We start from the raw sequence: 72,089 nt of genomic DNA, 5'->3' as shown, positions 1-72,089 counted from the left end.
CATTTTACGAACACGATTCGGATTTGTAGGATAGAATGTATGAAATTATAAAAAGGGGTTTCAGTTTCAACGGTTTTTTTTTTCAGTTCCCGAATAGAACAAAATGTTGTTTGGCCTTTACTTTCTTTTAGATATCCTCTCAATGACAATGAACATCAGTAATAAATGACACGCAACGTGAGGGGAAAATCATGATCATTATATAATTCATCGAAAAAGATTTTGGTGGCTTTCAGACAATGTGTCGCTGCAATACTGGGTACCTTATAAAGTGAAACAAACTAAATAAAGAAGTAAATGTACTGCTCTCATTTACCAAACACCATTAGATTTTCGGAAATACTTGGGAATGAAAAATGATACCCGCCCGCAAGTACATTTTTAAGAATTTAAAAAAAAATGACGAAATACTAAATAGAGAAATATAAGATACAGACTGACAGTGCTGCAAATTTAATCGCCTTGACCTATGAGATGTAATTCATGACTTTGTGCATCTTAATTTTCATGATATCAAAGCTGTATTCCTTATCGACAGTTCGAAACCCCAGCTTTGCCTGTATGTCTTGAGTGTTTTTTTTTTCTTTATATGTTTTATTGATTTCAACTATTGGCATACAAATGTCTTGAGTGTTAATGGTTCACATGATAATTCATGATATAATTATACTTCCATTGCTGACTGCATTTAATAAATGGATATTTCTTTCACCTTTTTTTGCGTGTAATCTGGATCATATATCTGCTGTGTAGCCTTCCTAAATATCTTCCGTAAATCAGAGGCTGATTCAGTTAAACTATCCGGTTGCTTAGGCATGTTAGGAAAATGTTTTATCATCAGGTTTAAAATAGATTATGTTACGAATCTCCCATATTTGATGGCTATATATGCGCCCTATAAATCCAGCAAGAAAGCGGTTTCAGAGAAATCTCAAAAGTATTCGTGATCGATCAATATTTATTTTTTGCAGACGCTTGCCGCCAACAAATCTGGTTTCTTGGTCGGCGATTCCTTGACTATGGCTGACCTAGCGTTCTTTGATCCGATCAGTTACTTCGACGACATACCCGTTCTGAAGGAAATGTTGACTGATTTTCCTCAATGCAAAGTGAGTAGAGCTAAGCATTATAGACAGTTCACCCTTTTATGATCAGCGTTTCAAAAGTCCTCTGGTTTTGTGTATGATACTCTCGTCTCTGGTTGTGATATAGATAGATAGATAGATATACATATGGTTAAGTTTTAAAATTGGTGTATTGTATAAAAAAACTACTTTAAGGCCATTATCCTCGTCAAGCGCTTGCTTACTCTATGATGATGGTATTCTGTATTTCTGTAATATTAAGAGCTGTTCAATCTGTCTTTTGAACGGCAGGTATAGATACGTATAATGATTATTCTTAAGCATCAAATCACGTCTGCTCGTCTTCACTGTGTATTATCGTTCAATAATGTCAAGCATAAAATCACTTATCTTTTTCAACTCTTGAAATCAAGCAATATTTATTGAACTCTATTCAATTGATTTTGTGTTACATTTATATATGAAAAAACAACTAATCAGTCAAATTCGATACTACAGTTTTGAGACGATGACATAATTTCTTTCGATATACTACTTGTTGTGACCTATTTCACTGCTTTGTTAGAACATGTGAAACCGGAGAAATACATCTTTCAATTTCGTGTCCGCATCTCTTTATAGTTTTGTTTTATTTGTTTTTCTGTTTGTTTATTTTTTAGCTTTGTTGTGTGAGTGCTTGTATAAGTTTTTCGTTCTGTATATTGCTTTACTCTCAAGTGCTTGTCCGTCGCTAAACAGCCGTTATTTATCTATTATTTACATCCATGGTTTAGGCATTCGTGGATAATATTTCCCAGCAGCCTGGTATCAGAGACTACCTCTCCAGCCCAAGACGCTTCCCATTGCCCAACGAGGATTACGTGAGAGAAGTGCGCCGGAACATCCTTAACCAACGACTTTAACCCTCCCTGTACCAACGAGTCTTGTGTGCACAGATTTCAGACACAAACCTATGGACAGTAAATCAATATGGCATGCAAAGGGTTACCCCTTTCGCCCGTTTTTTTTTTCTTTCTTCAATATTTAGGGCATTGCCTAGGTACATGACATCGACACAAGTTTAGAACATCCTCAGCGGCAACATAGGCCTATAATAATCATCATTATTATTCTTGTTCTTGCTATCATTATCTACGCCATACTACCGTCATTTTAATGTTTATCTTGCAATTGCGACAGACGTAAAAGGACCAACCACGAAATAATTGTATTTCACCTTCTTCACATCTCGTATGGTATGTGGTTCGGTGTAGTAATGTCAGAGGTAAAAATGTCAGAGGTAAAAATGTAAAAAGTACAAATGTCAGAGGTAAAAATGTCAATCTTTACCTCTGACAATTTTACCTCTCACATTTTAACCTCTGACATTTTTACTTGACATTTTTACCCTCTGACATAATTTATACCTCTGACATTTTTCCTCTGACAGTTTTACCTCTGATATTCTTACTTCTGACATTTTTACCTCTGACATTTTTACCTCTGACATTTTAACCTCTGACATTTTTACCCTCTGACATTTCTACCGCTGACATTTTCCTCTGACAGTTTTACCTCTGATATTTTTACTTCTGACATTTTTACCTCTGACATTTTTACCTCTGACATTTTAACCTCTGACATTTTTACTTGACATTTTTACCCTCTGACATTTCTACCTCTGACATTTTACCTCTGAAGTTTTACCTCTGATAGTTTTACTTCTGACATTTTTACCTCTGACATTTTTACCTCTGACATTTTTACCTCTGACAATTTTACCTCTGACATTTTACCTCTGACATTTTTACCTGGCACCTGATATGTACAATGAAAAATGTGTCTGGTTTTGTGCCTGTAGTGCTCTTCTGTGTAAAGCTTGAGATTATGATAGATTTTGTTATATCGAAAACGTAAAGCGTTTGAAAATTTTTTGTTTAATACGCTATAATGTTGGTAATAAAGAATCTTAAGCTAATTGAAGGAGCCAGACTTAACCAGCAGAAGAAGAATTTCAAGTGTTTTACGTAAGTGACCGTAAAAAGAACGAAAAATATATATCAAGAAAAGAAAGCCAAAGACAAGCTTCAAGTGTCACAGTATTCTAAAAATTTGATCATGATATTATACTAAAAAAAAAAAATATTAAAAAAGATATGACTGTGCTATACAATACTAGAGGATTTGTTCGTTATTCTTTTGCTTGTCTTCTGTCTTTTCAATTTTATTTTAATTTTAATGCACACAACACAAGTTCCCATTTTTGGATGAATAAATTCACGTCGAGTGCGTGAATCAATATTTGTAGCAGCCCTACTGTGTCATTTGCTTCCCGTTTTCTTATTATCATCGTGTTCTTAATGAGATATATAAGAGTGGGCGTGCAATGTACATGCATGGAGGTAGCTCCATGGTACATGTGTGTCTTTGCGAGTGTGTGTGTGCGCGCGCATGTGTGTGTGTGTGTGTGCGCGCGTGTGTGTGTGTGTATCAAAACGATGGGTTTCAGAGGGTCAAACGATGGTTCAATATACTGCCACTTATCTAGAAGTGAATGCTTCCTTAATACAGGGCAAATACGATAGAGTGTACAAAGAGCCATTATCTAACCTCTCCCCATGAGAAGGAAAAAACAACAACTACAAAATCAGAGACCAGCAAAACAAGAACAGCAAAAAATAAAAAATAAAAAATCAACAACCAAGAAACAAAACCACACCTAAGGAAGTGATATTGATTCATAATAAGATGTAAACCAACATTACATCCCCTGTGTATATAACTGTACCCAATCTGACCACTAACCTACATCATTCAATTTGATTAAACGATGAATTCACCTTATGATAGTATCCGACTGAACCTAAAACAAAAAGTCGAACAGACCAATGAGAAATTGTGGAGTGATTCCTATCAGACGAAAAATAAATAATAACAAAGCAGGGGGCAAATCATGACTCGATCCCATTGTCTTGTGATCCGCTACACACGCAACAGGTGGGCCATCGGGTGCACGTCACGAGACCGACACCCACGAGTCATACATCCTACGAGTTATGCAGCCCACAAGTCATACAGCCCATGTGTTCGACACTAAGCGTTGTATCTGTCGAACTCGTGGGCTGTAGGACTCGTGGGCTGTATGACTCATGGGTGTCGATCTTGTGTGATGACCCCGGGCCATCATGTCAGTAGCTGATCGTGGATTTTTTTCTCGATGTCTCTCACAATCTTTGCCACTGTTAAAATCGTGGTCTAAATCGTGGTGCGATAGTAGCGATCGTATCAGGTCTTGAGCTCGTAGCAGTCGCGTTGATCGTAGAACATACTCAGGTCGGATCAAAAACTGCCTATGATCAACGCGATTGCCACGGCCGACCTCAATGTCTGATTAGATCTGATACGATCACCACGATCACGCCATGATTCAGAATATTGTGTGTGTGTGTGTGTGTGTGTGTGTGTGTGTGTGTGTGTGTGTGTGAGTGGTTTGATGCTGGATTTTGTTAATCATAGTTTTTATCATTAATTCCTTTCTATATGAAAACGTGTTTGATGAGGTAGAATAGGAACTCTGATTTAAAGCCTATTCAGGTCAGAAAGCAGTGTTATTTTGGTTTCAGATATCAAAAAAATCCTATACAATATTGCATCTAGTCTACATGGCTATTAATGTACCGGTATAACAGAGCCTCACATTGGTGACACTTGTAAGAAGATTAAAATTTTGTCTCCATCTGCAATTGGCGAATGTTTCAGTATTTTCTGATTTTTTGTATATTTCATGACTCTAAGCAGTTCTATCTTATCTTTTACAGACACAATACACTCAGTAAAATTAATGGTTACCTTCAACGGAAATGATGATAGATCGACGGCAAAATTAGACCTGAATTTGATAAGATAAAAGCTGAGAAAAAATAATAATAATTCAGTGTGTACTTGCAAACACAAACACATAACTTACATACACATTTACACACACTCGCATTACTAGTATACCGTTATGTATCTTCACTGCACAGACAAGAAAAACAAATAAATGGGACTTATGACACTGTTTAAAAGTGTGATTATAAATAATCTATTTAATATCAGCCTTTCTACACACTCTATAAATATGTATTTGGAGATATAACATTGATCATACAGCTATCATAACACACATTACTTCAACATCAACAAGGAAAAGTAGAAATTACGCGGTGCGTAACATATGTCCCCGCCGGAAGTAGCATTTTGTAACAAAATGTACAATATAGGTAAAAAATCAAGGTCAAAGGTCAAAGAAGTCAAAGGTCAAAATTCTGTGTAGAAGTTTTGAAGCCCTCACCTAGTGCCATCACATAAAGCAAATGGAATCGAAATTGGGTTAGAAATGGCGAAGGAGTAGCATTTTGTAGCCAATGTACAATATAGGTCAAAAATCAAGGTCAAAGGTCAAAGAAGTCAAAGGTCAAAATTCTGTGTAGAAGTTTTGAAGCCCTCACCTAGTGCCATCACATAAAGCAAACGGAATCGAAATCGGGTTAGAAATGGCGAAGGAGTAGCATTTTGTAGCAAAATGTACAATATAGGTCAAAAAATTAAGGTCAAAGGTCAAAGAAGTCAAAGGTCAAAATTCTGTGTAGAAGTTTTGAAGCCCTCACCTAGTGCCATCACATAAAGCAAACGGAATCGAAATCGGGTTAGAAATGGCGAAGGAGTAGCATTTTGTAGCAAAATGTACAATACAGGTCAAAAATCAAGGTCAAAGGTCAAAGAAGTCAAAGGTCAAAATTCTGTGTAGAAGTTTTGAAGCCCTCACCTAGTGCCATCACATAAAGCAAACGGAATCGAAATCGGGTTAGAAATGGCGAAGGAGTAGCATTTTGTAGCAAAATGTACAATATAGGTCAAAGGTCAAGGTCAAAGGTCACGACTGAAATTCTGTGTAGAAGTTTCAAAGCTCCCATGTAGTGCTATCATACAAAGCAAACAGAATCAAAATTGGCTCATAAATGACAGAGAAGTAGCAAATTGAAGATTTTGATCACACACGGACGCACACACGGACACACGGACGGACACACGGACGGACACACGGACGGACACACGGACGGACGGACACACGGACACACACACGTACGGAGCCCGTTTCATAGTCCCCTGCTCGAACTCGTTCGGCGGGGACAAAAATTTACAACTTAAAACAAGAAACACGAAACAATTTGTGAGATGTTCATGTAGTCGCGAACTGTCCAATATTTCACCGAATCCCAGCTTTCTATGTCATCCAAACCAAGGAATGGTATAAGATATTGGTGAATTTCTACAACACGCACAACTTGTAACAAATATGTAAAAATGGCACACCGGTCATACAAGACAGAAATCACATAAACTTGTGGCTAGTCATCCTCAGTTACAGTACATGGGTATGTTCTCTAGAAGCACAATCTGGGCAATGAACGACAAAATTTAATTTAATGACAGGATTTGAATTATCACAACACACAGTACTTTACTGTGCTTCATTGCGTATGGCAGAGTCAAATCAAGACAGAAAGATTCGTCTGTCCGGAGTCTTTTATTTTTTTGACGTAATCACTCTCATCTGCAAGAGGGGATTTCATGAAGCCAGATGCAGTCTCCATGGAACATATCCCCAACGATCAGATACAGACTGATCTTTCGGTCAAAGTCAAATCCTGAATCGTCACAAATCGCAACTGACACAAAGCTACATCAGAAAGAAATACAAAATGTAACTCAACAGAATGTGAGTACTGATTGGAATTTTACGACTGTCTCTATTAAAGACTAAGAAATATACAATGTACAATGCATCTATATTTATTGTTATCATCTTGGAAGAGTTGGAACCATATCCTCACTTACAGAGCTTTATCCCCCCCCCCCTTCCAAGTATTGTCTACTTCAAAAGAAACAAAACTCATATACGATTGAAAGGACAATCGGCTCGCTTTAGCAGTCAGGTTGTACCCTAAGAAGTACATCGTAGTTGCATCCTTCCAATGAAATGATTCATCTTGCATGTAACCATGTCCACAATACGCATAGCATGTGATCCTGTTTTATTTTTGTTTTGTTTCCTGTCAGAGCACACTTGTGCCATAAGAAAATAGATTCTCAAGACATGGCAAGATGACGACAGTATTTTACAGGACAACTCTTCAATATTGCCCCATAACAGAGAGTCAATTTGCTTAATACAAAGAATTATGAAACATGCTTGGGTTTCATACAGTGATGTACAAGGGTCACATTCACATAATTACTACTGTATTATGTCTGTATTTTTGTATGCTTATAAAGCTTCACTGCTCATCTCTTCTCTTTGCTTTTATTTTCATACTTGCACAAAAAATAATACTGTATACATTTCCCAAAATTTGCCTCTCGTATTCCTTGTGCAGACACATTACACTGTACCCTCATTACACAATAGCAAGTGACACTAGTTTAATATCAGTGGGATTATGACCTATGTAACTTATTCAACCACTGCTAAAATTCTGCTCAAAATAAGAAATCATGTTAGCAGGAAGCATTCTTTTTTTCTTTTCGTTTTTTTTTTAAACAGGAAACATGCAGTATCAGTATAAAGTACAACCATGTTTGTTGTCTGTTTGCACCATAAAATGAGCACACTGTTCACAATGTAACCGTAAAGCTGGCATTATACCTGGCAAGGAGCTAGCGGCATTGCATTCTATCACACATCATACAGCACATAACTCCATGCATTGTGTAGTCCAAAGGAGGAGTACGAAAGAGATTGACCTTTGACCTTTGACCCTCAAAGTGCTAAGAATACATTAGGTGTAGGAAAAATAGGGACACAATGGGGCTATGACAAAAAGCGCTATCATTCAATGAGACATCAATGTTGATGACCGCAAAAAGAAGAGGGAACTTTCTCGCTATTGTGCTGTTCTCAAGGTTTCATGACAAGAAATACAGGTATATACAATGTACAGTGTGTCCCAGAAAAAACAATACTGAAAACATAATGCTAAAAGTCTGAAAATTCACTAAAAGTCACCATTTGCTCGTGAAAATGAACATTTGGTAGTGCCACTGTCCTTTGTTCTATTTCAGTCATGCATGAATTATGAACATTGGGTTGTGTATCAAAGAAAAGAAGAGAAGCATACAGTATCTTTCCATTGATTGATGTACCGCATCTCGTTAATCAAATTAATGATTTTGATAGCAAAAAGTTCCAATGAAACTCGGTTTCGTTTTTTCTGGGACACACTGTATATAACCATTTCTAGAGGGCATATGACAGCAATCTGACCCTGTGTCATACTAACATCAAACCCTCTAAATACTCTTTTCACCACTTGGCCTTAGATGTCTCAAAATGATCAATCAAGAAGGTGGGATTTATGTACTGAGATTCCTAATATCTGATCCATACAATTAGCCTCCATGTGGGACTATGACAGTGGTTTACCCCTAAGTGGGTTGTCTAACTTCAGATCTTGGTGAAGTTTGAGCATTCCTTCAGTACAGAGAGTAAGACTGCACATGTTTGTTTGTTTTGTGTTTTTTTCTTACATCATTGCATTCTACTGCTAACACAGTCCTCTGATAGACTAAGATATGAGAAAAATCTAAACTTGAAACAAATTTAGCCATATAGTTGTAAAAGCAATACTAAGTACATTCACATTCATGGTTCATGTAATATCAATACCGCACCACTCCTGACACTGTGCATAACCATAATATTGATTGATCGTGGCTATATTTAAATACGATTAAAATTAAAGTAGGGAATCACAAAGTTTACACATTTAGTACTGGGTGCAATAATAGCAAATGCATTCACTGCTTTCACACCATAACTCAAACACACACACACACACACACACACACACATACACACACACATACAACACCCACTTACAGAAATCTTGAACAAAGTTGAACACTGACTTTGTATCAACTACTTACAAAGTACTTCCACCAGTAACCTAATCTTTACTAGAGTGTATGCAAATCTCAGGTTTAAAAACCTCAAGTGAGACAAAGTCAAACTCCAAACTGTCCGTGACACACATTACAGTCTGTATTTCAACTGATGGATCACTACATTTACAATAGATTGCCGACAGAGGTCACCTTTGATTCACTCTACAAATGTGTCTGTTGGGCAGACTCATAGAAGAAGTGTTGCTAAATAAAGTTTCCACAGATGTGTGAATTTGCAGCATGGTCACAAGTCATACTCATAAGTTGAAATTAGTGATCACTTTAGCACATCCTGTTGCCTGTTTGCCATCAGATATTTGATAATGTGCCAAGAGAGCTCAGTCAATGCATTTGCACAAAGCTTAAGTAAGACAGGTTGCTATCAGTAGCAATAATCGAGTGGTAAGCAAAGGAAAACAAAGATTAATAACACTCCATATAGCTGCAACAGTGCTGACAGCAGGATAGTAGACAGGAAAGAAGGATGATAGCTCCTAAAGTCATACGACAGGCCTAGTGGAGTTTATCTTTATGGATGTTACCACGAGTTAAATACATGTACAAAAATTTGCAGTAACCTGTCAATTTATCTCAGGCTGTATTGGCCCGAAACTTGTGGCATCAAGATTTTCACAAAGGCCTTAGATCCAAAATATACAGCTGTATATCATTACTTGTTCTGGTGTCTTCTTACCCACATACATACAGTATATACCAGGCCTGTCTTGCTTCCAGTCTACAAACACATTTCTTAACCCGTTGAGGACGTGTCCCGAGTATACTCGGGCAAGCGTCTATGGGAAATGCGTGTTGTAGCAAAATCAAACCGTCCTCAACGGGTTAAGCATCCCCACACATAACACAGTGGAACCAGTGGTAATCACAACGATGAACAAAATATTTAGTGCAGAATGTCACGAGTGCTTGTCACTAAGGCAAATGTACACACTTGATACATCTACTAACAAATGTTTTGTCAACAAGATCTACAACAGAAACAAAACAAACACCGGTGGATTGAGTTGACAACTTAAAACATACTGATACTAGTAATCAAAACATTCGGTGCCTTGTAGAGCTTTAAATCAACACAGGAGAAAATGATAATGATTTAAAATCTTTGTATCTTTGACAAAAGCATGAGATCTGATGATCTGTCTCTCTATACTACATTATCATATGAGAACAAATCTGATGTTGTGATTGTGTAGGAGATGATCTGTTTTAAGAACACAAATACCTGCTGCTTAACTTTGCCCTCTTTGATGCAATGTTCCACATTAGTCTTGTGCACTCAAAGGGGCGGCCACCTCTGGTTTGTCTATCTACCTTCTCCATGAGCACAAAATCTGCGATAAGACTTGGTTGCATTGCATGTTGCCACTACTCCCTCACCACTACTCCCTCACCATAGCGGATGCTTCTTGAACATGCCTTGCCACTTGGAGGACTCGGCTTCGTGCATCCTCTGGTTCAGGAAGTTCATCTTCACATTGAGCTCCTCAACACCCTGTGTAAGATTTGAAAGATATGCACATCCACAGCTTTACATATATTCAGTGGAATCTTGTTATAAAGAGGGTGGATATTAAAACCCTCAAAACCCGCCTCAACAAGATGACTTTGCTGATCCAAATTCTCAGTACTGCAAAAGTTGACAATTTCACACATTTTGAGTAACCAGAAACCAGCACAAAAATAAAAGCACCTGAAATATTTTTGCTTGCAAAATGTTCCAGTAGTTCATGTCTTGATTCCCCAGAATTAGAAACATGCAAAACTCATATTACCCAACCGAGCCTTAAAAAATCCTCATGGAAAACTACCCACTTTTACAGCCTTTCTTTGCTTTTATACCCTCATATAGTGAGAAACCTGATAAAAAAGTAATTTTCAAGGTTTCTATGTCCTTGTTATGATAAGTTCTCCATACTGGGTGTCAATATCCAGAGCTCATCTGCAGTTTGTTGTGAATTTCTGACTTACTGACTTGTCATACTTTAAACAGCCTCAGATATTTTAGCCATATATTCCTAAGGGGAAAAACAAAAATCATGTGCTTCTGTGGCTTTGGGGGTTTGGGGTACATAGAGAGATAAAAGTTTCCGGTCACATGATTTGCATTTTCATCATTACCTCTGTAGTTCATCACTAAACAATTACCCTTTCTGTGCCAGGGACTTTGGGCAGAGTGAATAACATTATTTCCCGGTCAATTGGCATACAAATCACATAAAGGGTTTAAGGAAAACATCTTTAAGCTGACTGGAGTGCAGGCTCACTTGCCAACCTCCTTCTGTTACCTTGGTGACTTTAGCTTCCCTCGTTGTCTTCATCTCCGGCACTGCCTCTTCTAATTTGTCAATCTGGATGAAAGAGAGTGAAAAACAAAATTACCAAAACACAGTTCAATGCAAGTATGCAACACTCCCCCTGCCCATATGGTGCTATTCTTATGTGTGAAAAGTCATGATGATCTTATCTTGAAAGGAAACTATGTAATCAAGTGGATTCACACCTCTGTACAAAAGCTATCTCATCTTGATAAAATATTTTGAGAACAGTTAGCAAGTCAGCTGCCTTCATAATATTCCTTATTACAGCAAAGGTATATCATATCATAGACGATACATTATGCATACAAAGAAGAGAAAATTGATAACTGGGAATCATTTTTCCTCACAGTTCATGCAGTTCTGGTATTACTGACAACATGAAGCTTACATGAATCTCGACAATGAGACTACAAAATCAAGAAACAATATATTTTCCAAATGTGATTGTAAGTTATGGTATGTATTTGTGGGCACATCATGCACATCATCATCTACTAAGCATATTCCACTCACACTCTACTTACCCTTTTGACAATCTGTTGGAGGCGTTGCTTGATAATCTCATTGTACCCATTAATCTTTACTGTCCGCTTCAGTGGCTTGACTAGAAGGAAATACATAGAAACACATACCACAGAGCATTAATCAGACTTTGAACAATGCTGGCCTTTTGATTGTGGTCAAACTGAAGTAATTTATAATCTAGTGCATCATATATTTCTGTCTGCAAAGCATATAAGAAATTGCCTACATCTCAAAGAGTCAATTTACCTTGACATGACTGCAGGTGTGACTCTTTGATAAAGGTAAATGTGCCATGTGAGTTTTCTCAAACAAACAATACATTGTAATAGATTTTGATTGATTTTGCTGTACACTTGAGTGTGACCTTCGAGGCTACAACAGTTTTATTTGAGGAAGGAGAATAAAGAAGGGTAATCTAATTTGCCAAAGGGGTTAAAACAAGGATATATCTTCTTTAATAGTTATTCACTTTTCTTTAAATGTGTTGTAATTGAAGCTTGTTCTTCACAAAAGCCTGAGAAGAAGCAATTGAACCATTACAAAAAGGAAAAGTGAATGTAATCCAGACACGAAGACCCCTCCAAAAAACAAGCAAACAACAACAGAACCAAACTTGTTGATATACTTACTGTTCTGGTAGCGTTTTGTCACCTCAAGTATGTATGGCCTGTGTGGAAAATACGTATAATCAAAAAATACTTTAAAACAAATTGAAGTAACAATGTAACAGCAACAATGGCAATAATGCTCTTGTGAACGTAACCTGTGAATAATTTAAACATAAATGGAAAAGTCATCAATTAAATTAAACTATATGATGAATGATTACATGATTACATTCTTCCTTATTGTTCTTTTTTTTAACATGAAAAGTAGGAACAAAGAATATAAGAGCAGTTAAATACATGCATAAATGAAAGTCTCAACAACTATAAAATTCAGCAGTGTTGTAATATATCAAAACTTAAATTAATGATACTTACTGGAATTTTGAGTTGGGTATGATGTGTATATTCATGGGGATAAGTGAACCTCTGTTATTCCTCAGCTGTAAGAAAGACAAATGATGATATGAAGAAATCATACTGTCAGTGGCAATGAAATGAAAATATGCACATGTATGTACACGACATCAATATGATACAATATACGCAACAGATCTTCATCTGTCTCAGCAATCTACAAACTAAGGCAAATTTGTATGATAGCGAGTGCTCTTTTCTTCAGACTGAGACTGGCCACCTAGAATAATAATAACAGTTACCAAATGCCTTGTTGTTATTATCATTATCATACAATGTATACCACAAATATGAAATGGTATTTCAAAAGATGATACTGTATACGCCATATATTTCGCGAGTCTAAATTTTCGCGAATCGGGAATTCCCGACGATTTCGCAAGTGGTTAAATTTGCGATCATGGAGTCCTGTACTGAACGGAGAAGTGTACACGCGTACGTCACAATCACATCGGGATCAGAGTCAATATTTTCGCGTCTTTAATTTCGCGAATAGCACCCGACTCACAAAATTTGCGAAAATAAAAACCTCACAAAATATTTGGCATATATACAGTACATGTACAAAAATTGTAGGTCCATCACATGTGGCCCCAATTTTCTTCCCTCAATGCTGTTCAAACACCTAGACAAGAATATTTACTGTTTATACCTACAAATGTATACTCACTGAGAATTGGGTTTCACATATGTTTGGATGATACTGGGGTTATAGGCAAACATGGTGTAGGCCTACATACAGTAGTATGTACATGTGTATTTGATTCATTTCAACAGAGACTCATGAGAGCAGTAAAAAAAAAAAAAATAAATAAAAAGATAAATACAGATGAGAGTCATGACAATGATCTGACCTTCAGCACCAAGTTCTCATGTTGCAGCGCCAGGCTGCTCCTGAATATTTCTTGGACTTCGGCCGTCGAGCTGTCCTGGGGCAGGATGACACATCGTGGAACAGACTTTGATGCATCTGCTGCAGTGTCCGCTGTGGGAATCAGATACACAAGAGAAACAAACACAAAAACAAAAAATCAATTCATTGAGGTCACAGAAGCAATGACATGTGTTGTGTGTATGTAAAATGTATGCATTGACTGCTCTATGATCTCTGAATTTTTACCCTACATATAATATAACATGGCTAGAGTTCAATATGTACCCCCTCCCACTAAAATAAAAAAAAAAGAATGCTATTCTTTTTACTTTTTCTTATGCAAATGACAATGAACACTGACTCTCTATGGTGTTGTGGTGATTTGTGGTTGTTTAAAAAAAAATCAAAAAAAAAAATCATGTTTCACTGTTGCAGCACTCATTCTACAATAATCCCCCAATAATCAGTGCTCAAGATCTTCATGTAGCCAAACTTTATAGAGGGTGAATAGTCATTAAAAATCACATGCTGTGCACAAACAATGGATGTAAAATATGTAAAATTAGTTTATTTCATTCCTAGTTTGATTATAGTGAAGGCAATCAAAATGTGATACTTTCACACTATTTCCATTGATTTCTCCCTTTATCACTGTTTATATGGGAAACCTAAGATTTTTTTTTTTTATTTTTTTTTTTTACAAGAAATTAACTTCCCGTTGACTCATGAATTCTCATTCTATTTCTAGATCTATTTCAACTCTACTTTATATCTGGATTGTCTGATCAAGATGCATTTATTTTGATTTTTCTTCTTGCCTTCTTGAATCTTGGCAATCCATGCACTGTGGGTATTCTACGCAGTCCAACTGTCAGTAAACTTTTTAGCTCCATACCAAGCTACAAGAACTTAGTCTTAGGAAAACTTGAAGATGAAAAGAGTTTAATGTTAGCTGAAAAATCTTTCTAACATTATAACTAGAAATTAGAAAAGGTGAGGCGTTGTAACTATGGTCTAATTAAAAATGCAGTTCTAATCTAAAGTTCTGATGTTACGCAAATTAGGAGCCTAACTTGTTACGCAATTCCTACAAAGGTACAATAAACTAACGCCGTTTCGAGTACACGGGACAACGAAATTCGGAGAGGCACCCACAGTGTTGTTGATGTATTGTTACGGAACTTACGAACGGCCATACTACACTGCACTGAAATGTCATATTGAAGGATACTTATTGAATTACAATATATGCTAACACATCAATAGATAGCTGGAACGATATAACAACTTACAAGTTAGATCACAACGGTATATTATAACCCACACTCTATTGAGCGAAGATGACATTATTGTAGTCGTGGGGTCGCCGAGTTGTCACAGCACTGCACTGCACTACACACACATACACACTGCTGACATACGGACTGTCGACTGGATGGATCTCGCACATCAGCAAAACAATGCAAGATTCCGTGTACTAGTACTCCAAGCCTGGTGTACTCACGTCACATCCCCACTTCCACACAAGGATGTTTAAAGTTCAACTGGCTGTAATTATTCAAACAGCTGCCATTTTTCTATTGTTGCACAAAAGAATTCCAAAGGTGCACTTGTGCCTTTGATGACCAGGGGGGCATTTCATGAAGGACTTGACGGATAAAATATCCGACAAGTCAATTACATCCGACAAGTTCTGAGAAATTCTTTAGTCTGATTGGCTGATTTCTCTGAACTTGTCGGATATAATTGACTTGTCGGACATTTTATCCGACAAGTTCCTTCATGAAATGCCCCCCAGGGTTCCATGCCGCCGTCTCTTTGAGCAATCTGAAGATTCATTTTAAACTTTAACATTATATCGTTTATATCTTGCTTGTTTATTTGTCAATAATGAATGTTCTCTTAATGATAAAGCATATGAAACAAAAATAAATCCCGTCCAAGATTATGTGCAAAAATGTAAACCTGAGCTGTATGTCGTGAAAATATTTAAAACTGTACTCTCACTACAAAGCCGATTTAATCATCTTTCCTATCGCTTCCGACAAATGAGACTGACATGGTATAATTTTCGAGTATACAGTAGTTCTTTACTCATTTATATGTTAGATTAGTGTAAAGTTATGTAAAAACGAGTAATTTTGACTTTCATTTCATAATTTTTGTACAATTTTTATTCGCACATCCCCGTGCCTGTACTACTAATGTGCCGCTTGTTTTTCTAAGAAGGGACGGCGAAAAGCAAAATATTTACCATCATAAAGACATATCTTCCTTTGAGAGTGACGAGTCAAGATGCAATGCCACATGAATCAGTTGTCTTCCTATCTGTGAGGCAGCTCCAGTTTAGCACAAACTTCAAATATTTCTGAGTGGCGGCACGAAACATGGGATCAAAGGGAATGAGACTGTTGTTACTCCATTTCTCAAACCTCCTTGCTTCCACACAACCTCTGTGTATATCGATGATAAATCCTCGGTAGCTTGAACTTCGAACTTAATAAAAAAACAACAACAACAACAACAACATTAGATGGGGGGGGTTGCATATACATTGTATAATGTTTAATATCATAATATAGCACATGTACAAAAGGACATGCACATCAAATGTCGATAAGCATTAGGCCTAAACAAAGCAAAGATTATAATGGGGGTATTGGTTTTTAACATTGTAAAAACGCCTGTGCATTATTGAGAGCAGTTCAGCATACATAATATGATATATTGTGTTATTAGCATAAAAATAAAAACAGAATAAATAAAAATAAGAAATCAAACATTCAATATAGTGAGAGCACATATATTTGAATATTGGGTGAGAAATACTCTACTATATACAAATAATGTAGTGTGTGGGATGATAAATTCACTCCTACGGTCTTTCACTGTGTAGGAAGTAAAGTAAAAAAAAAAAAAAAGAATTACTGAAATAAAAAGACATAGGTTATATGAATAAATTGCATTATGCAACATAGTACAATAAAATACAGAAAATATGAAAAGAATACAAGGCATTATTTATTACGGCAAGAATCACATTGTATTAACAGCATATGTCATGAACTTATGGTTACTTTTATAATCTTGTGAAAGTTCTGAGCTAATAGTTATACGGAGGGTTTGGAAAGAAAGTTGGGGAGGCGTATAGCGAACGGGACCGAGTGTGGGGGAAATGGGCTGGATTCACAGATCTAAACTTTGCAATAATACCACCGATCAGCTTACAAAGCTTCAGGAATTTACCTGTATTTTTACTATTAAACAACTTTTTTTTTCATTAATTTAAAAGTATTTTGATATCAATAGTAATATTTATAGGTAACTTATAGCTGTCTCTGAGAGTTGAAGAAGATACATTCGAACAGGGTGTGAAATTCCGTATTTTGTCACCAATCGTGTTTTGATTGCACAGCGGTTCTTATGTTGACCCTTGGCATTTGTTGCCAAAAAGAAGCCAAATTTCCACCAATAGCATTCCACACACCCGTATCTATCAATATTGCGATAACGAAGCGAGTCGGTGACGAAAAAAAAAAAAAAAAGAAAAGAAAAGAAGATGTGGGGAGGCGTCTGATGTCTGCGTGTTATGTGAGATGAAATAGCCAAACTCGCATTCTCATCACGGCGACGGAACAAGACGTTGTTGAATTCATTTTCAATATTTTCATTTAAAAGGATAATTAGGGCGTGGTGAGCTGCACTCTATAGGCGTTTTCACATCAGCCCGATAAAAATCCAAGCTCGAAATATTTTCCGCGATTACGAATTAGAGCGCTATTTCATTTCTTATTCACATCAGCTCGAAGAGGTGGTAGCCCGAATAGTTAAAAAAATTAAAAAAGCTAATTCGACAGCTGAGTATGTGCAAACAGCATCAGTAATGTGTGTGCCCTCTCAAAAACTCCTCTTGATTTGTGTGCAGTTTGCCTCGGTCGAGCGGGTCACACACGCTAGGCATGATTGGGATTCATCGCGCTAATTTCTCGAGTCGTTTTCACATCATCAAATAGCGCGCTACTATCCCGCTATTTCAGAAATTTCCCGAGTTGGACTCGAGAAATTTTCTCGATTAGAGCGATACAACTAGCGCGTTGATTTGTGTTCACACTATCAAATAGCGCGCTATTTCGAAACATCGGGCTGATGTGAAAACGCCTAATTATTTCATTCATTTAATTTCATTTATTTATAAGCATTTATTCAAAAGCAACACAGAGTAAACGAAATGATGACATAGACACTCACACATTGGATTTAATGCCACACCACTTTACTAAGAAAGCAAAGCAAACAGCAAGCGCTTACGAAATAAAATTCCATTGATTTGAGAAAGAAGAATAACTTAAGCCTAACAAAATGTAATTCTTTTTTGGAATGAGCTCCACGGGGGGGGGGGGGGTAAGAGGGATATGGGATCCTATAGTTTAGGCCCTATATACAAGAATAGTCAAGGACAAAGAGGAAAAAGCGAAAAAACAACAACCGACCAAGAAAGCATCCGAAAACGTAGAGTAATGGACTGATGGTCACATAAATCATGCGTTTGCAGAAGGGTGTACAAGTGTAGGTGAGTAGCCTATAAGACCGTTGAGTCGTCATTTATTTTGCTGTATATATATAATTTGTTTGTCTACTCTGCATCCTTTTGTTGTCTGACCTTGCATAGATTTGCATTAGATTTCTTTTCAGCACTGTCATGCAGTCTGGCATTAATTCAGTTAAGTTAATGATATTAAGTTGTCACCTCATCACCATCGCTTCAGATATTTTTCAACTTGTTTAGTCACGTTCACTCTTTGTCTAACAATTCAGGTGTGTTGAGTCATTCCATCTTACGCTTGATTCTTTAGTTGAGCCCAGACAGCTCCCATTCTTTTGTAATCCTCTCCAGGTATCACACTCTCATGCCCTTCTTTACCTATTGGTTAATTTACTGAATCATATACTCTCTATATCATTAGAGTCCTCCATTGAATTCCCTTTATTCTGTTGGTTCTTGTAGATAATTTGAATATATAGTGTAAATAATGTTTACGTAAATCATGATCATTTGGAAGTTTTACTGAGAGCAGGTATAGCCTCAGAATAAAATCAGAGCACTATACCGGACTTCTTCCTAATCAGTTCGCCTTTATTGCGTCTTTCTTAAGTTCTCGCAATATTAAGTTATCTCCCCTTTTCAAATGGACTTGAATTCAGAGGATCGTGTACATTTCTTAAGTTTACAACATTAAAGGGATGATATAGTTTGGGTAGAATCCGGGTATTCAGATTTTTCCTTATACGAGATGATTAAAAACCACTTATATGAAATATCAAAAGAGCATATACAACTCTAAAAGGAATTCAAAGTTTATTTGATTTTTCTTTTAGTGTTGAAATGGTTCAGATATAAAAGAAAAACCCAAAGTAAAGTAAAATGATCATGACGTTATACGATGGGACCCACCTCTAATTTAGAACACCATGTTTCTGGATATCTCAGCATTTTCAGAATCGATTTTTGTCAAATAAACTTTGAATTCCTTTTATGCTCTCTATTTCATATAAGAAGTTTCTATCTTGTCAAAAGGTAGCTTCAGCTGCCAGAATCCCAATCTCAACCAGTAACTATACCATCATTTTATTGTCGACACGCTGCAACTGGCATAAACAAGAAAACACGTATGCTTCTCGTATTTGGTATAGGTCTACGTGCAGGTGAGGTCACCTTCAATCTGATATCCCGTTTGATATAATGCTCAGCAGTGGCGGATCCAGAGGGGGCGCACCGGGCGCGCTCCCTGTTTTTGTTAAAATAGAAGAAATAAAAAGAAAAAAAAAATGAAATGAAACCCGGAAGTGGCAGCAGAAATATTTCTTGCTCCCCCCCCCCCCCCCCCCAGCGGAATTCCTGGATCCCGCCCCTGCTATAAGACACATAGAACGGAAATGACTGTGTCTATCATTCGTAGGATTCATCTTGGTACTTGCTCATATTGTGTGTTTTTTTTTTCAACTTATACATTTGAAAGTGAATATATGAGAGGAACTCTCCTGTAATATTTGGCTCAAGACAGTTCATGTTTTGTTGTTTTTGGGGGTTTTTTTTCGGACAGAATTACATGTATATTATTTTGTTTCGGGTATTTTTTTTTTCCTCTCTCTCTTAGCAAACGCAGATCTCATGAGGGGGAAAGGAATCATTCTATCTTTAAAAGTACAAGTGTATATTATATTCTAACCTATTTTCAATAAACAAGGAAGGGAGGACATTTGGTACCAGATTATTCCATCTCTGCAATGATACATAAAGATTGCAGTAAAAGGAATTAACAAATCAGGTTTTTTTTTCAGTTGCTATTGTGAGACACATTGATTGGCATGATTATGTACATACATGTATACAGTGGAGATCTGCCATCATGCGTTAGAACACGTTTCTGAACAAGCAGGAGTATCGAATAAAGGATCTTGTTATGCCGAGTCTTGTTTAATTGTCTTTGTTTTTCATATACCTATAAACTTTGCCAAGCTATCAAATGTTTATAATATTTTCAGATACATTTGATGTAATTTGCCTGAGCAGCATGATAAAAAAAAAAAAAAACCAACAACTTACCGCCTTTTTGAGTAAAAGATATAATATGTCATGAGTGAGCTTATCGATCCGGTGAAATGAGTGTTTTGAACTCATCGAACAAAATCGATTCTCTGTACTGTAGGAGTCTATAATAATTGGACAGGGAATTCATAATGAAAAATCACATTTTAAGGCTATTCTCTGGAATAGACTTGTAGATTGCTTAGTCCTGGCAATGCTATGTATGACATAAATGGTGATGTGAATATTGCTAGAGTAAGCTGAAAATGAGTGACTGACTGGCTTAAGCAAATTATGTTGATAATTATGTTTTTAAGAGTAAAATCACATTAAAAAATTTAATATGTAAAATTTTCATTGATTCATTAGGCATTGTTTCGCCAGAGTGTATATATATATATATATATATATATATATATATATATATATATATATATATATATATATATATATATAAATTAAATTAAAAGGAAAAGCGCCCCAACACGTTAGAAAACATTCACAGTTCAAGATGCTTGAAAGTGATAGGCCGACTTCAAATTTCTGTCATAATAGTTATTGAGTAAATGCATCACATTATTATTATTGACAAGATGAAATACTGGCACTCGAAATTATGACATTATTATTGGTTAAATGAGCTAAACTCATCTAGTAGTAGATGATTGGACCAGAGGTGTTAAACCATCTTGGATTAGACTTAAAATAGCATCATGAATGCAACTTGGCTCACCTCGCCATTAGCGTTTTTAGCGAGAATATTGATTCGTCGAAACGTGCTGTGGAAGTGAGTCTACTGGTGGCGGCTCGGCACGCTTTGTCCAACACTCCACCGTCCCTTTGTCCTGGGCCTAAGAGACCATCGCCTAGCAACGCGTCACGCGCTAGGTGCATTGACCCCCGTACAGCACTGCACGTCACAATCACAGGCAGCCGTGGTAGTAACTGCGATTCCCTCACGCGTAAACACGGTGTAAAAAAGTTGCAGAGATTCTGTATGTGTACCTTGTCCTTGCGATTTGACTTAGAATATTTCCTCATGCATGGAATACCGTAGGTCACCTTAACGGATATACATCTAGTAACATAACTCAAGATTAATGGTGCGATATTGTTTGTGGAAACCGTTTTATCGGTACATATTTATCGCGAAAACATTTCAGCAGAACTAACCCGAGGAGCGATTCAACGGTCAAGCGAGAGGCCGCGGCTATCCGCCCAGCCAGCCCACCGACATCAGGAGCGCTAGTTTGGAGGTCAGGGGACGTCGGACTATACTAGCCACTATGCTGTAGTGTTTTTTACTTTTTTTGTCATCGATATACCCTGATTTTAGAAACTATGGCGCTACATGTCACTACTGAAATAGGAAAACCTGGCCGGAAAGGTAAGAAATTATCACTTGTCATTAAATCTTTTTTTTTTTCTTTATCTGCTCGAATTTACATGTACACGTATATTCAAAACTGCAATATTTTTGCTGTATCCCACCCATATCACTGTATCAAATTGTATGTACTTGCAATATTTAAGGTGATAAATGTTGCAGTATTTACATGTACCTGTGTATTTATGAATATACCTATTTACCACTAATAGTCTACTGGGCCAGCAGTAATTAATGCTCTTCACTCCCATTTTGCATTCAATGTTTATTGATATATAATGTGAGTTATCATCGTCATTTCATTATCAGTAGTTTACCAGTACATGAACAAAATTGGTATTACTACTTTTATGCACATATATATTTGATATGACTTATGTATGTACTATTACTGCACACATATATACTGTACATGTGCCCTGCCCTACTAGTACTAGTGCTACACTGGTACTATAACATGTACACTTCCATGACCACTGTATTTTAAACGATACTACTACTTCTACTGTTGAGTACTGACAGCAATATTTTATGAAGAACATCTTCACTGATAAACAATATACACATGTACATGTATTCAACATATGAGGATGTTACTAACTGCTATCGCTAGATCTATAGATATTCTGTATTAGAAATATGATTTGTATGGGTAGAAACTGGGTAGTACAATTGTACATGTACTGTGAAAAAAAAAAAACACCCCAAAATGATGCAAATCATATTGAATGGATTTTTTACAGAACGAGAGAGGAGGCATTATGGCGAGAGGCGGGGCTACGAGGAAGAGTTGAAAAGGGGGCGGAGATTCATCGACCCCGGACATGGCGACCAACCTGACTGGCATCCCCATGTTGTGAAGAGAAACGTCGAGTACACAGAGTAAGTTGAACTTTCTGATAAGGATGTGTGTTCAGTAAAGTCAATCTGTATGATATCTCTTCAATTGATCTGATATGATTTGCTAATTGCATTCTTACATACTAATATACTATGTAGTAATCAAGTATTAAGATTGTGAAGAGTTGAGATGAAAGCATTAAGAGAGTCATGTACACATTGTACAACATGATAGCTGTTTGCAATGTATAGAGTATTTCATGTTATTTTTCTCATACTCGGTAACATATAACTGCTTTCTGTAATACCTATTTCTGTTCGCAAACTAGTCAAAGTTATAATCCATAACAGTGTAAAATGGCTTTATGGCATACAACATCAATCAGTTTTGTTTGTTTGTTTGTTTGTTTGTTTGTTTTTTTTTTTTTCTGAATGTCCATGGTAATCTTAAGATGATTTTGGTCATACTGTCACTGCTGGTATAGCTTTCAAATATCCCTTGAATTCAGTAACCAAAGTATGGCTTTTCTACCATCAAACAACTTGAGGCTACTTAATATATTTTAATTATTTCCTTCATTGTCAATTATTTGTCAATTTACATGTATCTGCTGTAGATATACAATATATATATTTCTGTTTTGATAACAGTGTGCTCCTTATTTCTTCTTTTTTTTTAGCCACACATTGAACACTTTAATGAGCATGTTCTGAATATACCAGTATTGTTTCTCCTACAATACACTGTATATATTTCTTATCCATGGATGTATTTGCGTCTCCCACTGCAATGTGTTGATGAAATTGTTTTATTTGTCTCATGCAGTTATGGTCTGGACTGGTCCTCTAGAGCAAGATTTATTCCTCCCCCAAAGCATTACACTGGAGAGTATCCAGAGGAAACAACACTGCCAAAGTTGCGCACTTATCCTGGTGAGTTTATAGCTTTCTGCCAGTCACTTATATATTTTTTTAAAATTCTGTACCACTAAATATTTCTAAATGTTGATTCCTAAACTGTATTGCTGTTGTTTGTTCAATATTATATACATTTGTATGTATGGAACATAATTTTGCTGTACTGATTCCTGAACTGTATAGCTGCTGTTTATTCAACATACTTGTATGAAACATGATTCTGATATACCTCTCAATTTTTTTTGTGTGTTTCATTATAGCAGTATACACATCACCATCTCTTATCTTGTGCAATGTACAAGCATATTCCAAGCTTTGAAATGACTATTACCCATCTTCTTTCAGAACATTTATTCATTCTACTTTAAACAGAATGTTCAAAATTCCTTGCAATTTGATTGTTTCTACCTCTCTCCCTTTTTTTTTTTTCAGACAAGAATGCCATGATCACATCAAGTGCCGAGTGGACGGCTTATCCCGAAGGTTTTCACATCGGCAAGAAATGCAACTTTTTGAAGAAAGGCAACCTGCAGCATCTGGCTACCATTACGTCATCGAATGAGGTCACACACACCATGATGCTTGGAAGGAACAGAAAATGTAAGATACATTGTATGTTTAGAATATTGTATAAGCTGTTATTTTCACAAGGGTTTATCTTTGTGAATTTCGCGAATGGCTTGTTGGACCATGAATTAAATAACAAGCGAAAATGTTTCAAACTGACATGCAGTAGTGCTCTTTTAATAGCCTCAGGGACAAAATTGAAAAAAAAAAAATCTTGCTAAAATGCCCATGACCTCTTAATTCGTGAAAATTTCTGTACGCAAAAATAACAGCCTACACGGTATAGTTCATGCTTTTGACGTACAGAGAAACTGATCTCTTTTTCTATGCTGTGTGTATCTTGAAATGCATGGAAGATCTTGACATACGTACGTATTTGATTTTGAAATGCCTTTGCGTGTTTGCCATTTGTTCCCCAGGAGGAAAAACTCATATATCAGCTGTAGGCTCTTGGTTGAAGAGAAACCAATAAGTCTATTGTTTTCAATGTAGAAATTTGTAGAGTATATGGGAGACCGTAGAATATCTATGGGGGTCTATACTATATGGACCCTCAATATTCTTTCTATTCGTAGGACACAAATTGGATCAGTAGGTGCCTTCAGATAGTCTTCCGTATTACACATATTGTTGTGCTATAGTGCAAACTATTCATTCTTGTACAAGTATACTGCTGGGCATGATAGAATCTCCTGTTATCATTCTTTGCTGCACATATTGTTCCCCTTTTATGCTCTTCAAACAGTTTGATGGTTAAATTACATGCCAAGTGCAAAGTCCATCAGCAACAGGTATGCATCAAAGGCATGTCTGCCACGGTAGATGAAAAGCATCTATGATAGCAACACATAAAAACTCCAGAAGAATAAAAATTAGCACAATGAGCATACTGGTAAAAGACCTCGCTTGAAAACGTTCTTCTCAACAAAGTTGTAGTAATAAATGATTGGGTTAAAATATATTCAGCATTTTCTTTATTAAGTAAAACAGAATGCCATGTGATGTAAACAGTGAATCTACCCGACATTATGTAAATGTGTGCATATATTATATCATGCTTATGTATTTATGCGCATAAAAATAATATGTAAATTTTTTTTTGTATACAGTGAACAGTACATGGGAGAGGCGTGGGGAGATTCCAGCAGCGGCAGGAGGCGACAAGTCATACCAAGCTCCCGAATATTCAACAAACTTTCACCATTATGGGTCTGCACGACCTGTCGTTAATTTTGGGTAAGAACTTGTATTGTTTTTATGCTTTTATTTTCCATTTATGTCATTCTGTTGGAACAGATGCAAGAATATATTAGCTGTTATAAAGACAAAGTTAGGAGGAATGTACAGGAGTAAATTCATGATTGATTACTCTACAAATATAAGAGTACTTGTGTGCAGTTGCAAATTGGTGCAAACTATACCTTCAGTGGACACCATGAGATATGATTAAAGAAGCTTGCAATATTAATACAATGTAACAAACATGTAATGATGGATATTGCACTGATTACTGGTACGGTGTAACTATTGATCACATTCTTAGCATTCCATCTTCACAAAGACTAAAGTATGCTGTATTTGTAGATGATGTGTTTTTGTTGTGAAGTGAATTCATGCACAATATACAGTATATTCCTTTGTAACACATTGACCTGCTGCTAAACTATAATCTCAAATGTCACATCAATGGTGCAATTGCTATTCTTGCTTTATCACTTGAAGTCAAAGTAGACTTTGAAAATGGTTGTGAAATTTGTTGGATTTTTAAGCTTGTCTAATGTGTGCATGAAGATATATAGATAGATAAGATAGATAATATATGGTAGATAGATGTCTCAATATAGGTAGCAAGCGATTTAATAATATGACAGGTGGTATCATGAGCTTCTTTTTACTTTCTCATTACACAGCGGAACTGTCAAATTAAAAGCGGATACATTTGTACCCTTGCAAGAACTCCCCGCCGAAAGCTGGTAAGTGTAGATATTTCACACTTTTTTTAAAATCAAAATGTGCAAAACTTAGCTTACGTTCAATTAAATACAAAAGTACTGAAAAGACAATAAGGTCTTTTCATTCCTTCAGCCATTTCTCAAACTGGACATGTGTACATATCTATTTTGTGATCACTCTGAGGAGATTTTGCCTCTTGCTGAAATAATCATTCTCACTTAACCACTGTATGCAGTGATGTGGCTACACTTCCAGTCTGTGCAAACTGAATGTCATTAAGTGACATATTAAGTATCACTTGGTCATGCTTCTGCAGGATATTGAATCAACTCATGTGAAAAATACATGGAAACAGAATACACAGACTATGATTTTCCTTGAGCCTTTAGGGACCAAAAACCTAAAATCCCAAACATCAAATAAAGAGTTTGATCGCAAAGCAGAGTAAGCACCATTTTTAAACATTTCAAAGTAAGTCCATCATCAAATACAGCAAAACAAAACCTTTCAATCAATACCTAACTTGTTACATAACAAGGAATATTTTTGAAGTTTTGACTAAAATACAAAGATATATCCCTTGTTTTTGCATAATTTTTTTTTGTTTTGTTTTTGAACAGGATTATTCGCAAATATCTCAAACCAGCAGGAATGGAATTAACTCATCTTGTGATCAAACTCTTCAGATATAAACAAAAGATGCCCACATGACTGACAGTTAATCTGCATCATAAGTGATGCAGTGCAATAGCATGGATGAAACTATCAATGCACCTCAATTATCTCTCCTAAAAATATGAAAGCTCATGACATAAAGAGCCTCATTATTATTAGTGTTACCCTCATGATTTTCTTTCTTTTTGTCTTTTAGTGAGCCCTTCAGGCTGAAAGAAAGGAGGAGGAAATATGTCGCTGAAGTGGATTCCGTCATCGCCCTCAACGACTGGACTCCTGCCACGCCCCTTGCCGCAACATCATTCTGAAGCTGGAAGGATCCGACGGAGAACGAGTGGTCTGGTGGAGGAAGAACCATGCCGTCACTCTTTGTCGTCTCCATCTCAGTTTTACAGAGTCACTTTCTCTTCTGGTGCCAATGCAGTGACTGTGCAGTGGACTCCCATTCCAACGTAGTCCTCAGGACTGGCAGTTTTCCTCTGCTATATTAAAATTTTGTTACAGCGTATAAACCAAACAAATATACGATGTAAAAACACATGGCACGGCCTGAATTTTTACTTCAAAGTTGTACCGTGTTCTTTAGAGCGGGAGTACACTGTACTACCATCTCATTCCTTTGCCTCCGCTTGATGTGCGCGATTTTGATAAATCGGTAGCCTTTCACATGACTGAAACACGAGATGGGAGTGGCATTGAAATTTGGTCTGAAGTCACAATCGCTGTATTTGGCTGACCAAACCTTCTGGCACATTTAGCACTCTAGTTGTCTGAAAACTGTACAGCTCCTAAAATTCTTGCTCATTTTCTCCAATGCAGTGTATTCTATCATATTTAGACCTGCATAACAAGTTTTGTTGTTTGAATGGGAGCACTGAATGTACAGCCATTGATGTAGCCAGTCTATCCTCGTACATCGTAGGTGAAAGTGAGTGAAAAGAGCTCACCATTGGGAAGAGATCAAGATGCCTTTTCCTTCTGTGTCTTTCTTGACAGTGCGGTGGAAATATGGTCTGACAAGATTAATGGGAACAGGCAAATTTGTTCAATTATATCATGTAGTTTGTTGTATCAGTTGCCAAAAATAGAGGTATTTCATTTCATAGGGACAAAAGAAAAGGAGTTTGCCATACCAGTATTTCATATCAGTATGCATAGTTTTTGGTTTTATTAGATCTCTTCCTACCGACTTTCCATTGAACATATGGAAGTTGGTGTGAAGTCTTGGCACATTCTTCTTTATTGGAGGATCAGAAAAGAATAAACAAATGCCTTGTGTTGGACGTTTTTGGCACTTTTCTTCAAAAAAGACATCACAACCAGAAGTTGGACACCTTTGGAAGATGGGCACTCCTGAATTGTTTTCTTGCAAAAGCTGTGTGAATATATACTTTTGTATGCTGCCTTAACTCATTTCATAAAATGCAACAATGTGAGCCTCAAAGTAATACATGTAAGTAACTTCATAAAAACTGCTGTTGTGGCCACGAATCACATTAAGCATATAAGGTAAAAGGTGAAAGCAGTTGAATTATTGCTATGGCAATTTACATTGCTGCTGCTTGCCATATCTGTTTTAGTAATGTCTATACTTGTACGGCTCTGCATGAATATCATGTTCGAAAATGTTGTGATTGTATTCATCTTCTTAATTAGTTTTTGTAATAAGATGTTTAAATCACTCAAAATTGTAGACTTACGAAAGTCTATGAATAAATTAAGGCTAGGCCCTCCCCCTAGAAAATCAAGGACATGATTAGAGTGAAAAAAGGCATTTGTAATTGAAGAGACAAACAGACAACAGTATTACAAAACCTGAAGAATATTTTATTTGTTGCTACTCTCTTATCCTACTACATGTAGATTATACAAGTTGATATATACATGTCTACTGGACACAGACACACAAAAATCTTTGTACATTACAGGTTGTCTAGTGCCAATAAATAGCTCAATCCTGTTACATTTTCGAAAACTGCATAAATTTTAAAGTACACATCTGTACAGTGTACTACACTGTACCTTGATGCTTCTCTCAGTCACAATGATGCAATACTCATTTCATGGTCATTTTAATAGAGCATGTGAACTTAAAAATGTAATTCCAATGATCTTGTGCACAAAGAATGTGACTTGCTCTGTGGATATACATGTATATACACGGTGCATCACATCTCAGTTTTGTTTTGTTGCATTAAATTTTCAACTACTTTGTATATAAGTAGTGTTTCAAATTGAAGAAGCAGTCATGTTAAGCACTGCATAGAAAGTGCTTCCATTGCATTTTCCTTCCAATGATTTAGAAGAAAAAGGGATGTGAATAGCAAGAGCTTATTATACTTATATACACAAACCGCTTTTTGAAGTACCTGAAGTGACGACACACATGCCAGGGTAGGGGAGTATGACATACAATGCTTATACTGTATATCATAATGAAGGTAAATTTGCCAAGCCTTACAAGTTACAAGTATGGCAACGGTATTAAGAGTGGAGTTCTTTTTCTGTCTTTTTTTTTTTTGGGGGGGGGGGGGGGAGGGGGTATAAAGGGAGCAGGTAAGGCATGTGTGATTCACAAATCAATAATCAATCTCACTTCCTAAATGGCTTATATGAACCATGTACCCATGTATTGTGCAGCATGCAGTTGTCATTACATGTTTGTATTATTACATGTTAGGGGTACAGTTTTCTATTTCACATCACAATTGGTGCTCAAGTGTTGCTCACTATCATGCATGTCACAATTTTTTTTTTTTCAGTGTTGCTGGTATTTTGCACCATCACATTTTTTTCTAAATCTTTGAACTCTACTTCTGTTGAGAGGTTCTCAAAATTCATCAACTCTTGTGTGTTCTGCGAGCTGAACTATACAACAATTTTGTACATATGTATCTGTAATGGAATATTCTTTGACACGTTTTATATCTTTGCTGGTCATTTGATACTTCAATAAAAATGCAAATAACTTTTGCAATAGTATTGTAGTTTTGTGTGCAAACTGTCTTTTGATTGCATTACAAGATCTGATCTTGAAATAAACCTCTCATTCGTATCACTATAAAGGATGTTATTTTTTTAGTACTATCTACGTCATGCTCAATGTGGGCTACTAAAAAACAACCAAGAACTCTTAATGCAGGACAAGATATTTGTATCATACATTCTCCATTAAAACAGTAGAAAATTTCCATTTTCCCGAGTAACTTTGTAAAATATAATACAAAGCATGCTGATGCTCAACAGGAAAAGCCTCTCATCGTAGACATTTTCTCCCCACAAAATTTCTGGAATTTTGTTAGAAATGCTGCCTGGTTAATAAGACTACTTTTTTGGAGGTAATGAACTCGCAGGGGAGCTGCCTCCCCGAGTGTTAACCCTTTCTGTGCTCTGAGTGCCGATTTGGCACACTAAACCCCACAGCATTGTATACACTGTCCAAAGTCCCTGGCACAGAAAGGGCCAAGCAGGGATGTACAGTCAATCTCCCGTAACTTGACCACACACAAGTCCACAAATTGGCTAAGTCAGAGAAAAAAAAATCTTACCCCTGCCAGATGGATAGAAATATGTGTCCATTCTACTGTGTAAGTCAAAGTTTTTTTGCAGTTTCTTTAAATTTCACTTTAATAGGCAAGCATGCCCATAAATGCATCTTCATTATCCTCCCAATTTTCCATGGCGCACAAAGAGGAAATGAATGTCTCCTGACCTTACACACACATTACACTCCTTCCTTTCCACCTGCATTGTGTGAATCTTCATGGAAACAATACATGCAGCACATCAGACAATAAACACTGACATTACTTACTTTCACCAATTACACATGATAATTTTCCGAGTCAGGCGGTCAATTTAGCTCTTTATCAGCATAAGAATTTGATGTTCTAAGCGTTTTTAAATGACTGATGCACAAGTATATAAGGGTAGCTTGGTTGTCAGCTCATCAGTTTTGCACTGACTTGAATTCCATCTTCTAATGGTTAGACTAATTGCTGCTGATTTAATGAAGAAAAGAAACTGTGGTAGACATTGATTATGAACACAAGGTAGACCATCCTATGTATAGTATCAGAATTTTTATGTTCCCCCCCCCCCAAAAAAAAAAAAAAAAATATATATATCATGTTATCATTGCTGTTATGTTGGGATGAGAATTGATTAGAGAAAATTAATACCTATTGGTGACCTGGTGACTTGACATTTTGGCTTCAGCGGCATCACAATGCAGTGCTTAGGAAGTCAAAATGAGCTGAATTCTCCAAAGAACCGGCAACACGTGCCACGGACTAGTACTCTGTGGTACATCAACCACACATAATCCGCCGGCACATTCTACAGGAAGAGAGTCAATAGCATGGGATGTGTATTTGGCACTACATACACATACACACACACACACACCAATTGTGACCTCGGCTGCTTAGAGCAGTTTGATGGTGGTTATTCTCCGCGGAGCCGGCGCTGATGGCTTGGGGGGCAGTGGATGGGCCTTCACTGGAACCGGTTTCGCAGGTGGGGCGGAATCTTCCTCGACCTCAATCATATCGATGCAGTCATCATCATCCTCCTCTTCTTCCTCCTCCTCTTCTTCCTCCTCATCCTCCTCTGTGAGGTCAATGACGTCGTCATCGCCTTTCACCTCCCTCTGTGTTGATGATTGAGGGCGTTGTTCAACATCTTTCTTTGTCTCTGAAGTGGACGCACCGTCATGACGCTCCTCCTGCTTTTCATCCTCGATTGGTTTGGATGGAGCGGGGACGCTTGAGTCTACCGGAGGACTCTTGGGTGTCGGCACGGAGGATTGAGACGGAGGTGTGGAGGAGGACGTTGCAGTTGATGAAGCGGTGGTTGGCGATGACAGGGTGGTGAGCTGAATTCTCCTGGGCTGATTGACAGACCTGAATAATAAGAATTAAACCAGACCTGAAATGTTTTACAGTTCTTCTTGATTGCATTGTCCTGTAGAGTCAAATGAAGGTACTGCAACTGGACAATTGGCATAATCATGATAGGTAAACCAAACTCATGTCAAGTCAGACGTAATGTAAAAAAAAATCCTCATGAAATCGGTGCAAATTTGTTGCTATGAACACTCCTTGCCTGTTTACGTTCACATGTTCACTGATTTATTGAAATTTTGACTGCTTGACCGTAAAATCAACCCAGACTGGAGAGGCTTAGTGTCCATTAGCCCTCTGCGTGACACATTTATTCCCTGTCCATGGGTTTGTGTGTGAAATGTGTGCACATGTGACTCATTGACACAGAAAGGGTTAATGGGAGTACAGGTTTCCTGCAAGCATGTGATTTCACTGGTCACAATCTGAATGCTTGGATGGAATGGCTGCCAATGTGCATAAGTCATGTAAATTCTGGCTCTTTCACACACACATATTTTGAAATCAATGGCAGAGACAAGTAAAGTAGCATGTGAGGGCAACATCAACAAACACAAAGAAAAATGTTCTAAGCAAGTGCAAAAAAAAAATGAAGAAAGTGAGAACTCCGTCCTCAAAACTACTTTCTGGATATGAGCTGACATCTGTTTAATCTACTTCATTACAGCACATTGTCAAGTGTTTCGGAAAGTGAAAATGTTTAACAGCTTTTATGCATCGTGATCAGAACAAACTGAACCTAGGGACACAGTTACAGTAAATCTATCATCAAAGTGCACCTGAGACTGCCTCTGTACTAACCCTGATGGTTGGACCCTGATCGGTGTTATCCTCTTGACCTCCCCACTCCCTTCACTGGACGATCTCGGGACAGAGCTGACCACTGTCACGGGCTCCTGCACCTTCTCATTGGCTGATTTCAAAGTTGCTGTGCCCTGATTGGTTGGCTCGGGCAAGCTCACCGCTGATGTCACGGGTAATGCTTGAGCCGGCTTTACATCATTCGGTTTGTCTGCAGCAGGAACAGCAGGGGTGGGTGCGGTATAGGGTTTGCCAAGTTCACCAGGTTCAAAGGTTATAAATGAGCAGTAGCCATCCGTGGATGAGGTGGCCAAAATCCTGCCGTCAGGTGACCTGGCATGACAAAGAATGGGAAATGAGGGAGACACTAATGCTTGTATCAGTGACAGTGGATGGGCATGCAATTATATATGCTTTCAACCTCAGCTCCTGTTCCGAATTGAAATTTGACATTTTTCCACAGGAAGGAGCATGATTAAAATCACATTAAATGCCAGACTCCCTAAGAAATGGACAAAATACAGGCATGCAAAATTCTGCCAGATTTTGGATGATTAGAAACTTGGAAACAGACTTTGCTGATAACCTGATATTTGATATCACCATTAAATCTAACAAGTTATCCACATTACTAAAAAAAGCAAAAAAAAAAAAAAAAAAAAAAAAAAAAAACTACACACACAATGTTCTGCTGAGTTATTCTGTCAAGCTTGCTTTGTTTTGTTTACTCCTTTATGTTAAACTCCCCCAAAACAGCTCTTTGATAGCAAGTGAGTATGAAAGAAAGGCTATTTAGTTTTAGTAAAATTTTGAGCATTTGACCATAACCTTTTGACCTAGAGCATGTGCACCCAAAAACTGCTAGGGACAACTTCGCCCACTCATACATATACATGCCAAGTTTCACTAGGATACCTCAAACAGTTTTTTAGTTTGTACACTGTCCCCAAAATTGATTATGGACGGAAAGACAGATGGATGGAAGGACGGACGGACAACCCGAAAACATAATGCCTCCGGAACCACTTCATGGCAGAGGCATAAAAACACACAAAAAGAGAATTTGGGATCTTACCAAGAGACATCACTGAGCTGGTGGTAGTGGATGTTGGAGATGAGACCAATTGGGATGTTCTGCTGAGTGTCGTACAGGAGTATGGAATCCTCCGTTGCCACGGCAAAAACGATGCGGTACGGCAGACTACAAAAAAGACAAAGTAATTCAACAGAACCTCAATCTCACGTGCTTTTCTTGATGCAAGGATTTCAAGAATTTTGAGCTATGTCAAAAATTGTACCATAATCTGTCACTTCTGAAATTGAAAGAAAAACAAAGAACTTCCATACACTCAATACCCAATGCAAGCTTACTAGGATTGAAATTTAAACCCATGCTTGTTCTCTGTATCTCTGATATCACCATTTTTCAAAAGCATGGAGTACAAAAGTGATGATGTCACAGTCTTTTGTTTGAGCACGATTATAGCAATCATTGTACTCACAGATATTCTGGGTATGTGAGGTTGTTTAGAACCAGTTTCCATGACAATGAATAGCTATGACATCACTCTTCAGTAATCTATTTGCTCCATTGAGAGTAGTTGAGAGTAAAATAGAGATCCAACATTATTCTTGTATTAAATTGAAATCAATGCTGCAATGAAGCTGTGCATTGCAAGAATGTCGACAAGAATATACTGTATACCAGGAGCTACTGTATAAGCTGTTATTTTCGCGAGGGTTTAATTTTCGCAAATTTCACGAATCTCGGTTGGATCGCGAATTTAACAACACGCGAATATGTCTCCATGCGCTAGGGTGATAGTGCATTTATGTTAGCGTCGGCGTCAGTTCGCGAAAACAACATCTCGCGAAAATGTCTATGACCTCCTCATTCGCGAAAATATCTGTACACAAAAATAACAGCGTATACAGTAAGGTATACTGTAAACATGGACATTTTTACGGTGTTGAAATTTTTGCGCATTTCGCGCAACCAGAAGATGAAAATGAAAACATGCGAATATTTTTGCGTGTCATATGTTCAGTACTTGATGTCTTGATTCCACAGAATTAAAAATACACAAAACTCTTCTTACATGGCCAAGTGTGAAAAATTAGTCGCACGAAAATATCCACTTTTACGGTAGTTCTTCAGCATACTCACTCAAATAGTTTGGGAGCCTCTTCTGACGTTACTTCTGGTTTCGGAGTCTGTTTGGCCGATTCCTCGTTCATCTCTTTACTTGGATCAGATTTCTCTTGGCCTTCATCTGCTTTTGAACGCGGTGATGATGACGACAATGATGCTGGTGCTGCAGCAGGAGCTGTGGTCCCAGTATCCATGGGACCTAGTATGGTGTAGAGTAAGATGATAGAATACAATGTAATAACCAATATTCATTACAGGCATCTATGTAAATTAACACATCAGTTTCATTGACAACCAGAAGCAGAGCAGTAATCGACTCATCTGTTCCAGTAGTTCCTAGCATAGGTTGGTCAGTTGAAGGTCAAGATAGTGGATCATGGAGTCAATAGCCCAATGAGGATAGTAATGTCCATCTTGGGTGATTCTTTACTGATGCAGCAGTTTTGATTTTCTGCAAATTTGCAGCAGAGATAAAAGCTTTACCTCTTCTAGTCTCCCACCTGGAGGCATTTTACACTATAAATACCAAAAGAAGATATCAGCGGTACTCTGCTTTCCAATACCATGGAATCATGATGTTTTGATCAGAACTGTGGAGGTTTTGAGAAGTGAAGATAATGATATACTGTAAAAGTGGAAATTTTCGCGGTGTTGAAATTTCGCGCATTTCGCTCAACCAGAAACTAGTGCGAAAATAAAAGCACGCTAATATTTTTGCTTGCTATATGTGCCTGTGCGCGATGTCTTGATTCCGCGGAGTTAAAAACAGGCGAAACTCTTCTTACCCAGCCAAGCGCGAAAAATTAGTCGCGCGAAAATATCCACTTTTACAGTATGTTGTAACTGCCATTGTAATTTACATGGAGGCATTAAGTTTTCATGACACCTTTCCCAAACACAAAACAATCCTGCATGACGTTCTTGGTATGCTGTTAAAAAGAAGGAAAGAATGGGAAAACCCCTATGAATAAAAACCAAAATCCTGCAGATACATCACATACAGTCAAATTCCATACAAAAGTAGAGTTTTACCATGGACTGTTGATGGGGGGGGGGGGGGGGTTCTTTACTGGATATTGAAGTAAAACTTTTTCTGCTTTTAAAATACATTTCAAAATGCATTCCTTGTATATCTTTTTTTAAAAACTTTCTTTATTAATGTACTTCTCTCCTTCCCAAAGTAACAGTGAGATTTACCTACTTGCTCAGTCCCTTTTCCCCTGAAAGGCTGATATAATGGAGGGAGCCAACATCTAACCTCTACCTAGGTCCCAAAGCTAATGAATTAAGCCTAACTGCCTCTGTAAATGAGCCATTTGCTCGTACTTTCTGCATCTTTCTCCGACTTCTCTGCTCCGTCCTTATTGTCTACTGGAGTCATCTCCACCTCTTTGGCCCCCTCCCCGTCCGCCTTGGGCGTGGTCTGGAGCTCAAAGAGAACCGGGCAGCATTTGACGGCGATGGTGGCCTTGTTGGGGCCAGGCAGGTGCAGGACCGGTCTGGTGGGGTAAAAGAAGAAGATGCTTAGTGATATATTACAGTCCAACCTGCATAGAGCATCCACCCCAGAGAGACTTAAAAGGTGGTCTTTACAAACAGGTTGCCGTGCAAATTACTACCTATTATGCGATGCATTGTGTCATAGGCAGCATTATTGATACAGTGCACTCCCGTTATAACGAACACGGTTATAACAAAATTCCGGTTAAAACGAAGTAAAAATTCAGGCTGCAACATTATCCACACTATGTATTTTTAATGTTTAATTGTTCGGTTACAACAAAATTTCAATATAATGAAAGGATACTGCCGGTCCCAAGGACTTTGTAATAAGAGGAGTCCACTGTATTAACAAAATAGTATGAATCACAAGAGAAGAAGTGACCTGAGACTTGAGTTTTAGTGCATAAACTAAGCTTAAATCTAAACAAGAGGCAAAAAATTGTAATTCTCCAGTGCCCTCTGGCAACTAAATCTGCATTCATATTTGCTATCCCCCTAATTTGCATTTGACTCTTCTCATTGTAGATCTTGCAACACTCACAAATTTGACCCAACATTCTCATTATTTCTTTGCTTCTCCTTTATTCTAATTTGATCATCAATCCTTGCTCAAATCTTGCCACAACAAAAAATGAGTTGATTATTCCAGTTTTCACTTCACTCAATACAATCTCTTGAAGTGATTGCCATCACTATGCATGTACCACGGTGCACTAACATGGTCACATTCTGCACTATGAATTCCCATTAAAACAGCAATATGATAACAGACAAGCCACCTCAAAAACATTTCTGGCTGCATCTTACAGGCTTACACAGCACACAGACAGCATGTTATAAATGTCTACTTCATCACTAATCCTAAGTCTTTGTATTACCGCATTTTGCAAACTGCAGGGACAGCTTGAAAGTGATTCTATCTGCGATATAATTTCATGCAGATTGTACATGACTGATGTATTTGCATTGAATCACATTGTGTATTGTGACAATTTACACACATTGTAAGTAGGTGGCAATTCAATGTTTATGTGATGATAAATACACAAGTTAGTAGTTACAAAATTTGCAAGCAAACAACCTTCGCATATGTGACTGCTAAAACAAGTAGTACCTTGACAGGAATGATAATCAAAATAATTGGAAAGGAAAGGGAAAAAGCCAGCCCATTCCATATCTAACATCCACTAAGCTTCATGGATCTGAGTGACCGGAAGTTTGAGGTAAAAGTGTAGGACGTACTTTGAGAAGGAGGAGGAGGAGAAGACGTAGGTTGTGTTGAGGATGCTTTCTCCCATCTCCAGGCAACCAGCGGGCACCATCAGGAGCTCGCCGTCGGGGCTGAAGGTCAGACGTCGGAAGAAAGACTTCATGGTGTCGTCGTGGAACATCCTGTACTGCTTCATCATACTCTGAAATCACAAAGGATTTTGATAATGCCACAGATATGCATTCAAATCCCCCCAGCAAGTATGTAAGAAAATTGAGCATAGTATTCCAATTTCTCCAGCACATCATGTTAGAAACTTGAGCATATTACTGGATTATTGTGTCACTGTGCAACTACGGAAGCATATGCCTAACAAATAAATACAAATACAAAATCATGTATATGTAGATCACTGGTTACTATACACAATAATGGGTGTTGCATGAATCACAAGCACAATCAGCCCCCTTTCACTCATTTTCCCTTTTCATACCACATTTCATCCTCCTCACCCACCCCCCCCCCCCAAAAAAAAAAGAGAAATGCATACCTGCCAGTAAAATATGAATATCTGGGAGAAATAATAATAATAATAAAGAATTTATAGAAATAAAGAATTTTTACTCCTCTCCTATACATCACTATTACAGAGTGTCAGCAACATAAGGTTGAATCAAGCTTCTTCTTACCTAAGAAACAAAGAAGTTCCTAATAGATGGGAAGAGTAGGCAGTTATCCAATGGCTGGTATCACATGTACAGGTAGACGGACTGACAGACATACACATGCACACACACATACACACATGAAATCAAATGAAACAGGGACTGGTCTTACCTCGCCATTATTACTTGTGGCTGCCATTGACATCTTGTTGATGTGATGCATGCATCGGTTGCTCTGGAGACTGTACACCCTCAGTGATCTGTGAAGAAGCCACAGCACACACAATGGATATTTGCAGATACTGTAAAATTGGGTGTATTTTAATTTTGTGAGAGCCAAGATTCGTAAAATTAAACTGCACACAAAAGTTCTTGTCTACACAACATGCAATGAATGCCAGTGGCAATTCACAAAAATGTCATGCCGTGAATATACCATGTTTTACAGTAACCTTGAAAATCAGTCACCCGAGACATAATACCCGACATAAAGCAAGGATTCAAAGCTAAGGTAATCATCCAAGTTAAGAATGGATAACTAAAAAGGGGAAGAAAAACATGAAATAATGACAGTAAATGCAGGGTTTTCTGGTTTCCATTATGGAACGAAATGTGGGTAAACTTCATGCCAGTCTTCAGTGACATATTGCAAAAACAAATCCCTTATTTTAATCAATTTCCCATTCAATTCTTAACTCTCTGGTCTTCACAAGTCTGCACATGTCTGTAGAGTAAATTTGTTCAAGCAACACAAAACTTTCTACCTACTGTAAAACTCTATTTCTGCAGGATTAAATTTTCCCTCAGAGCAGTGCAAAAAATATATTATCACAGGTTTTAAATTTGTGCTGCACATTTAATCACTCAAATATTTCATCCAATTCACAAGAGAAAGAATTTGATTTGACATCTCCATGCATGAATATTAATGTACTGGCACACCCACACAAACGATCCATTCGAATGTGCAGCCTACTTAGAACGCTACTACCAAAACACAGGACCTGTTAAAATGTCCATAGAAAATTATCAAAGATATTTTCACAGGTTTTAGAACTTTGCCAAAAGCAGTGCAAATTTGAGGAAAAACTGGGGAATAAATCTTCGAATAATTCTGCGTTTACAGTTCATGGACACTTGCTGCAGACATCAATTTCACTACCTGTCACAGCTGATGGTAGCACAAAATCTGTCCTTTGGGTCCCATGCCACACCCTGCACAAAGCTGCGATGGTCCTTCAGAAGAACTAGCTTTTCTCCTGCAAATACAGTTATCACAATCATTTCATCTCTTCTGGAAAATGCTGAAATATAAGATCAGATCCATGATTCACTGTTGATTAACTCTAAGGTTGCAAAGAGCAATGAATGCAGACTTCAGTGATATTAAAGAAATCAGGGCAGAAGTAGACTTACTGTTAATGAGAGAAGAGACTTTATGGATGATACTAACTTTTAGAGCTCTTGTATACTAAGTTTTTTTTTTTTCTTATGTTTCCACTCTCGTCTACATTGTATGGGTTTTCTTTAGACGGAGTAAATAATACAGTCTACAAGTAACAGATATGCCTCAAAGAGGCATATTTATTAATTTTCCATGAATACAATAACAAAAGTAACAAGCTCCTATACATTCTGATATATTCGAGTTGTGCTGACGGCTGCAATTGAGCTCTCAGTTTCATGGCCATGTTTTAGCACCAAACTCAGCACAGTTTTCAACAGATCGTCAACAGCAATATCATCACCCCAACCTACATTGTATGATTTCAGTGAGACACACAGCCTGTAGAATCAATATGATACTAGCTAGGGATTTCTCACTTCATAAAATGTCAGAATATCTGTAACTTAAAGTCTCTCTATCACAGCAATTTTGTGACTCGCCTTTCTGCACATCCCAGATGATGGCGCTGTTATCAACAGATCCTGTGACGATTCTTGAACCATCCGACGACCAGGATATGTCATAGATGTCTTCTAAATGACCCCTACAAACCCAAAAAGATTGTAAAATGGAGGCAATTCAGCTAATGAAATAGAGCATAATAGCAACATTCATTTATCATCAACAAAAGGATCTGAAAAGTGCATTTTGAAATGACATTTTTTTTTTTTTTTTAGACATTTTGAAACCTGGGCAAGGAAGATATCTCAACATCCTCTGCATCAAATAGGCAAAGCTGAATGAAAAAGAGAGAAAACATGTAAAAACTCAGTGTATATGGCAGAAGAGAAAAGTTCAAACACACAGTACATCTCCTTGGATGTACTGTTGCATTGTACCAGTACTCTATAGGCTTTACTAATTTGCAAAGTCTTTTAATATATATCTGTGGTAACTTCTACATAAATGCATGGCTCCAATGCTCAAATGACACACAATATCAAAAAATATAGATCTGTCACATGTCATCATTCACAGAGCATGAAAGCAAAACATTTACACACACACAAAAAAAGCAATAAATACACAAACAAATAGGAATTCTTGTACCTGAAGGTTTTGATGGCAGACCAGGTCTCCTTGCAGTCCTCATCCTCTTTGCCAAACGAGGGCGCCACAATGCCGACATCCTGCAGCTTCCACAGGATCATAAGGCTATCTACAGATTTCAAAGAATATGTAGCAAACAAACACAACAGTAAAATATGGTATTAGCTATGACTCAAAGGTGGTCAAAACAGTCAAATCAATAAAGGACTTGTTTGGGTGTATATAGAATAACCACCATGGTATTAAAAAGACAACAACAAAAGAGGATTTGATATCTGCTATTTGGTGAGCTACAGTAAATGAATGAATTTCAATGACAATCTTCAGAGAAGCAAGTTGTGCAATGTATCAATGTCAAAATCATAGATATTCCATGTTGCATCTTTAAATGAAATGAATGGGATTCTGGGAGAAAGAGGAATGCATAAGCAAATTATCAAGTCGATGAATAAACAAATAAATGTGGACTGATGAAATAAAATGCATGACAATATCACACACAGAAAAGCAACAAAACAGGTACAAGGTAATACCAGTAGCCACATTAATTCACAAACAGACATTTAACTTACCATTCAACTAACACGTAAAATAATGAGGCAAAATATTGCTTCATTTTTGAAGTACTCAAACCATAAAATTGTGCTGTCATGCTTCAGGCATAGTTCAAGCACTTCACACTCTGAACTAACAGTCTACTGCAATCTGGAATTGAGCAGTACAAAAGCTCACTAGGAGATAAGCAGCCATTACAGGATGAAAACAAGAACAAGAAGGAAATGCCATCACTTACCGTCAGCTCCCGATGCTATCAGCTCCCCATCAGGAGAGAAGCGCACCACGTTGACTGCCTTGGTGTGTCTGGACAAGCTGGCTGCAAATGTGGGCTGCGCCTTGCCATCATTGTCTACTTCCACGTACCATACCTGAACAAAAACACATAACACACAACAGGAAGAGAAATATAGAAAGCCAAGTTTAAAGGTCATGACCTACCTACCAATCAAACCTGGACAAATGCCTATAAGTGGCATAGATAGATGTATACTTAGAAAGCCAAGGAATGAAGTTGTTGACAACTATTGTATATAAGGTACTGTACATGCTGAGTGGAAATTTATGGAAGGGATTTGTAACCTCCTGTTTTGCCTTGGTAAGAACTTGAAGCAAGTTTCAGACAGTGAGTCCACTACAGTTTCTGAGCACAATGATTTCATGAAAATCTGACCTCCCAAGAAAAGACTGAGAAGAGGAGTAGTAGAGAGCAGTATTTACATGTGAACTTCATCTCACTACCTCGATGAAGTCACTGACATTCGAGTTGAGAAAAAGAAAAATTGTGATCTACATGTGCAAAAATGCAAGGGAAACTTGAGAATATGGAAACCTAATAAGACCAATATCGCAATACCAATGATTGGCAACTTCGTTGTGCTTTTGTGGTATGAGGAATTATACCTTGTGTGCAACATCCACCACCTCTTTCCCCATTTTCTCTGTAGGAGTGGCAACTCTACTGTTATTCATTTCAATGTAAAACAAACAACAACAAAAAATGCAACAAAAACTCATCAAAGCAAAGGGATGGTGATTCAAAAATATTAAAAAAAATAAGTGAAGGTGGGTAGGCTAAACAGCTTTGTTTAATGATCAACGCTATCATTATGTCTTCATGACATACCCGGTAATTGAAATATATAAGAATGTCAGTGTGAGTAATCTATTGTTCCTACAAATCACCTGCAATTAATATGAGGGGCTCGAACTTCAGAAATATTTAATATATCACCGCAAGGTCTACAGCAATGGATGATCAATCAGTATTAATATTCATAGTTGTTGCTACATGTACATGGTATTTGCAATGACTGTAGCTGAATGAAGCTCTATGAAAGGCATAGTAGTATCTACTACTCCAGGGTGGTGTTTCACAAAGAATTTAAGTCCAACTTAAAATTCAAGATTGACAAAGAATTATGGTATGCTACTAGTTTCCTTGTTCAACTTTATTAGCCTAATCACCACCCACTTCAAATTATCATTAATATTTACAGAATAATTCTTTTGTTATTTATTTTATCTTGTGTAGTTGTATCATCAATGGTTAAATGAAAAAAGTCTCCAAAATCTTAATTTTCTTTAGAAAATGGAGCAACATGAAGACACACACAGCATACCATAATTTTTAGTCAATCTTAAATTTTAAGTTAGACTTGAATTCTTTGTGAAACCCAAATTGCCTTGGGATAGGAGCCAAGTACCAATATTAAACATGGATATCTTTTGGCCAAAGAATTTAAAGCATAAAGTGATAGATACCTGGACATTTGTGTCTGTGCTTGCTGTTGCTATCCTGCACAAGGAGTGACTGCCAGGCTGGAAATCGATGCTGTAGACGGGATCACGTCCATGCCACGAAATCTCGGGAGTCTCAACCTTCATCTGTATAGGTGACAAAACAATCAAAATTCCTAAAAGTCCATAACATTTGCATCATTTTGTCAATGAGATGTTGTCCTATACATTCTATATGATTATAATGATTAAATACATATAGCTCTTATGTATTGACACACTGTATAACATAACACATTTTTTAACAGACGGTCGGTACATATCTGTTCAGCTAAAGAAGGGTTTAGACACTCAGTATGCACTACCATTCATGTGTAGAACCTTCGATCATTGTATATTTTTGACTGATGATGGAAATTGGTATGTAACTGTAGTAATATGGGCCAGGGGAATCTACTTGGTAGTAGTAGTACTACATCGTAGCTGTACTAAAATTTATAGAGCATCTAAATCGCAAATGATCAATGATCTATATAGAGGTCTACAGACTTCAATTTCATTTTGATTTAAGAATCATGAACAGTGTTCAGAACACCAAACTTCACAGATATACTTGCATTCTATGCCAATTCATGTCTACACTGATATTGACTAGACAATCCTCTACATTTTAAATTTTTAGTTTTAGACCCTTCTAATAATACTATCTTTCTTTCTTTTTTAATTCTAATCTCTTTACAGATGTGGTGACTCCCCATTTATTGTCTGGGCTTTGGCATGGTTCTCGACCCTTGGAATTCACAATGTTTCTAACAATGATTGAATTAGAAGGGGGCTACAGTAGTACTAGTAAGGTACATTTCTGATCTGTTGTCAGTAAATAAATGTCACAGTGTTGATTACTAATACTCACGTATGTTACGTCTACACAGAAGCAATGGACAGCTTACGCGCACAGCCATATTGTGCACATCCGCCGAGAGAGGGCTCACTTTATCATTCATAAAAAATACTTTGATTCGGGTTCCGTTCGAAACCGATCAAATGAGCGAGGGTGGTGACTCAAGATCTGACGTCATTAGAAAAACTCAGAGTGGTTTCCAAACATGTTTCAGAGAAAATCCAGAAGAGCAAGATATACCCAATCTCTCATAAAAATTAGAACGTTCCTAGCAAAACATTCAACGCGCAATGGGTCGACGTTTGAGGTCATGTCGCTGTCATGATGAGTTGGTCCCATGGGACACACAGAGAGGATCGTAATTACGATCAATTTTCAGCTTATTTTCTTCACTTTTTCGGTGTTTCGACGGGATTTTTCTGTGAAATGTAATGGCCTGTTTGACATTATTCAGGACATTTCTGTTAAGTTCATGTGGTTCCTGTTCATCTTAGAATTTTTTTGCGAATCATTTATTACCCTTGAATTTGACCTTGTGCACTGCTCAGGGCAGTTCGATTTACACTTTACGGCAAATCAAATATATGGTCACCACACGGGCCGCGACACGGGCGGCGCGGGTTACTTTACAGTCGACCGCGGCGGCTCCGCGGGCCGGGGCGAGCCAGAGGGGCGGGTGGTGGCCAAGGTTACGGAAGGATTGTGCCAGTAATTCATCCCACGAACTCCTGTACCGGTACATCGTGCTACTACTGTTACAATCAAAACTTCCACAAATGAAAAACGACTTGACTGTACAGGAGAGAATACATAACTTTTACAAAGACTGCACAGTTCACTTTGCACACCAGTGACAGTGCACAAAAGCCAAGCGGACAACACTAAGCACTGCTAAGGCAGTCAGATGTCTGTCCATCAGTCACCATTGACTGCTCATCATTTCAACCATGTTCATTACCATTGCACCATCAGTTGACAGAAAAAAAAACACATTAGTTTGCCAACAATTTCATTTGAGAGAGCAGTAAAGTCCAGGCTGACTGACCAGCACTGACTTGAAATCTCTCAAAGTGTGGAGGCAAAATTAATCTTGACACATTTAGCATTCAGCAGTCTCAAGAATTTCTCTGTTGTCTTTGTCACGACATTGTGATTAGTGTTAATTGTAGCACGCCCTATTGAAACATGTTGATCACCTTATTTTTATTTCATTTTTATTGCTATTGTTTAATTATCAGCTTTGTTGAAAAGTTTCAATTGATTGCCCCCCCCCCCCCCACTCATAAAGCGCTCATTCAAGTCATGTTGAAGTCTTCTAAATATGTGTGCACTGCAAGCATAGTATCCACAGTTCAAGACTTAATTGTTCAACGCCATCACACAGCAGTACATGTACTTTACTACCTCTACATATATTTACATCTGCACGTTTCGTTGCTTTGCTCACTGAAAACAACAACAAAACAAACGACCTCACCCACATCCATTGCACCAACTGCATTATTTAGTACCGGTACATGTTTTGGCATAAATCTGTACATGTACTTCCTTATTCAAGTAAGAAGGAAATTACATCTGTGCAGCAGCTAATTTTTTTTTTTATGAGCAGTGGATGGAAAGTTAACATACATCACTACCTGTAGCTGAATACTCTTTCAGGTCGTGTAACACTGTTGTTTGTGATGTTGAATTCATTAACATTGATAAATGATACAAATAAAAAAGTAAACCACATGCACTCTGTCACTTTCTTGAGACCAAAATAATATTCCAACAGTCCCTATATTTAGTACTGTAAATGAATGATATTCTCCATTGCAGGCAGCAAAAAAAAAAAAAAAAAAAAAAAAATGAAAATGTTTGCAAGTCTCAGCATCACACCAAAATTCATGTCACTCTCTACTAGCATGACTAGAACCACTACCATGGTACCTGCAATATTTTTATATCAAACGCATTCTAACTCTGGCATAGCTTAAAACAGAAAAAATACAAATAAGCAGCTAGAAGTGTGGGTGGATGATGACCATAGCCTGAGGTTGCTACAGTACTCTCGTTAGAACACAGTTGCAACATTACATGTACTGGCTCTTTGTTGTTGTTTTTTTCTTCCAGTCTTCTTCTGTTATTTTAGTCATTTGTTGGGTTACAAGAAAACAATGTAACCCAAGAAAGACATCCCAAAGACGTCCTAGCAGAACGCAAGTCCACCACAGCGACAAATATGAGGTGACAAGTGCATGGTTGAATATTATGGACAGGGTGTTCTCTTATATGTATGTTACCGAGTATTGTAGTAGATACTTTTCACACTTTTAAGGGTCATGGGCACATTTAATTTATGTGCACCTAAAAAATATAAAGCACTATATTTTCATTCTTTGTTGTTGTTGTTGTTGTTTTCAATTAGCAATTGATTGCATCAATGTCATATTTTGTCATTATATCATCATTGGTAAACAATTTCACCTTGCCCATCATCATTGTGTTGGAATGAGTGGATATAAACATTGCAAAAGCTGAAGGCAAATGTGCAATTAAAACCATACTGATAATAGGCCCTACTCACAAATATCACATACAGTATATAATATAGACGAATCTATATCAAATCTACTTATTATGTACTCCTTTTCCAATTTCTTGAAGGAATTTGTATAGGCCTAAATCCACAAAAGCATGCCTGAACCACCGTTACCAGATCCATGGTATGGAGACTTGAAGGTAATTTAGTAAGGTTATAGAACATCGACGCCTGGACAGATATTACAAATTGCCCAAACTGATAAATCTTAAAAAAAAAACAAAAAACAAAACAAAACAAAACAAAAAAACATTCATATTTAGAAGCTAGTACTGGTTATCCAGACTACATACACTACAGTACACAGTTATCCCAAAGCAAAATTGTACATAAAGTGAGACTTTAGCAGCTTAGATTCAGACCCTCTCGTAAGCAAGCCAAAGCAGTATCCGACTTCACACAGAACTTTCACGTTTTAACAAAACCTCATTAACCAAGGAACCATGCAGCAAAGGATGCATTCTGCACAAAAACCAGCCTAACCTACAAAATAGCACGACATAACGCAGTTGCCACAGGCATGCGCCAAAATGCACGTTCAAGCGTTGAACAACGAACGATGTGGGACTGAATCTCTGCGCCTACGCACAAGGCGGAAGCGCGAGCGCCACTCCGATAAAAATAAAATTCTGCGGCTCTTACATCGGGAAAGTATCTTGTATTTTTCCCCTAAAGGGAAAAAATGTAATACCAAGTGCAATCTATCTAATCGTTATTACACAAAAAACTAACTTCACCGGAGATCATAATCATGTCACCTCGATATCCCCCAAAATTAACGCTAGCAACACAATAGCTCTGATTTTAGTAGCCCATCGGGCTCGCGAGACGCTATTGTACCCCTTCTTTAGGAGAATGGGTAGATAAGCAAAAAATTCTAAGATGGAAACCGATTGCACGAAACAGGCAGGCATGACCTCTTTCATTCAAATCCAAGAGGAATAAATATAAAAAAATCCCCAAAAAATGTTATTTATACTATTACGATGACGTAAAAATAATGACATAATTTGATATTTAATGCATGGAATTAAGGGTGCAAAAATAACTACTTATATGGAATTTTTAGTGAGATTTTGCAACTATGACTGGAGTGTTTTAAAGACATGAATATGTATGAAATGAAGATACCTATACTTTCCACCCTTTTTTGTTTTTCTTTTATTTAGTGCTTATTCAATATAGGGGTAATTGAAAATGCAGGGATCATAAACGATAAATTGTTTATGCTATCAAGGTCGATTACGTCACAATCAATAATGCCGCGGCCCGTAATTTGTCCCTGCCGCGCATATGTGTACTAGACTGTAGGAGCCTATAACTACACTAGATATCTATAGACTACGATTTTACTGGCACATGCTGTTACGTAGGCCCTATATATAAAACCAGTCTAATATTAGAATAGTAACCATGGTAACTGGCGCCATAGTGGCGGTATTCTGAGTCTGAGGATCGAGCGTTATTCGAGGATTGACTTCGGTCTTCATGGTCTTTGGGAGGCCGGAGGCAAGCCATGAAATAAACGTACCATTATTTAAGTCAAGAAAATATAATGTCAGTGAACATTTTCAATATTAGCACGCCTTTATTTGACGTGTTTTAATCGCGTCTGCGTCTGTTACGACGAACAAGCGAGTACTGTAAAAGTGGATATTTTCGCGGGACTAATTTTTCGCGCTAGGCCGGGTCAGAAGAGTTTCGCGTGTTTTTAATTCCGCGGAATCAAGACATCACGCACAGGAACGTATGGCAAGCAAAAATATTCGCGTGTTTTTATTTTTGCGCTAGTTTCTGGTTGCGCGAAATGCGCGAAAATTTCAACACCGCGAAAATTTCCACTTTTACAGTATTAATATACAACATCTTCAGCAACACTAACACTCAATGATCAACAGCAGATAGCAGCAGCTGCGTACTGCATGTCAGCATGCAGTTAGCGGCATCAGGGACGTCGAGTTGCATTGCAACCAGTGGTAGCATCGCGCAGCACAGGAGAACCCGCGGCCCTCGGTAGCCGAGCGTCCGAGCCAAGCAAGCGCCCGAGATATGATCATAATTAGGACCTGTTTGCCAATTTGTATGATCGAATTTCGACCAGAAAACTGACAGTACATGAGTTAAGGAGTTATGAAATACAAGGCCATGATAAATCAATAACAGACTCACAAATACGACACTACTAAGGATTTTTATATAGAACTTACAGTACTTTGTTGATATCTTGACCATTGAAAAGAAGTCAGCCCGCTCGTCGTAGTTCCCGCGAAACTGATCACAAGTGACCTAGAGAGGGCAGCATACACAATATAAGGAGATACTTAGTCTTCCATATTTTAGCTTTATTGATATTACAGCCTAAAACTATTGGAAATCAAATGGAAACTATACATTCAAAGTTTAGTAAAGTATAAAACTGACTTATGATGCCTCTATGATTATTAAAATAAAAAGTATCATAGACTTTGAGCTATCATCAATACAAAACTAATTCAGAATGTCATTCAAATAGTTCTGAGGATAAAGACTATTATTCTCTCCTTGTGCTTTTAGTAGTGTTCATCACACTTCCGGTTCGGTGACACAGAGCGAGTTCTGCCCCAAAATATTTTGCGGGTAATATTTCGGCATAGACACCTTGTCGCGTCTCGCCCATAATAGAGGATAGGTTAGGGAGTGTATTGCTACATGATGACAGGCTACAGCAAAAATTCTCCGGGCAACTTCTAAATCTGTCTCTTTTTTTTTAACAGTTTCTGGACCCGCCCCCCCCCCCTTTATTTTGCAGAAAATATAGGTTCTGACTTTTCCCCTCATTTTTCTCCTTTTTCTTTGCGGAAAATATAGGACTTTTCTGTGATGTTATTAGATTTTTTTTTATTTTATTTGTTTTTTGTTTTGCTTTGTTTGTTTTTTTTTTTTTTTACTTGTCATCGGATTTGGGAAAGAAGTGAAAGCAAAAAATGTGAAGCCCTTTTGTGTGTGTGTGTGTGTGTGTGTGTGCCGAATTGGGGACAGAAGCGTCAGGAAAAAAAAAGATTATAAATAAATAGAGACTTTTTGGTGTTTTTATTTTGTTTGTTTGTTTGTTTTTGCATGTCATGACCACAGAAATACTTTGGTCATGATCCATCGTCATTAATAATAATATTGGGATCTTTGGGGCTAGATATGCCCCTGGATGAGGAGTACTTAGTAACCAGTAAGAACTCGACTGAATCAATTTTTTATAAGACGGAATGATGCAAATGTTTGTGTAATGATGTCTGAATCTTCGGACTACAGTTATAAGAATTTTTTTTCTATTATGTTTTATCGATTTTCAAGATTCAAAGCATAACATAGTTAGCTTAAAAATAAACAAATCACATAAAACTAGAAAATCAGTGAATAACAAGGGGAAAAAAAAAAGAAGGGATCAAAGGGAACATCATTTTTGCGTTTGTGTGTCGATTTTCTTTGGGCTGTTATCTTTGTTGCCGAATGCCCCGCATACACTCTGCACAATCTACGCTCGGCATGTGTGATTGTGTGTGTGCAAGTAAACACAGAGATTCTTCGCCGAACCGGCTTTCGTTCCTCTTGATCTTTTCAGCAACGAAGAAGACACTGAACTCGAACGTGGATACATTTGCAGTTTACAAAAATGTCGACGGCTACAGAAAGGCTGCAGTGCTTCAATAAGGGTTGTGGAATTAACTACTCTCAAGATCAGGATGGACCAGGTGAGTTATTCGCGTATTTCTGGGACTCTTCAAGACGATCGAGAACATTCGCAAAGCCGTAACAAATTGTTCCATTCATTCATCCATTCATTCATACTGTCGTGATCATTGAAGTGCGTGATCCCGTAACGTGCCGCCGTCGCACGTCTCAGCCCCGCTGCATGTGGGCGAGCCGCCCGGGCGGCTCGCCCGTGCCCGCAGCGCAGCTTGGCAAGAAACATCTACATACACACGATACAGCAAGATGCCCATCTTGAATCTTGGATGAGTAGACCTCCCAAGCATCTCCTGTGGAGTTTTATTAAGTGGAGGTTGCGTAGGGTGGTGAGGGTGGACTTTCAGAAAAAGTATGAGAAGGAAGGATCCTCAAAAAAGAGCATGCTTAAACTTAGGATCAGGGTCCTTTTTTGGGAAATAGAAACTGGTAGTACACAACGTAGATGGACGATGGAGCTACATAAATGTACACTGTAGGCCTAGGTCCACTAGGAGCCAAGTTGTTCCATGCTTTTAAACTTTACAGTGCGTAAAAAAAAAAAAAAAAGAAAACTTGTTGACATCAGATGAAGTGTGATCTATTACAAACTGCTTGGTATGCCCCCTTCTTTCTCTTGTAAACTTGTTTCTAAGTAGATTGGTCTATGCTATTTCCTTGAAGCCTTGTATTAAGTTTACTGCTGTATATCCAGGTGAGGTGGCCATATGCCGGGAGGATCTTGTACAGGCATGTGCTGTGTGAGTCCATGTGCCTCTCGTCTATCTTTCAGGGGGATCAAAGATGTGTCACACGATACACGATATCCCTCCCGTATGAATTGGATACAATCTTGTTGATCGTATCATGGTGTGGCACTCCCTGAGATACGTGTATACAGTATGTTGCGAAATATCAAAGACAACATTGACATGACCCTTCCTGTGATTCAGTGCGGTGTAAATTTATGTATATGATTTGATTGTATGTTGGGAAGCCAAATATTCTAATTCTGACATACATTGTACACACACTGTAGATCGGCGATAGTCTGTCTCTTCACGATGGGCTTCTTATCTGACGTTAATTGGGACATGTATGGTCATTGATTGTCAGCCCCCATTTAGACGGGGGCTGACCATACACGTCCCAACATCAGTTCATCTGATCAGAAGCCCACCTTGAAGAGACAGATACCATCGGTCTAATTCTAACAGTGCTGGGTGGATCCTGGGCCGGCTGAACTAAAAGATAATAATCAATATCTGCTTGCATCATATGGAGCTGCATTGCCATGATAACTGTCATTATTTAATAGTGATACAATGAAGTGCCAAACATTTTCGGGTGCATTTGGGTTGTAGTTTACACATCATAAAGTACATGTACATGTACAGTATGACTCCATGAGGTTGACAGAAAGATCAGTCTGCACTGTAGGGTTGGACCTACTACTAATCGACCGCCTAATGTTTATTTGCTTGATAAGAATATTTAACACTGAAATTCACGTAAAAAACTTGACCTACGTGATTGAGAAAATCCAGCTCTATCAAATGCCGTTGTTCCCTTTTCGATTCGAAGTTTCAGTGCAAAAATATCGCCGACGAACTTGCGTGGCCTCGTTTCAGCTCCCCGCGGTAAATCGCGTTTTTAGGATCGACCACTGATTTTGCATTGACAATGTATGTAAACCGAGTTGTATTGAACACCGTGTTGTACGAAGCTTTTTAGAAGCCTTTTAGAAACTTCCATAGACATTACATTGTGCTGTCATTACGATTCGGTGAAAATATTCATTCGAAATTTTGTCCTTGATTAAAACCATTAATGAACAGTGAATTATCGCGTTTTCCCACACCATCCTAATCTACATTCAAAGCCAATCTATTTTTATGTGCTTTGCGCGCAGAGAAGTGCGTACTAAGTGTTCAGTGCGCGAATTATACGCGGTCGGTTTCAATAAGGGTGGTCGATATGTAGTAGGGCTACCATACATTGTATGTCGTCTTGTAAGTAGTTGTACATGTTTACCTCGGTATGTTGTCTGTATTTATACATTGTACCTCTAGTTAAAACTCCACAGGAGATGTTTGGGAGGTCTACTCATCAAAGATCTAAGACTACATTATGCATGTCTTGCCTCGCTTGTTCACAGGAGGAGTACCTTCAAAGTCAATTACATGTACATGTATAAATGAAAGCGAGAGATTATTGAGCACAGGGGTGAAGAAATGATGTATGAGTTTTCTTCAATATCTATGTATCTGCCCTCTGTACAAAATAAAAATGATATTTGTAAGATCACAAGTGCTGATCTACATGTACATTTTTTAGAAGGCTTTTTTAAAAACATGTCAGGAAAAAGGAACCAGCAGGAATCAAACCTCCGTTTCTCCATTTTCAGGAATCCTTCCTTTTTTCCGACATGTTTGTTTATTTTAAAAAGAAAAATTAGATCAGCAGTTGCAATCTTACAAATTTAATTTTGTACAGAGGACAGAAAAATTAAAGAAAACTCATACATTAATTAATGTCATAAGAGTCCTCTGAACAGACAGATTTTGTCTGTCCATGTAATGAGGGTGCTTACTATTGTAAATGAAAGGGTGTGTACAGTTCTGGTCAGGGTGAGAATTTAGCTTTTAACATTTTGTGAGATATTCAGAAACCACTCTATGAGATGTCAGAGAGCATACAATTCTAAGGGGTATCAAAAGTTTATTTGATGAAAATCGATTTTGAAATGGCTAAGATATCCAAAAACAAGGTGAAACAGATATCCTAATAAATGGTGTGGCCTGTCGCCTTTTATTACTATCCCTTTTTTGGATATCTCAGCCATTTGAAAACCAATTTTCATCAAATAAACATTGAATCCTTCTTAAAATCACATGCTCTTTCATATGAGGTTTCTCATTATCTCACTTAGGAATGTTCAAAACATGAATCCCCTCCTCAACCAGTACTGTACAGTCCCTTTAAATGAACTCTTTCTATATGAACATCAAAAACCGTATTGGGTGTACAGTTACCAAGTACATTGACATTAATGTAATGCAATGTGCACTTCTTGTTTCCATGGTAATTATTGATTGAATAAAATGTTTCCTTTTCTTCTCCGATGTCAATGACAGAGGCATGTGTGCATCACCCTGGGGTGCCCGTCTTTCACGACGCTCTGAAGGGCTGGTCGTGCTGCAAAAAGAGAACCACCGATTTCACAGAGTTCCTGAATATTCCGGTGCGTGTTTTGCTCCCAAGATCACACTGAGGCCTTGATTGTGGCCACATGATCCTGAAGGTTTCTTACTTTAGTCTGCAACCCCCCTCCCGATTTGTAATAATTGTAGATTATACATATTATGAACAACTGCAACTGGCACACAAACAGAAGAGCAGTGAACTACACAGCAATGAATGCATCTAGCAAGCACTGAAATGTTGTACTCTTTGAAAAAGAAAAGTAGAAGAAGCCCACTGTTAAGAATACATAACTTATGGGGACTGGTTATTGCTCAAAAATGACACAAAGATACTGGTCATTTTGGCATCGGTGGTTGATCAGTCCATCAACAATTAATCCATGCTTGCCAGCAAAAACTTAGATGTCAGATACTTGTAAGCTGGCCTACTTTGGAGCATCTTGTATACCTTAAAATGTTCTCTTTTGTTTATTATTTTTAACCTTATTTTCATCACTTTATCTGTATTTTACTATCGTGATTTCTGTCTGAACATGTATGAAGTATTTTTGGTACTTATCAGACATGAGGGTTTAGTCTAGTGTCTCTTGTGAGGAAAGACTGCTATTGATGTGAGATAAGTAGTATGGCACCCGACTGAATACTTGGTCAACAGTGTCATTTGTGAGCATTCATCAACTTTTTCTTTCTCTCTCTCTCTTTCCAGGGTTGTTCTAAGTCCAACCATAATCCAGTGAAACCAGTAGAGGAAGCAAAGAAAGAGTCTGATGATGTAGATGAACCGTTGCCACAGGTACAGTGTAGTGACAACTGTGACATTGATCATTATTTAACATGAAAAAGGAATCAAGTAATATTGTGTCATCAATTGTTGCAAAGGCTGTATGTTGTATCTTATTTCTAACTACCAATTAAGACAGTGTTGCCTTGATTTGTGTTACTGCCATGTGAAATTATTTTTCCCCCAGTACTTATGAAGTTAAACTTTAAGCAGACATTACTTGAAAACAGAACTGTTCTGCATAATACACCTGTATATGTGAAAGTCAAGGATATTTATGTCCCCCAAGGAAGGAGGTTAAGGTATGTATGTTGTTGTCAGCGTTGGTTTTTCTGTTCGCAAGATAACAAAAAAAGTTGTGAACGGATTTGGATGAAAGTTACTGGAAAAGTTGGTAATGGCACAAGGAATAGATGATTGAATTTTGGTAGTGATCCAGGAATTTTTATGAATTTTTCAAGGATTTTTGTATTTTTATTTTGGCAAATAGGGTCAATGTTCTTGGGAGTTGAAGCTGCGCGTATTTGAGGTTTGCATACAAGCAGTAAAGTGCATGCTCTGCTCAAGGAGCCGCGCAGCAGGAAGCTGATGAGGTAAACACTCGTGGCTTCTTCTTTTTTCAGCTTAGCTTCATTGTAGATTTGGCGATTTTCAACATTCATGTATGGGTGGAAATGAGCTACAGTACATGGCAGAGGTCTGTGCTCTTAGAGTGCTTTTCTTTTTTATGCCTCCGCCACGAAGTGGTGCCGGAGGCATTATGTTTTCGGGTTGTCCGTCCGTCCGTCCGTCCGTCCGTCCGTCCGTCCGTCCTTCCTTCCGTCCGTCCGTCCGTCCTTCCGTCCGTCCGTAATGAATTTTGTGGACAAGGTAACTATCAAAACCCGTTGAGGTATCCTAATGAAACTTGGCATGTATGTGTATTAGGGGGTGAAGTTGTGCCTATCAACTTTTGGGTGCACATGCTCAAGGTCAAAGGTCAAAAGGTCAAGGTCAAATACATAAAATTTCACTATTTCCACCGTATCTATTGAATGTCTGAAGATATTTTCTTGAAACTTAGTGTATACATGTATTACCCAATAAAGATTCTCTGGTGAAAGTTTGGGTCATGAGGTCAAAGGTCAAAGGTCAAAAGGTCAGGGTCAAATACATAAAATTTCACTATTTCCACCATATCTATTGAATGCCTGAAGATATTTTCTTGAAACTTAGTGTATACATGTATTACCCAATTAAGATTCTCTGGTGAAAGTTTGGGTCATGAGGTCAAAGGTCAAAGGTCAAAAGGTCAAGTAAAAATATCAAAACTTTTTTTTTTCTCCATACCTTGGAAAATTGTTCAAGGTATCTTCATGGAACATAGTATATACATATACTGACTGGAAGTGATTATCTAGAGAATGTAGGGTTGATGGGGTCAAAGGTCAGGGGTCAAAGGTCAAGTGCAACACTTCAAAATTTTACTATTTCCCTCCTATCATGCAATGCCAGCAGGGTTATTTTTTTTTACACTTGGTGTATGCATACATGTTTAACCTAATAGAAATTCTCTGGAAAGTTTTTTTTTTCTTCTTTTTTTGCCTCAAAGGTCAAAAGGTCAAAGATCAAGTGAAAGTGCTGAACTAACTTTTTCCTCCATATCTCGGAAGTGGCTCAAGTTATCTTGAAACTTAGTACATATTATGCATGTTCTACCTGAAAGTGATTATCTTATGAATTTTAGGGTCAAGGGCCAGATGAAAATGGTAACAATTTACTATTCAATTCAGAAATTGCACTTTTTCTCCACACCTGTACCTTGAAAATTACTCAATGCCTAAATGTATGAATGGGTCAAAGTCGAGTTAAAGTCCTTAAATCCCTAGATACATGCTCTCCTATTCATCCAATTAAACCTAGGTCAAGGAAGGTGAACATTCAACACATTTGTGACAAACTTGTCATTTCAATATTTTGCCAATTTTGTGAAAATGTAATCACACATTGTCCACATGTACTATCTAGACCTATTGGGAAAATCATGCATTATGGCGGAGGCATACCAGTCGCCAAAGCGACATTTCTAGTTTCTTTTTTCTTTTTTACTTCAAATAGGAAAAGACTCATTTACCTTTATGCTACATATGTGTAGAATTGCCATAAGGATAAATCTTTGGGTAAGATCTTTTGATAGCAAACATGTCTTCCTGTTGTCGCAATTTATTATCTGACACATCAACCCCATGATGCAAAAATGTATAAACTATAAGCTGCCATTTGTGTAGAGTATTGCTTTGACTTCATATCTTGAACTACAATGTCTTTGTAACCAGAGTATGTAATGTTTTTGCATAGTGGATTGACCTGGTATCCAACTAAATGTGACTTGACTTACAGTGTAATTGCACAGGACATGGTGTCCCCTTGCACTCCTTCGGATGGCCCTCCTCCATATGTCTCTATCCTTGGCCAGTTTCTCGGCATCCTGTATTCTACTGTACTTCTAATCTGGTCACTCCAGAGCAATGGGGGCGTCCAGGCGGTCTGGGAGTGTCAAAGTTGTTCCTGTATGCCCTCAGGGGCAGTCAGTTCTCTGACATCCGAATAACATGGCGGAACCATTTGTGTTGTCTTTTTGTCACTTCATCGTTGATGGCATTAGTGATTTGGAATTGGCTTATGATGTCACTGTTCTTTATTTTGTCCATAAGGTATACCCCAGCAATAGTTCTCAGGCATCTCATTTCGTAAACCTGCAATATGTCCCTGTGTGCTTTGTTCAATGTCCAGCTTTCTGCCCCATATGTTGCAATAGGTCTTATCAGTGCTCTGTATATGTGTAAACTACTGAGTAAAATCTCACTTAATGTGAGTTCATCTTAATCTGGTGCAGCAGTAGGCATTTTTCTTGACACCAAATCATAACTTGTCTAGCCATATCTTTTTCTTTGTTGTTTGGATCTTTCTTCATGCAGCCAGTTCAACCTCCCCCTGTTCGTGCACCCATACAAGCTGCTGATCCTGCGGACAGACCGAGGTACAGTTTTTACCCATGTCACTTTTTATATTATATCTTGCCACATTGTACTTACTCATTTGTGTGATGTTTCAAAATTTATGGACATTTACAGCTGTGAAGACTTCAAACTACTGTCTGTCAGTGTATGAGTCTTCTAAATACAGTGCATGTTGGTAGACAGGACAGTACAGTATAAAGTGTCTAGCCTACTTTGATAATTTTGTTAAACAATAGTGTAATATTTGATATTTTTGTATGTTTGTTTGGTAGCCTAAATGCAGAGAAGGGACATGAACTTTATTTATGTTTATTAAATTTCAATCACAGAGCATCTTGAAACTAATATAACTGTTTGAGATATTGGTTCCATACATAACTTTTAATATGCAGATTTTTCTTTTAATCAGTGATTTAAGAAGTTTGAAAGAACAATGAAATAGATTCACAGTATTTGATGTGAAATGAGCTGCAGCACAGGTCCTTGATAGAAGTAGAGCTGAAGAACATTTCTTTGAATATATCTCAGTTTTTGTTAGAATATTTAAAAAAATGGCTTTTCTTTCTGTATACTGTGACATAAAGTATTCCTCTCCTCCTGCAGTGCTGATGAACCAAAGATCAGACTGCCAGTGTCAGTAGATTCAGCGCTTCGAGCAGCCCTGGAAAAGATGTCGATGAATGTAGAAAGCAAAGGTGGGAGGGCTGACAGAAAATTGATCAGGGCTCCGTTCTATCAAAAGATATAATTGGTTTACGTTATAAATTTTCTTACCACACAGGCTGCCATAGACTTATGATAGAAATCAACTATATAATCAATTATACCTCTTCATAAAAGAGATCCCTGAACTTGTGTAATTTTGCTACTTATTAGATAAGTGGGGCATTTGTAATAACAATTTGTTTTCTTTTCAAATGAATCTAAAAAGGCAAGCTACTTTCATCACTTTATGATTGTTACTTGTATTAAATTTTATCTTTTATTGGTAAATCTTAAGTGAGAGCAGGATCTTTTGCCTAAGGATGCTACAAATTTATGTAATCAAGGAGAGGATATTATGTCAGAGTGCATGTTGTGCTTTAATCGCAAACTGTCTTGGCATGCAGTAACAAGAAAATGAATGAACAGAATTGTTAGTAGAAATGCCTTGTGGTACTCAGGGACAGGGAAAACAGATTTTGTGTTCACTCAGTTTTCTAAACTCCCTGCTCTCCAAGTTTAAAACCTTCAGCTTCAACTCCTCTTGTTGTCCAAGTTTTCTATGCCTTTGATGCAAATTGCTGTGTGTGATTTAAAGGGACATTCCAGACAATTTTCATAATTTCATATCATGTAGTACATAAATTGACTACTCCATGTATAGATTTGTGAAATTTATTGTGGTTCTTGAGCAGAGAAACAATACTTAAAAAACCCTTAAACAAATTACACTGAACAAGGATGATGACATAGGAGGTTCACATATTTCAGAAATGTAGCAGTGTAATTCCATTACAATATCGCTTGCTTGCGAGTTCACCTGTGAATAATCTATGCATGCCTTCTTCTTTTGTTCTGCTTCCTTGAGCCCCAACTCATTCATTCTTATGGTGACTCTGCCATGTCATCATCCTTGTTCATTGCAATTTGTTCTAAATTTTGAAAATATTCTTATTCTTCATCCCAATTATCACAAATTCTTAAACTCTGTCCTCAGTATTACTAATTTATAGTTGTTCAAATGTAAAAATCTGAAAATCATCCGGAGGTCTCCTTTAAAGAGGAAGTTATGGGATGATACAACCTTGTCATCCAACTTTGCTCCAGCTTGTTTGATTTTGAACATAACATTTTCCTTCATGTACCTGTAATTGCAGTCTTTGTTACAGTTTGTTCAATTGGTCTGTCAATGAATTTGAATGCATTTTGGGTCTTTGCAGTATTGATGATCTCTCAGATGATGTCTCAACATTGTCAGAAGAAAAAATACTATGCACCAGTTTAGATAGAACAAAGTGGTTTCATCAAGTTCAGCTTACTTTTCGGAAAGCAACATTACATGCATTTTTTCTCCCTTTCAAACAGGTTCATCACAAAATGCTCAGGAAATTAAAATAGGAACACAATGCAAGAACAAAGGCTGCCAAAAAGTGAGTAGGTTTGTGATACGTGCCAGCAAATTGTATTCTACTGTACGAGCTGAAATTTTCGCGTACAGATATTTTCGCGAATTGCTGCTTGGAGGACATTTTCGCGTGTTGTTAATTTCGCGGTTGCGAGGGTCTAACTGAACTTAGCTATTTGCGCGTTGCTACTTTCGCTTGTTGTTATTTTCGCGGTTCAAAGATGATTCGCGAAATTCGCGAAAATAAAACCACCACAAAAATTTCAGCTCGTACAGTATACATTTGTGTGCTTTAAAAAAAACAAAAACAAACTAATTTGGATATAAGTGTTTATGAAAACCTTATTTCAGAGACTCCAACTCTACTGCTTTCAGCGGAAGATCTCCCACTTTGAGACTGTTTTTTTTTTTTGCAAATTCTCACTCTCTTTCTTGCTTGAGTGTGATTTCCCTCCTCTGACTGCTTGAGACATATTTTTCTCTCTCTTAAATTTCAGCTTTCTCCCGCCCAACTTTAGTTCTGTCAAATAATATATGTTCAGAAATATTGTAATACTAAGACACAGTGTAGCACCAGAGATCATCAATAACTTGAAGGCTTCCAGGGTCCTTAAAGCAGGCACTGGAACCCAGCCATAATGGACATTGCGCTTCGCAGCCATGATATGCACCATGTTTGCATGATCAGAATCCCCAGATGAGGATCCGGGGCGGGAGAATCTCCCGTAAGAGAATGCGTGGGGTTGAAGTCTCTGTGGTTTTGCTCTATTCAGATTGGACAAATTCCACTTTCTGCACTGACCTAATCAATAGCTGGCATTCATATACAGCCTATAGCGAATCTGGTTATATGTTTGTATGACAATTCTGTGGCGACGATCAATAAGATTTACATTGTATACTATCCTTTGTATATATCTTTGAGTGTGAGATGAAACGTAAAATGCCACTTACCGCAAAAATAAGGGGGGGGGGGGTGGTGGGAGCTCTGACTTCAAAATAAAAAGGAAGCTCTGGTTATACAAGAATTCCTTCCCATTTGCCTGAATAAAACTTGATGCTGCGATGCTCTCACTTTGTAGGAATAGCACTTAATCATTCTCTATCGGGAGAGTACACTTTCTGTATCCCAGCATTCCCAGTATTGTTTTGATATCTTTAAAAATTTTGTAAAAAGGAAAGTAGGCCCTTGGGGAGGTATTTACCGTGGGATTATCCAGCAATGCTAAAATGGATCCATTTCTTGCCCCTGCCCATTTAATGTGCCACATTCTAGTTTTCCATTTCTGCTTTGTTTCATTTACACATGAAATTTGCTGAAGGGAGAAGTAAATGTCTAGATAGAAGAACTATTCTTTATGGCTGTTAGCTGCTCCTGAACCAAACTTTGCCAACAAAACTTTAACCCTTAAAACTCGCCATGTTTCTCTTCAGGAGTACCAAGGACCAAGCAGCAATGCCGAGAGATGCAGGCATCATCCCGGAGCTGCCATCTTTCATGAAGGGTAAGGGAGAGGGTCTCTTGATGGCAAACATGAGATGCCCACAACCACATGACTTGATAATAAATGATGCCCGTAGTTACTTTCTTGCATTATTTTATTCTATTTTGTTTGTTTGTTTGTTTGTTTGTTTGTTTGTTTGTTTGTTTGTTTGTTTGTTTGTTTGTTTGTTTGGGGTTTTTTTTTGCCAAATATACTGCAGGTTTTGTTGAAAATACTGTTTTCCCAAATTGTATTACTACCTGTTTCTATTGCAGAAAGGTTAAATATACTGTTTTCCACTAAAAATATACCTCTTCAGCCCTCAGAATACTCAACTGCAATGCTGTTGACAAGGTTGACATCCCTGTGACTATGCCTATGATATATCTACTCAGGTATACATCATGTTTCAGCTGATGTTATCTCAAGAAACTTTTTTTTTTTCCTGCTTTCAAGAGCAGTGACAGTGATATAATGTCTGAACACAATTTACAATGGGATATCTGTGAGGAGTCGTTTCATACATGTACACCTTCAAACAAGGGTATTTTTTGGGGGGGTCTAGGGCAATTACCCCCTGGGCAATTACCCCGGCCCCTTCCCCTGTCCCTAATCCTAATCCTAATCCTGAAACTAATCCTAACCATAACCCAAACTCCTAACACTAAACCTAACCCTAACCCTAATCTTAACTCTAACCTTACCACTAACCAGTATTTAGCCGGGGGGTAATTGCCCTCTGGGGGTAATTGCCCGGATACGGTTTTTTTGGTTTTTTTTTAAGATTATATATACTTTGACCAAAAATACATAAAATGAGAAGACTTCATGTTCTTTCAACGATGTGATGTGCAACAGTTAATGTTATGCCATGGAAATCCTCATGTTGTCCAGAGTAGTGGCCATGAGATAGTGTATGAACACACCAAATTATTTTACCTGGATATCAGTATTGTTGCATTGCAATGAGTATGATTATATCATTACATCACATAATTCCAACACTATTTGGAGTTTGTTATGATGAATTTTAATACCCCACACACAAGACTGCTTTGTAGTGTCCACACATATCATAAGAGAACACCCAGTCTTCTGGTTGCAGTTAGGTGCTATGCCTGTACAGGTATAATAAATGAAAGTGTAATGTCCCATTGATCATATAATAGTGAATGCAATATCAGCAGAACACATCAGTGAACCCTACAGTAGTCTTCTCATTCAGCAATGGCAGTACCAAAATTTTAAAACTTTGTAACTTTTGATGGGATCATCCGATTTTCCTCAAACTTCTCTGACGTGTTCTCTTAATATTGCTGCATTCACTTAGTTCACATCTGTGTATTTGGGTTTCATTCTCCTTTAAGTTTGTGCGAGCATCACATATTTGCAAAACTGATGGTATACCTTGCCTGCAGAAAGGGCAGTGCCCTCTTCAAAATTTTTATGTTGGGACTGAATCCACGATTTTGGAACCATTTCCTAATATCCCTTAAAATTTGTAATCACCACTTGTAAAACATCTTTGTCAATGAAAGCTCCCTAACTGAAAGCAAACAAACTTTTCTTTTCTCCCCTAGGATGAAGTACTGGTCGTGTTGTAACAGAAAGACGTCGGATTTCAACAATTTCTTGAACCAGGAGGGCTGCTGTCTGGGTGACCACGTGTTTAAAAACGACAACAATGCAGAAAATAAGACAGTGTCATGCAGGTGCATTTCCTACAAACTAAAATTTATCTGTCGTCTTCGAGATAGGAATACCTCGAACAAATTATTGTTGGCCCATTTGCTGAGGCGACATTTCTAGTTGCCAGATTTATTGTTTACCATTCTTGCAGTCTGCAATGTGCAAATGATGCATCATGTGTAAGTAAAAAAAAAAAAAAAAAGAAAAGAAAAAAAAAAGGAACATACTGTAAGACCAGAAACATTTGCGGCGTAAAACTTTTGCGAATTAGAGCCAATGGCCTTATCTGCAGCATGAAGCTTACGCAAATTGGCGACTGGCATTCATTGCCTTGTGTGGACAAATCTGTTGAGTGCTTTCTTTTTTTTAATGAATCTTGGTCCCTCATGAAATTCACAGTTTCATGCATGCAAAAAGTTCCAGTTTTGCAGTAAATGATGCCTGCAATAAAGAGGGTCAAAGACATTATGTCCTCTTGGGTTGTCTATCTGTCTGTGTGTAAATCTTGAATCTTGTGGACATGATTTTAATAAAAAAAAGCCTGTGGTGGTTTTCAAGACACCTGGCAGCACAGGTATTCTATATGAATGAGGTGTAGCCAGTAGATACATCGATGAGATCTTTGGCAAAATCCTTCAAGGTTTGAGGTCAAAGATCACTGAAAGTTTGACTGACAGCATTGTACCAGACAACATTTTAAAGACTACATTGCACCTGCATTATCATGCATTAAATTAAGGGTCATGAATCTAAGGTTTCCCTTAAAATAGCTGAAAACTTCAGGCTTGATATTTTGGTAACATTCAATGACATATCATTTTTGACTGCACCGTATAAATAAAAAAAAAAAAAACAAGAAAAAATTGCCCATGCTTCTGCTGCTTGTACAATTTTATGTTCCTGTGCAGTTTGTGATGTCTGATAATTCTGTAATTTAGTTCATACAGTGTAACATTCATTCAAACCAGCAACCAGTGGCCACTGCCCATATCTTTATTCCCAATAAATCAAGTGTCATTTTGTGTCTTTTACAATAGGTTTTGATTGTTGGACAGGAAAAAGAGGCAGTTAACACTCTGCATTACCTCCTTGTAAAGTTTAAAGTTCAAATTTATTTTCATTTCCATCAAATAAACAGAGAAATTATGTACAATGTATAAGCAGAATATATTTGATGTAAACAGAACATATCAACTAGAACCATATCAAGGCAACCACGCCCCCCCCCCCCCCAAAAAAAAAAGAAAACAAGAAATCATTTTTTACAAGCAGGAGGTTAACTTTGAACCAGAAGAATATTTTGCATGTCATGAATGTAAAACTTTCCACCAATAAAATCCTTTTCCTTGAAACAATTTGCATTCTTTGTATTATTTTGTAAATGTTTATGTATTCTTTTCCCTTTCAAATCAGGCATGATTGGCATCAGACAGGCAAAGTCGCCGTCCTCTCCGTCTATTGCAAGAAGGCAGACCCGAGTCTGACCGTCATCGAGGCCAACCAGGTTTCCCTCGACGTCCACATAGTCTTCGGCCAGGAGAAGAGCGAATTCGAGAAGAAGATCACGTTAGAAGGGGTATGTTTGTTAGTTTGTGTGTTCATTCACTCACCGTTAAATCACAAAATAACAAAGATACTATACAACTACAGAGCGTATCAAAAAAAGGTAATCCAACTTTGGAGGGCTACCATTTCATAATTGCCAGCTCTGGAGAGTGCAATGTTGGTTGGGAGGAACTCTTCCTCTTTCCGTTAATACCTAATTATGTTGATAAATGTCATGCATGACTGAGCAAATGAACTTCAAAGACAGCAATTCCAAATTACACTTTTTCCAAGTTTGAGTGTTGTCGTGAAGGAACAATGCATGTCTCACTGAATGGATCTGTAGGATCTCTCAATAAAAGTGGTAACATTAACAGGCAAGCCTGCATGACTACAGGTGTGTGTTAAGGTTTAGTGTTTAGGGTTTCTTCTAACATTTTATGGTTCATATCCTTTAACATGGCCACCTGTCCGATAACATGGTCACTCCTACTAAGGCAAATCCACACAGTCCATTTTTCCCAGTCCATATTTAACACATAGCTCGCAGCGCCTAACCAAATCTTGAATGTGAAGAGAGAAAATATATAATGGGTCAGCCTTTGTGGGAGTGACAAAGTTATCAACAGCAGTGGCCGTATTGAAGATTACAGACCATAAAAGGTTGAAAATAGAAGAAGCCCTAAACACAAACCTGCAGTCATGCAGGCTGCCCTGTTAGTGTTACCGCTTTCATTGAGAGATCCAATTCATTCAGTGAGATATGCATTGTTCCTGAAAGTGTAATTTGTCATTGCTGTCTTTAGAGTTCGTGTGCTCAGTCATGCATGACATTTGTCAACATAATTAGGTATCAATGGAAAGAAGAGTAGTGTAATTTGTCATTGTTGTCTTTAGAGTTTATGTGCTCAGTCATACATGACATTTGTCAACATAATTAGGTATCAATGGAAAGAAGAAGAGTTCCTCTTTCCTCCCAACTAAAATTGCACTCTCCAGAGCGGACAGAAATGAAATGGTAGCCCTCCAAAGTTGGATTACCTTTTCTTTCTTTTTTTGGATATGCACTGTAGAATAGAAAACTGAAGAGAAACAGATGAATTGCCGTGCTCAGCTCACTTTTATGGAACTAATACTAATTGTATGACTAGCAATGAAAGTAACAGCAGTATAGTACTAGCAGTAATATGATAACAGTGCTATTATCATAATAATACTTGCACTCCTGTGGTTTTCTTCAAACATGATCACTGGTAGAACTTCCCAAGTGAGAGCAAGTCAAGAATTTATTCCCAAGTGTCAGTAGAAAACCGGTAATGGTCTCTTACGATAAGATCAGCTTAAAGCTTGAAACCCTTGAATATATTTTTTTTTTTTTTTAGTGAACTGCCTGGATATTAAAGTTAAGAAGCAGTAATTGCTCAGCCTAGGAAAATGTAAAATTAGATAAAGGATTTTCAAACTTTTTGTTGTATACATGTAGCTGCTTTCTTTTTCAGACTTAATGCATTTGTACATAAACTTATTTGTATGTTCTTCAGCATGACATCTTCTTTTATCCCCCATTTTTCCAAAATTGTTAGGGGGCTTTACCTCATCCCAAAATGTTCCTTTTATCTTTGCAGGTTGTTGATCCTAGCAGCAGTGTCGTCAACATGCTTGGAACCAAAGTGGAGATCAAGCTCCAGAAAGCCGGGCCTCAGTCGTGGAAGAAGTTTGAAATTTGACGCGGGTCGGCATTTTTCCAACAGAGACTGTCCAAATGTGTGCCCCATCATTATGAACATTTCAAAGTGCAGTTAATAGTCACCTCTGACTTGTGTGTATGAAATCTTAATCAGAATATTTTATTGTCCCTCAGCAGCAGAAATTAATATGTCAGCTTGATGTTTGTCTCTATCATGGGTTTATAGCTTGCCCTTGACTGTACTTGTAAAAGCTCCTGGATCAATTGCTGCCATGAAATGAAATATCTGCATGCTATGCCAAACATAAATGTGACCCACAAACATAACCCTAAATCCTAATCCTCACATAAAACTAAACCCAAAACCCTATCACAACCCTAACCCTAACCCTAAGTCCTTGGAGAAATTAAGACCAGTCAGCCAGTGTCGGATCCAGAGGGGGGCGCAACCGGTGCATGCCCCTCTTTATTTTTCGTTAAAAACAAAAGAATTAAAAAGAAAAAAATGAAATGAAACCCAGAAGTGGCACCAGAAATATTAGTTGTGCCCCCCCTTTACAGAATTCCTGGATCCACCCCTGAGTCATCAATTGTCACAGGAGCAAATGTTGTGTGACCACTTGAAAAATTTTCTGTCCTACCTTCCTCTTGGGTGCATGTTACAAAGTGTATGTGTGCCGGAATTTTTATGTCTCCACCCAAAAAAAAAAAAAAAAAAAAAAAAGCTGGAGCATTTAGTTTTGGGGTTGTCTGTTTGCCCCAGATCCTGTTACCATGATATGGTTGAAAACCATTCAGTGGATTATCTGGGTTCCTAACTCAGGTATGCTGAATGAGATGCACAAAACAATATATCCTGGAATGTCCAACAAGATCAAAGGTCAAAGGCCACTGAACCTTGGCCAAAAGTGGCACTTTTCAGCTGCGATCCTTACTAGAAATATTCAGCAGTAATATAGTTTATTAGAAATGGTACAAACAGACAATTATATGCATCAATAGGAGTATCAATACAAGTATCAATATGGAGACATAGGTCAAAGGTCACTCTATCTTAGTTTAAAAAAGTAAATTTTCCAGCCGTGACTTCATCAGCAGGACTGTTCAGTCTTCATGTAAGTTATGATAGTTCAAGATGAATGTAGTTCCATATGATGAGTAAAAGTTACACACATAAGGTGACTCCCATTATAACAAAGTCATAGGGACCTGTAGTTTTCATTCACTGTGTCGAAATGTTGTTATACCTGAACAAATAGCACATAATTTGTGAAGATATCTAGATGAAGATATGAAGATGACGATTTTAAGACTTGAATTTTTACTTTGTTGTTGCAATTTTTTTTTTTTATAACTGTTTTTGAAATAACGGGAGTGAACTATATTTCATTAGAGCAAAAGGGTCATAGGTCAAACCTCACGGTTCAGATCATGGCATTTAATTTCCACATAACTTTAAGGCATATTCTTGTAGTAAGAGAGGGAGGAGGCATCGCAGTCAATAGCATACAACAGATAACACATAATCTGGTGGGGTTTTTTGCCTTGTATTTTATGCTCTGTTTAGCTCACACTTTCAGAATTTCCAAAGAAACCTGGAACTTGGTGACATTCTGCCATGTGTATTACATGTAGTAGTAGAGTACCTAAACCTGGCCAAAATTTGACAACTGTGTAAGGGTTATTACAAACGTGAAATGGCAAAATTTCCCTTCTCATTCAGTAATCTAAAAGAGATGTTTCAGTGCACTCAACCAAATGTAATACCATGGCCAGGTGTGATAAGGACATTGTTTGAAATTGTAGTACATGGAGTTGTGGTCATTGTCGAGGCATCATTCGAACATTTTAAAGAAGATCTTTTCAATCCCTGTAAAATTGTTCAGTTTTATCAAACTAACAAAAAAGAATGGCCATGCACTTTCCGTGCTGTACTGTTGAGAATCTCACTCGTAAGATGTGAGGACAAATCCTGAAATAATGTGATATTACAGTTTTATCACAGTAAGCATATTTTCATGAAATTCAAATGGAGTGGAGTCTGGTGCGACCAGAGAGAAAAGGAATGACTTGTTAATTAGAAGAGATATATTTTTGAAGGCAATCTTGAGCTTGTTTTGTGTCCAAGGGGAATTTACCTCAAATACACACATGTGGATCGAGTGAATGCAGAAACGTTAGTAGTACACATCCGTGAAGTTTTAGGAAAATCAAGTTATCCAGTTTGATTTGAAGTTTTGGTACAGCCATTGTTGAATAAGAAGACGGCACCAATTCATAATGCCACATTAGGATAATGATATTTTTTTAAAAATAGAGAATTCAAACAAATTTTCATTATTCAAGCATAATGGAAGAGCACTTGACTTGCCTCTTTGAGTATTTAGGAGGAGAATGTGCACTTTTTGTACAAAATGAAAATTGTGGCATTCTCTGTATATTCTTATGTATGGTTGCCCTACTGTGACATCACAATCACAAATTGTTGTAGTCTTATCCAGCAATTGCAGCACATGGAAACCCAAACTTTAAAATTTATAAATTTTAAATGGATTGTCAGATTTTCATTGAACTTCATAGATGTGTACAACCTACCATTGATGTGTGTACATTCACTATAAATAGCTGGAACCGGAAAAATCATGTTATAGGGTTTTGTACTGTCCAGCCTTCTTATAATGAGGTTCCACTGTGTATACAGTATTTGGGTTAAATTCTCCTTTAATCAGGAATCAAAGTTTTGTCCAATCATGTTTTTATATTGATTCCCAAGAAGTGATGAGATTGTGAACGAATGTTGTGCAATGCTTGTCCTGAAGTGCATGTAAATCTTTGCATGCAAATCCACTACCTCTGCGGTCTTGCAGACGCTTTAAACTGTTTTTTTTCTCGTTTTGCTTTTGTTGAGATTGCTATGAGTTACATCATACACTGTACAACATAGAATTTATATCTCATTTGTTTAAGGTGAGTTACAAGTATTGAGGGTGAGTTAATTTTTTTTAATGTTTAATTTATTTGCCTTCCCTCAGTTGTGATTACTGGATGTTTTTAGAATTAAATTGGATACGTGTATCAAAAAGTCTAAAGTCTTCGTTTAATTTGACTCTTTCTTGCAGCGTCAGTACCAACATGACGTATGTAGAGTGAGATTTGCCACATGGAGACTTCTGTAGCCCTTAAACGTTTTTTCCATCCCCACTTTTGTGAGGGAATTTCTTGCTGATACAGTACATGTATCACACTGATTATTAGCCTGCAGAAAAAGAAAAGGACAATTACACATGTGAGCCACCAAAACACCATGCTATTGTTGTTTTGGATTTATTTCATTTTGCCACTAGTGCTGCATTTACACCATGTTCCTGGCGGCCATGGCAGCTCTGTTTGTCCGAAATGTAGTGCCCCTTGTTTTCCCCCTCCATATTCTAGTCTTGTTCGTTCCAGTCCTCACTCATGTAAACATGAAGCTATCAGACGCCATTCTCACGTCGTTTGGTCAGGCTAGGCGTAGACTACACGATAACTTCCATCGCGTCCCACTACGGACCGCCTCCAAGTTTTGTTACGGCCTGTTACGTGCCGCCGCGTTTTGTTGCGCTCACCCTGTTTTATTACAGCCTACAAGGTTTCTCATTAGCACCGGGACTGCCGTGTTATTATTATTATTATTATTTTTTGTTTGTTTTAAGGGGGGGGGGGGGGTGGCGGACAGTATAAAAAGCTGACACATCATTCCCGGCAATCACGGCCTGTCACGTCTGCTTTATCCCGTCCCGTCGCGTTGTCTCACGTCCATCCCATTTTGTCCATGGTGGCCTGAAACGTGACTGCTGTGGCCGCTGGGGACATGGTGTAAACGCAAGGTACTTACGAAATCACAAATCGTTCCCGTCAGCGAATACAGCATTAAATTTGCATCAAAGCTTGTGCTCATCGGAAACGGTCGACTCAAGTCGAGATTCTTCGGCTGTGTGTGTACGTACATAGAGATCGGTGATAAATCTGTACACAATTTCTTACGTGGATTCTCGAATACATCCGAGCCGGGCCAGCCTTCCCACACCATGGTATTCCCACGGTACCAGATCCTTAGGGGGAGCAAGCTGCCGATGGCTGTAAATCCTCCGTCCTGCCCATTATGTTAAAGGGGACCTCCAGATGATTTTCAGACTTTTACATTTGAACAACTATAAATTAGTTAAATAGAGTACAGCATTTCAGAATTTATAGTGATTGGGATGAGGAATGAGAATGTTTTCAAAATTTATAACAAATTGCAATGAACAAGGATGATGACATGGCAGCCTCGCCATATGAATGCATGAGTTGGGGCTTTAGGAAGCAGAACAAAAGAAGAAGGCATGCATAAATTCTTCACAGGTGAACTTGTTGAGCAAGCGGTATTGTAATGGAGTTACACTGCTACATTTCTGATATATGTGAGGCTCTGATGTCATCAGCACTGTTCAGTGTAATTTGTTTAAGATTTTCAGTTTATTGGTTTCTCTGCTCAAGGACCACAATACATTCCATGAATCTACACATAGAGCTGTCGATTTATGTACTACATGATGTGAAATTATGAAAATCGTCCGGAATGCCCCTTTAAATGTTACATTCATGAAGGATGAACAATACAAATTATGGACGGAATTCCTTTCGTTCTGAATTGGGAGGATGTCATTATTTTCTCACAAGTGAATTGTGGCCTGACGCAATGTGTCAAGGGGTCATTTAATAGCTCTTTTGCCTCAGATTTCTGTCTATTTATCTGTATGTATTGGGGTTTGTTTGATTCTAATTGTTTTGTTAGATTAAATTGACCACTGAATTTGAACACTCGTATCTGTTGCTACGTACACGTATTCCCCCTTTCCATCTCCTCTGGTATTTTCCAGTCCCTCATTTTGTAATGCTTCAAGAGAAATCACCTCGAGCGTAATGTCATTGATGTTGGAATATTCAGTGTGTCTTGTTGCGTGTACAATGTGTTTATATGGTTTACATAGTTGTGTGTGTGCGTGTGTGTGTGTGTGTGTGTGTGTGTGTGTGATATTTTTTATCACCATATTATGCATAAACGAGATGAAAAACGTGAATATAGATGAAATGACATTTATTGACAATAAAAGCCCCATCAACAATCATACTAGTTATCATATATTATAGCATACACAATAGAATTGTGAATATGAAAACTGAAAAAACGACGACTCGTGAAAAATGCACAAGATGCTTACATACCACAGCAACAGGCACTAATGGGTGAGACACGGCCTTGGTGTAATATCAGTGTGAGAAATACTCTGTTATACACTTAAATATACATGAATATGGATTTACATTTTTTATCTGTAACAAAAATCCTCAATAATTAATTATAATTACGAGTCGTTGAAAAATATGCATGATATGATACTATATATATATATATATATATATATATATATATATATATATATATATAATCATAAACATATAACAATATAGATGAAACGTATTTCACCCAAAACATGAACATGTTTTATCTAAAACAAACAGCCTCATCAATAATTATACAAGTTGTTGAAAAAAACTAAAGAGAACACAGAGAATTGTGGATATGAAAGCGATAATTCTGCATGCTACGCTGTGAAAAACTGAAAACCGACAACGACAATATGCTTGAGATGCTACAATAAAATTATAGCAACAGGTAAGACACAGTGGTCTAATTGGTCTAATTCCAATGTGTCTGCTTAATACCTAGAAATCCCTCTACAAACATAAACATATACAATATAACAATATAGATGAAACTTATTTCGTCCAAAACAAAAGGCCTCATCATACCAGTGGCTGAAAGACTAAAGATAACAGAAAAAAAAATTGAGAATATGAAACTAATAATACAGCATCATTGTACGTTGTGAAAACTGAAAACCGATGTTACATAATTACAAAAGATAAGACACGGACATGGTCTACTTCCAATATCTGTCAGTGTCTGTATCTGATTGAAGGACCTATATAATGCCCAAGGCATGTTAACTAGTGGTTGAAAGACTAAAGTTAACATCAAAATTTTGAATATGAAAATGATAATTCAGCACGCTAAACTGAACCGCTGATAACGCTACCATATTTCAATTCAATTCAATTCAATTCATTTATTTTCATTCTCGTTTTTGAACAAAACGTAACACATAATAAATCAGGAATTACATCATAAACATAAACATTCGACTTTGCAAAAGATAAATGATACAGATAAACATAAGAATGCATACTGGCAAAAAAATTCAAAGTTATGATTCATTTAAAATAAGAAATGAGAGGTCCACTAAAAAGTAAGCTTGTATATTGCGAACCACTCAAAACAAACAAACAAACAAACGTATGCTTATTATAACAACAGGTGAGACACGTTTATAGTTATGGTCAAATTCCAATGTGTATGGTTAACTAGAAATTATTTTGCAAACATAAAGATTTATGTAACAATATAGATGAAACGTATTTTATCCAAAACAACAGACCTTATCCGATAATAATACTAGTCGTTGGAAGGCAACAAAGAAAACTGGGAGTATGAAAAAGGTAGTGCAGCACGCTATACACGGTACGTTGTGAAAACTGAAAAAAAAAAACCAACCTGATAACTC

At 37.5% G+C, this 72,089-nt stretch overlaps 5 protein-coding genes across 5 annotated transcripts in view; 3 read left to right on the top strand and 2 right to left on the bottom strand.

Moving 5' to 3' along the window:
- Positions 1-1,987, top strand: part of LOC140242410 (glutathione S-transferase alpha-4-like) — a 5,387-nt gene extending 3,400 nt beyond the window's left edge. The window contains exons 5-6 of the mRNA XM_072322146.1: positions 972-1,109; positions 1,859-1,987. Coding sequence (XP_072178247.1) covers positions 972-1,109; positions 1,859-1,987 — 267 coding nt within the window. The remainder of the gene's footprint in view (positions 1-971; positions 1,110-1,858) is intronic.
- An 8,284-nt stretch (positions 1,988-10,271) lies between these two features.
- On the bottom strand, positions 10,272-15,179 carry LOC140243055 (uncharacterized). The gene is made up of 7 exons (XM_072322791.1): positions 15,100-15,179; positions 13,788-13,918; positions 12,895-12,959; positions 12,541-12,578; positions 11,911-11,990; positions 11,354-11,416; positions 10,272-10,560 (listed from the first exon to the last, which is right to left on the bottom strand). Exons 1-7 carry the CDS (start codon positions 15,152-15,154, stop codon positions 10,456-10,458), a joined length of 537 nt encoding a protein of 178 aa, XP_072178892.1. The 5' UTR covers positions 15,155-15,179; the 3' UTR covers positions 10,272-10,455.
- A 6,187-nt stretch (positions 15,180-21,366) lies between these two features.
- On the top strand, positions 21,367-29,233 carry LOC140242248 (spermatogenesis-associated serine-rich protein 1-like). Its single transcript, XM_072321993.1, has 7 exons — positions 21,367-21,780; positions 22,524-22,662; positions 23,447-23,553; positions 23,971-24,138; positions 25,215-25,341; positions 26,016-26,078; positions 26,930-29,233. The coding sequence occupies exons 1-7, from the start codon at positions 21,735-21,737 to the stop codon at positions 27,039-27,041; spliced, it is 762 nt and encodes a 253-aa protein (XP_072178094.1). The 5' UTR covers positions 21,367-21,734; the 3' UTR covers positions 27,042-29,233.
- A 1,645-nt stretch (positions 29,234-30,878) lies between these two features.
- On the bottom strand, positions 30,879-48,576 carry LOC140242646 (chromatin assembly factor 1 subunit B-like). Its single transcript, XM_072322402.1, has 13 exons — positions 48,453-48,576; positions 42,785-42,907; positions 41,259-41,391; positions 40,466-40,574; positions 39,856-39,959; positions 39,131-39,227; positions 38,141-38,228; positions 37,336-37,505; positions 35,917-36,089; positions 34,606-34,753; positions 33,514-33,639; positions 32,439-32,771; positions 30,879-31,637 (listed from the first exon to the last, which is right to left on the bottom strand). The coding sequence occupies exons 2-13, from the start codon at positions 42,905-42,907 to the stop codon at positions 31,160-31,162; spliced, it is 2,082 nt and encodes a 693-aa protein (XP_072178503.1). The 5' UTR covers positions 48,453-48,576; the 3' UTR covers positions 30,879-31,159.
- Positions 48,577-49,891: 1,315 nt separating this feature from the next.
- Positions 49,892-66,382, top strand: LOC140242409 (cysteine and histidine-rich domain-containing protein 1-like). Its single transcript, XM_072322144.1, has 10 exons — positions 49,892-49,970; positions 53,082-53,188; positions 53,857-53,943; positions 56,889-56,950; positions 57,534-57,625; positions 58,998-59,062; positions 60,472-60,542; positions 62,102-62,233; positions 63,624-63,786; positions 65,381-66,382. Exons 1-10 carry the CDS (start codon positions 49,892-49,894, stop codon positions 65,480-65,482), a joined length of 960 nt encoding a protein of 319 aa, XP_072178245.1. The 3' UTR covers positions 65,483-66,382.
- The last annotated feature ends 5,707 nt before the right edge of the window (positions 66,383-72,089 follow it).

This window comes from Diadema setosum, chromosome 19 (assembly GCF_964275005.1).
Source record: "Diadema setosum chromosome 19, eeDiaSeto1, whole genome shotgun sequence".
Lineage (NCBI taxonomy): Eukaryota > Metazoa > Echinodermata > Echinoidea > Diadematoida > Diadematidae > Diadema > Diadema setosum.
The sequence above is the reverse complement of the archived record's forward strand: the minus strand, read 5'-3'. Positions and strand labels throughout refer to the sequence as shown.

Bases quoted from the DNA above. Each gene is read 5' to 3' on its own strand.
- LOC140243055 (XM_072322791.1), bottom strand. From the start codon at position 15,154: ATGTCATCTTCGCTCAATAGAGTGTGGGTTATAATATACCGTTGTGAT. The intron at 12,960-13,787 runs GTCAGATCATTG...TCTTTCTTACAG, and splicing joins ATGAGAACTTGGTGCTGAAG to CTGAGGAATAACAGAGGTTC. The intron at 10,561-11,353 runs GTAACAGAAGGA...AATCTTACACAG, and splicing joins GGGAAGCTAAAGTCACCAAG to GGTGTTGAGGAGCTCAATGT.
- LOC140242248 (XM_072321993.1), top strand. From the start codon at position 21,735: ATGGCGCTACATGTCACTACTGAAATAGGAAAACCTGGCCGGAAAG. The intron at 22,663-23,446 runs GTAAGTTGAACT...TGTCTCATGCAG, and splicing joins AGAAACGTCGAGTACACAGA to TTATGGTCTGGACTGGTCCT. The intron at 24,139-25,214 runs GTAAGATACATT...TTTTGTATACAG, and splicing joins GCTTGGAAGGAACAGAAAAT to TGAACAGTACATGGGAGAGG.
- LOC140242646 (XM_072322402.1), bottom strand. From the start codon at position 42,907: ATGAAGGTTGAGACTCCCGAGATTTCGTGGCATGGACGTGATCCCGTC. The intron at 41,392-42,784 runs GTATCTATCACT...GTTTTTGTTCAG, and splicing joins GCACAGACACAAATGTCCAG to GTATGGTACGTGGAAGTAGA. The intron at 34,754-35,916 runs GTACGAGCAAAT...CTCCTGCTGCAG, and splicing joins GTCGGAGAAAGATGCAGAAA to CACCAGCATCATTGTCGTCA.
- LOC140242409 (XM_072322144.1), top strand. From the start codon at position 49,892: ATGTCGACGGCTACAGAAAGGCTGCAGTGCTTCAATAAGGGTTGTGGA. The intron at 59,063-60,471 runs GTGAGTAGGTTT...GTTTCTCTTCAG, and splicing joins AGAACAAAGGCTGCCAAAAA to GAGTACCAAGGACCAAGCAG. The intron at 60,543-62,101 runs GTAAGGGAGAGG...TTTCTCCCCTAG, and splicing joins GCTGCCATCTTTCATGAAGG to GATGAAGTACTGGTCGTGTT.